The 72,089-nt window shown below is 37.3% G+C and overlaps 3 protein-coding genes across 9 annotated transcripts in view; all 3 read right to left on the bottom strand.

Moving 5' to 3' along the window:
• Positions 1-3,498, bottom strand: part of RBP2 (retinol binding protein 2) — an 8,640-nt gene extending 5,142 nt beyond the window's left edge. Inside the window, exons 1-2 of the mRNA XM_014960638.1 lie at positions 3,369-3,498; positions 75-253 (exon numbers count right to left, since the gene is read on the bottom strand). Coding sequence (XP_014816124.1) covers positions 75-253; positions 3,369-3,441 — 252 coding nt within the window. The 5' untranslated portion in view covers positions 3,442-3,498. The remainder of the gene's footprint in view (positions 1-74; positions 254-3,368) is intronic.
• Positions 3,499-21,324: 17,826 nt separating this feature from the next.
• Positions 21,325-36,521, bottom strand: RBP1 (retinol binding protein 1). Its single transcript, XM_014960670.1, has 4 exons — positions 36,030-36,521; positions 35,245-35,423; positions 24,838-24,939; positions 21,325-21,562 (listed from the first exon to the last, which is right to left on the bottom strand). Exons 1-4 carry the CDS (start codon positions 36,100-36,102, stop codon positions 21,509-21,511), a joined length of 408 nt encoding a protein of 135 aa, XP_014816156.1. The 5' UTR covers positions 36,103-36,521; the 3' UTR covers positions 21,325-21,508.
• Positions 36,522-36,683: 162 nt separating this feature from the next.
• On the bottom strand, positions 36,684-63,622 carry NMNAT3 (nicotinamide nucleotide adenylyltransferase 3). Of its 7 annotated transcripts, none has more exons than XM_014960663.1 (7): positions 63,507-63,622; positions 62,797-62,906; positions 55,673-55,758; positions 54,095-54,231; positions 45,636-45,819; positions 42,201-42,310; positions 36,684-38,273 (listed from the first exon to the last, which is right to left on the bottom strand). In XM_014960663.1, the coding sequence occupies exons 4-7, from the start codon at positions 54,201-54,203 to the stop codon at positions 37,867-37,869; spliced, it is 810 nt and encodes a 269-aa protein (XP_014816149.1). In that variant the 5' UTR covers positions 54,204-54,231; positions 55,673-55,758; positions 62,797-62,906; positions 63,507-63,622; the 3' UTR covers positions 36,684-37,866. The 7 variants fall into 7 exon arrangements, with proteins under 7 accessions (XP_014816149.1, XP_014816148.1, XP_014816151.1 ...); XM_014960662.1 differs by lacking the exon at positions 63,507-63,622 and adding an exon at positions 63,374-63,479; XM_014960665.1 differs by lacking the exon at positions 63,507-63,622 and adding an exon at positions 63,154-63,294.
• Positions 63,623-72,089: the final 8,467 nt, after the last annotated feature.

Here is a 72,089-nt window from a genome sequence, read left to right as displayed (position 1 = left end):
TCAGCTGAGTTTTGGAACTGCTCAGTCTTGGTGCTGACTACAGTGTTAACAGATACCAGGTACCAAATCTTTACCTTTACTACTCGGTTATCCAGTCCTTTGGTATGTTCTTCAAACTCCACTCCCACAGTGTAATCCAGTTCATAGTTTCTGAAAGTACTGAGTGTTTTTGTTTTAAAATTATCTCCATTTTGAATAATCTCCTTTGTTTGCTTCAAGTGTTTTGCAATTTTACGAGTTGCAAAATCAATACCTATGAAAAACCAGAAAAGACAGTATCACAATGAAAACTCTAATATGTTACCAAAAATAAAAAAAACACTGAAGTTCTATTTACACAGCAAAAAAAATTAACATTTTATGTGGAACATAGTTCCATAAATGACACTTTTACTGTAACATATTGCAGAGAAGAATATTATTTCAAAGAAAAATAATCTTGGTTTTGCAAGTAGACTTTCAATTTGAGGATCTTCCACTGATTATAAGTTTATTTATTAAAGGGATATCTGTGGGAATGCTATCAGTAGAGCTGCAACACACAATCAGTAGTGAACAGGTACTGGCATGTTAAATCGTCTGAATCACCATTGTTTTTGGAGAATGTGAAACAACAGGGGCTATTAAGACTGTGACATTGCCTTTGGGGCCTCATTCACACGTGAAGCTGTGGGATGCCAGGAGCGAGATTATCATTTTATGCCTGGGAGCAATTCCCTTTCCCAAGCATGCAGGGTGAATCATGTCAGCATATGAGGGTGCTGGTATGTGCAGGGTTACAAATATTAGCCACCCCCAAAAGAAGGATCTCAGAATAATATTCCTTTTGAGAAAATAAGTGTGTTAGAATGAGTATGTAATGAAGGGGATTTTGGCATGTCACTTTTATGAGGAACCTATAGTCTGTGGGAGTATACAAGAGGTTAATTAATTAATTTAAAAATAATGAAAAGTATACTAATGAATAAAAAAGAAACAATCAAATAAAAGTGTGACATTATTGTTATGCAGCAGACAGAAAAAATATGTAGTTTAGATGTTAAAGGGAGACAAATTCAAAGTCAAAAGTCAAAAAAGTGTCAAACTACAACATTTGACAGTTCCTGTTTACTGTTCTGTCAAAATTTTATGCAGTACCGATCTCCTTAACATCCTTATTTTGTTCATGATGAAGACTAACATTATAATGTAAACAACTGCTTGCAACTGAATGCCTTGAAAGTTACCAAAAGGAGAACATATATTACCATCATGACAGTTTGCCCCAGACAATCCACCTAATGCCAGCTGCATTACCATCTGCAATAAATATTTCTGACCAGCTGGCAGTGAATCTTATTACGGTGCTATATGCAAATGAAATAATCTCACATGCTTCTGCAAGAGACTGAAAAATGGTTTTGGTTTGTTAGCCATCCTTTAGTGGTTTTGTGTGCAAGTTAATCATTGTCAGCTCAGCAATGCAACATACTAATGGAGCCCTTTTTCTTTTCGTAGATTCATTAGACTACTTGTGAAGTACTGATCGAGTTGAGTAAGAGGATTGGCTTGAAAAAAATTTGTGACTTTTTAACATGGGGAATAATATTCTCGTTCAGTATTTATATTCAAGATTTCTTGGGTATATTTTATCTGCTGTGGTGGATTAAAGGTATCTCTGGGTCTGATTTATAGACAGGTAACATAAAATTTACTTCTCTCTGAGGAAAAAAAATGTCTAGACTTCTAAAGAAATGCTATTTCTGACTAATATATGAGTCTTGTAGCTCCTGGAGAAAAATCAGAGGAGGTTTTATTAAAGCATGGTTTTCATAACTGCATTTTGAACAATGCAAGCAATAAAAATGATATATTGTTCTATTATAGTAGATTAAAATGCTTTGTAACATGTTTATGATAAAATCAAAGTTTCTGGCTTAAAGGGCAAAGCTAATCTTTAATTAAAGTATAGAAGTGTGTATGTATTAATTATAAAGATGGATGAATTTGAAAAAAACAAAACCTCAGCGTGCTTTGAACCTGAGAACTTTAATACTTAGGATATCAAGCATATGTAAAATTGTGAGAAACAGAGCAGAAGAATATCTTTTCACCCTTTCCGTGGAAGTTCTTTCCCGTCTGAGAATCACCTATAGCCATATGCATCTTTGCATTCTTTTTGGCATGTTTTTTTTGCTGGTAGTTTATAATTAGTATGACTTAGAGTATATATGTGCATGTTTACACAAAAAATCATGGTGTACTTATGAAGGGCAAGATCCAGACAACTGGTGCAAGTAGCTCCTTCATCCAAACCAGTTGCTGGCATTCTTACTGAGGAAGTAGTTAGAAAATTTTATGAGAAAGTTCAATGAGTATCTCTCCAGTACAGTCTGCCCAGGGGAGGCAATGAATTGAAGTATTTCCCAGGAAAAATACACCTGATAATAATATATGCAGCAAAAGAAGACATTTCTCTCACAAAATTATCTCTCAGTCATTACAAAAATTGAGTCTGTCAGTGCGGGGAAAAATCAACCTACAGACAACATAAACTTGATCTTTATATGAACTGACAAGGATATTGCTTGCATTCAGTTAACAGTGTTTTGGTATTCTGGCATCTACAAAGGGTATGCTTAATATCCTATACGATGTATACACAAACTATGGCTACCAGGCCTCTGGGGATAAAGAGGCTAATGGAGTAGTACATGAAAGTTGCCTAAAGAGCAGAACATATCTTTTTGCATGTACACATACATTGTTGTCATCAATGATAGTAGTAGCCAAGTGAAATTAAGCTTAATTAACCATGTAAACATATGTTTAAGAACTCCTGTGATCTAAATATTGCTGTGGAAGGATGACTTCCACAAAAATTGTCAGAAATATCTGCCCATTTATCTTTAAATGTTTTTGAAGGCTTTTATTGCCTTTACCATGCAACAGGTTCACATACTTTCAACTAGTTCAAACCACTAAATAAGTACGTACTAAACACTATTGTTGCTTTAGTGATACTGGATATCCAATTCCCCTTTAACAGACCCAACCAGGTTGTGACTTGACCGTTACAGTAATTATATACCAGGAATAAAAAGAGCTTCTGTATCTGAAAACCTGGTTGTTTTTTTTTCCCGTCCATGTCTGTTTTTTCATGGACTAAAGACTAATGTCTTTCTTTGGCTACAAGTCTTCTCTTGCTTATATACTTAGATCATTGTAATTATAAGTACATTACAATTATTTGATTTTTAATGCGATTGCAGAAACCCTTATGCTACAACACACATTACAGAAATAGTCTCATTAATTTTTAGAAGAATTTCACTAATAATTGAAGCATTTTCTTTTTATCTCTATATAGTTAATATTTTTTCATTTACCTAAAGCAACCATGTAGCCTTCAAAGTTTTCATTGGTTTCCATTTCCCACGTTCCATTGTAATCAGCAGGCATGGTGGCAAGAGCTTAAAACCAGCTTCAGATGAAAAGCTGAGGCTGGAAACAGGATCTGCTAAGAGAATGTTTTATAAACCTTTTTGTATTTTTTTTTATAAGGTTTATGGTTTTCTAGATAATACAGTTTAAGGGTCAGAGTGATAACCCTAGAAAACTTCGCCTTCATTATCAAAGTTCAGCTGAACAGCTGGCAGATGAGGAACACTCTTTCTGAAATATGTAGTAATACAGGATATGATTTTACAGTGACCTTTGTAAAGAACTACTAGCTATTATGGGATACCTTTGATATAAATTGAACACAGTGGCAAATTGGACAACTCAGTTCAAGTTTCTAAGTTGAGTTCTCTTTTTCAGTTCCTTTCTATGTATCACAGTTCCCTAAGAAGACCCAGCCTTACAGACCCAACACAAGCAGAACTCCCAATTTAAATTGATGGAAGGCTTGAATGTGTCATAAATGCATGGCAGGGTGTAAAATATAATATTTCTGTGGAAATATTTTGTTTTCCTTTGATTTTCAAAATATCTATATACCAATAGCTACACTTATACCCACTGCACTTCCGTATTTTTGTTTTAAAAAATGTAAAATAAATCACAATCAGTCATAATTGGTATCCATCCTATCCTAAAAATGACTTTTAAATTAGTCCGAAGCAGAGCAGTTTGTGTAGAAAGGTATTTTTCACCCAGCAGCATTACATTGTTGTGGACGAAACCACAGATTTCAGTTGTGCAAATAAACACTTTCAGAAGGTGTCTGAATAGAGAATTTGAATGTGCAGTAGGAAGATAACTGTATAGTTTTTCCAGAGGCCAGTTTACCAAGTGAAATTGGTAAATGCAGTTATAAATCTATAAATTATCAGAGGTTGACTTGCTAAAACTTATGCCTCATTTCTAGTACAATTTATTGGGCTAACATATCTGCTCATGTATTTGCTTCCACTATAAGAGTTTCTAGATGAAACACTATGAAAGATGTTATGTTGAAAGTGAAATTTAAAAGTCTTTGTGATTAAATCATTGCTCTGTAGTTAGACTTACAATGGGTTTGATTTTATGTGTCTTTGCATACTTTCTTTCTTAGCCTCCACATCACATCAACACTAATAAATACAATATTATTTATACATTTTATGTATAATACTAAAAGATTCTACAAAACAAGGAAAAGAAAAGGTTATCATTCCCCAGTCAACCACACACCACCACTCAAAATCAGCTGTGTAAGCTACATCAGTTCCCTTGTGCACATGCATAATAACCTTTAAGTGCATTATCACACTGTTTTTTCAACTGGAAGTCAGTCTCTCCTTCAGTGTGCTAAAGAGATGATGTCCAATTTATAAGCAGGTACTCAGTGTTTCACCTTGTATCTCCAAATGCCTAGTAGTGGATTTATGAGGAACGAATCAGGTTGAATGTCTATAATCACTTTCTAAAATCAGACCATGTGCTAGAAACTCATGGTGAGATTTTATACACCTATTGATTTTAGTTCTGAGGTAGTTTGCTTTCTAAGTAACAGTTATTTTGGTAAGATGAGAAGTCACTGAAACTGTATCATGCGATCAACAATTAATGCCCATTAAAAACTATTAAAAAAATAGACTGTTGTATTGCAGTGGATATGCAGAGCTAGGCACTTTCAGAGAAAATCATGAGGTGAGAACATCCTTGACATATAAGGCCATAAGTAATTAACAGTATGCACATATAATTGTACAGGTTTTCTCAATGATGCTTTGTTTATGCCCATCCCTTATTGTTTGTTTAAATAACTTTTGTGTGTGTGTGTGTCTTGTAAACACCGTATTAAGAATTCTCTAAGCATGAGTTTATCCATCAGACTGAAATACGTCTCTTGAGCCTTTTCAGGTAAATATGCAACTAGGAGGTTTACAGACACCAAATTTAACCAATCAAAGAACTGGCTAAGTAGGGAATTAATAAAACATGACATATTGACTTGACAGAGTTCTGTGATGCTTCACAAGCTTTTAAAGAGAGTTGTGTTAAGGTCTACAAAGAGAATTTTCAGTTTATGAATCGGTATCTTGGTAGGCAGCAAAGCCTCTAGCACATTCAAATGCCTGCCTAAACCATAGAGAGCCAAGAGACAGTACAGATGATGCTAACACTTTTTTTTTTTTTTTTAAAGTCCTATGTGAAAAATCGTAAGTCTGCAGATCACCAACCCACTGTATCCTCAGCATTCTCTTGGGTCTGTGCCTTGCTAGTTATACTCACCTGCCTCTCATGGTGTTTCAGCTTCAAAATTTTGACTTGTTATCCTCTTCAAATCTTAGAAATCATTCTATTTGCTCTGTGTTTATTGTTTATATACTACATACACAGAGAGAAACTCTCAAAATGGCAAAAAAGCATTTCCTTCCTATGCCATGAGTATAAGTTTGGGGAAATGAAGAAAAAAGGTGCCCTCTCCTAATTGTCATGATTATTTTCTTCTCAGCATCCTTTCCTTGGAAGACCACCAGTAAAATCAGCAGGGATGCCATGTATAGGATGTACTGAACCCTGGGAATGGGGGGAGGGAGGTATCTTCAAGTTTTCTGATGTGTATGTTAAAAACCAAAGCTTTGAGCTCATAGCTTGTGCATCAGATTTCAACCCAGGGATAAGTTTAATGGCTGAACAGTTAGACCTTGGAAATTAAGCAAAGTAATGGAAGAGACCCTTGTTAAAAGCCTCAGGAGTTTTCTCAGTTCTTATTTGTGTATGAAGAAATAAAGATGGCTTTTCTTGCCTCTGTCCTATGAATCAATATTAATTAGTAGTAGTTTGAAACAACACATCTCATAAAAAGAGCCTAGACTGACGAAGTTGAAAAGTGAGGCCCAAATGCCATTTCTGTGGAATAAATCAGCAGTCATGGGTGCTCCTTCTACCACTCCTCTGGTTCCTCTCACTCTGCCTGAGACCTACTCAGAAGAGAAATCCCATATGGGTAGCTGAACAAAGTTCATGCTTCCTGCTATCTGAAAGAGCAGGGAGTGCACTTTCCTTGGGACAGATTGTGCTGTAAAGCACTGTTAGAAGCACTATATAAAGAACAGAGCTACAGGTCAAACTGAATTTTTTCTGCAAACTTTTGGGCATGGTATTTTGAAGACACGATAGCATGCTTCCCACTCTGTCCTTGCCTCATTTCATTTTCCTTTCAAATTATCTAATATGCATATATAACACAGGAGAAAAAATGCCTTGTACTCCCCCGATCAGCCCCTACACTCCTCATGCTTGACAGCTGGGACTTTTGCCTATAGTTTTTTGGTTGTTGTTTAACACAGAAATATGGCAAACTGCGTAAGTTGTTCTTAGCAACTGAATTCCCCTGAAGGATTCAGACAGAAGCAGCATGGTCACAGACACCTATTATTATTTTTAACTTGTTAGCACATGTGCACTCACTAGGTTTATTTTTATTTTTAAGAAAATTAATCACTTGAAATGTATTCAGTGATGGCTGCTACCGCAAAAACTATCAGATGTGCTATCTCACCAGGCTCGGGGCTTTGTTCAGCACAAACACGGGTAGTCACATTATGACAACTAAAAGTAAGTTGGAGGGAGGCTATCTGCTTCTTGCCAGTATATACGATGGCTTCCAGGCCTTGGGGACTCAGTTGGGTGAAGATAGTCATCAGCTACTGGGCAAAGAATTTACTAAGAAGTGGCAGGAAGGGTCAGAGACTTGTGCAGCAGGAGAGGACAGAATCAAAAGGTGGTTTTTGCAAAATGGGCTCAGCAAATAGTATTCCATTGCCTACTTGTTAATGGTTGCCCTCCTTCAATAACCAAATGGCACTAAACTACCTTGGATACCCCTAGTTTATAAGCTTTCTTGCCAGGTCAGATACAAGTATGTATAACCAAGTCTACCTCAGTTTCTCGGAGTTATTTAGAGTTTGGGCTTCTGACTGGAAATCTTGCTTGCTTGTTCAGGTCTGGACCCTACAGAGAAGGAATGGAAGTTTGACCAGTGGTACATACGGTTGTTGGCTTAGTGCTTATTATTTAATGTCAGTTTTTAGCTGATCATGCCAAAACTGAAATCTGCAGGAACAAACTTTTTATTGACACCTAAGAGAAGGGAGAATTCCTTCATTCATGTCTCAGTAGAGGAACATGTCTGACATCTTGTTGACAGAACGACAGGGACAGGTTGCAAATGCTGTGGCAGGGTGAGTTCATACACATAACTTGCAGTTATGCCAGTTTGCCACATTTCATGTTTACCTTCAATTTAAACAAAGATGCACAAAAATATGCTTTTAATCACTCTTTTAGAAATAAAATAATTGGCTTTGTGCCATTGTTCTTTTGTTTTCAGTCAATGACTGCCTGTCTGCAGTCATTCGTATCTCGCTTACTCCTTCTGGAGTCCATCCATTGCTGATGGACTAGGATGCAGGTGTTTGACACTTTATCAATTAGAAGCCTTCCTCTGCTCTAAGTAAGAACTTTGACTTAGCTCTTAGAGATTTCCTAATGTCACTAGTGATCATGTTACTGAGTTTGATAATAGTAATAAATCATCCAGTGAATGCTACTGGCTTGAGAACTCACTTTTATTAAAGTGGTTTACATTATGAAAAATTATGCTGTGGAGATATAATAGCCAATGGATAAAGATGACCTTGATTTTCAAAATAGATGGGGAACACTGAATTTATCCATTCCTTAATTCTCCTAAGCACTTATTCAATCCTCTTTATCCACTGGCTTCAAGGAGCAAGTAAAAATCATTATCCTTTTTAAAATCAGAAAAACTTAGGGAGTGACATGATTTGGCCAAGGTCATGAAATAAGCCACTAGTCAGAGCAAGTTAGCAACTATAACCCTTTATGTTATCCATTAAAGCATGCTTCCTCCTGGGCTAACTTAAATGTAGATTGAAAACCTGAATGCAGTTCAAGTGCTTTGTCATTGCCATTAAGGCTGCCTAAGTTTTCCCTTAAAAGATTTTTTCAGGATCTGAATTCTCTGCATGAGTTGTGCATTAATATCTGTAACTGTAATCTATAACTTAATTGTATTTATTCTGTGGCAAAGTTTTGTAATTGCAAATGCCACTTCTTATCTTCATCAGATAAAGGTTGCATTACTCAGACATTGAACTGGAATACTGATTGATGGTTTTTGAATTAAAAGAATCTATTGAAAGCAGTATGGTTTTTTTTCTTTGATGCTTCTATGACAAGCACAATTGAGCTAAGAAAATGTGTATCTCCTTTAGCTTGTTCATGCCTGACTATAAAAGCTGAAATGTCTTCTTAATGCAGGGTCTCATCCATTAGAAGGACATTTTAAAGAATCAGGTTTATCAAACAGAATTAGTCCTTTTACCTCATCTGGAGAGCACTTTATAGGAATAGTTTCAAATATTTTAGACCTCAAGTTTTCACATACCTTATAAGGGGTATAATTTGATGATAGATTTTGCTTGAAGTTCTAGAATCCAGATGAACAGAAAAAGTCATATCAGTTGTCACAATTAGTGCACAATTTTGAATTCACCCTAGCCATTTTAAAAAGATTAAAAGCATTTTTGTGGGAATCTTAAGGACCTAAAGTCACTGTCCCAGGACTGTAGATTAGGTCGATATATTGAAATGATATGATGATATTCTGTCTGATTGTTTTCTTTCACTATGTTGCTACCACTGTAGAGCAGTTACAGAACTGTTATCCTAGTCCTAGGTAAATTCCTAGATAGGTGAGTGTATCTATTTCCGGAATGCTTTCTTTTTGCCATAAATCAGTTTTACTGCTTCAGGTAGAAAAAATTACTAGCTCAGTAACCCAGAAGCAAGATCTTTTAGGTAACTGAATGCTATCATCCTGTGTCTCTTAAAACATAGGCATAAGTCTCTATTTCCTGTTGATTAAGGGATGTTCTGTGTTGTAAATCTCATAAATTTATTTCTCTCCCAGTGCTGTACGGTTATTCTTTTCTATGTGTGTCTCCAGATCTACAACAGCACTCCTGCTGTGGGAAAGGCTCTGGCCACATTCTGCCATAGCCTATTCAAGAAATGAAGCCAGTGTTTAATCCTCCAATGCATCCTGGAACTTATTAGAAAGTAATTTGTTGTTGTAACAGTGACATTTACATGTCTGTCTGAACTTGTGGTGATTTTCTGGCTTTAAGTTGGCAGTTATTTGACAGAAATAGCATTTAAGATGGTAATTTATAGACATCTTTAAAAAAATGTAATTTGAAAAATCCAAATATTGTCTGATGTAGTTAAATGAATAGGTATACTCTGTACTCTGCAACATATTTGATACTGCAAGATGGCTTTTTAAGCATGTATATAATCTGTCAATTTAAGAATGGTTGGTGGTGAGCCAAGCAAAATAACTCGGGACACGTTGCTGTAGTTAAGGTTTCTCCCAGCCACCTGACAGGATCCATTCTTAACGGCAGTGATACCGTGTGGCTTCAGAAACTGCATGCACATGCATGCAAAGCAGATCATTTATATCTGATTTATTGATGTTGCTGCTGGATATCTGAATTGAAATAGGGAATTGATAAATATGCTAATTTCTGTTTTCGATAAAAAGTACCAAGTACATTTAATATCAAAAAAGATACAAATGAAAATAAAGTTTCTTAAAATGTGTATTTTAGGAGAGAATTTGTGGATATAGATGTAGATGTAGACATAGATACAAATACAGATATATAACAGAACGGCAGACTGTCTTTCACTAGAAGAGGAAAAGAAAAAAGAATAGAACTAGGTGATATCCAAATTGAAAGCCTGAGGCCTAAATATGATTTCAGATTAAGAAAGAATTCCCCAGAAATTCAGTCATGATCATGAAGATACGTTTCTGTAGTTTATATGTGAAAAGCAAGTTCACCTATTGATCAGGAAGGTTACTTTTAAGCGAGTATGTGAAAGTTACTTTTCAAAATTTCCATTAAATATTCCTAGAAATGGGGAGAACTATACCAGTCAGTTTTTTGATATACTAGATGGGTTTAATGTGGAAGGAAGGAAGGAAGGAAGGAAGGAAGGCAGGAAGGAAGGAAGGCAGGAAGGCAGGAAGGCAGGAAGGCAGGAAGGAAGGAAGGAAGGAAGGAAGGAAGGAAGGAAGGAAGGGAGGGAGGGAAAGGAAGAAAGGAAGGAAGAAGGGAAGGAAGAATCCTTATTTATGGTTCTTAAGGTGTATTTTTGTCTGTAATCCACTATGTAATTAGTATAACAGCTTGCCTAGAATGTCGCCAAAAAGAACTTAAGGAAGCTGAATGAATGAGGCAGAACCACCATGTTTACCTCTGTCTTGCTAAAAATTGGTACTTAGTGCAAAATGAAGGTGTCTGCTCTGGTCTCGGGAGATTTTTCCCTCTTGCCACTTTCAGAATGTATCTGACATCATAGTTAGTTGTTTGGCTTCACCTTGATTGCATGGAAATGGTATGTACCAGGTGATCTGAGGTTTGAGCAGAGAAAAAACCAATATGGAAACAAGCATCTCCTTTTCATGAACATGGACACAGCTTGACAGGTGTGTGAAAGCAGTGCAAGTGAAGTGTCAGCTTTGGCCCCTATGATAGCAACAATGAAAAAAAACTTGAGCTGGGAAGTATTTCTTCAGTACCATTAGACTCCTTATGAGGAGTCTCTGTTCGTGACAGTGGGAAAAGAAAGTCTTGTGCTGAAATGAAATGTGTTACTTGTAAAAATATAGATATCTGGGTAGTTTTTTCTAATGTGCCAAACATAACCAGAAGTCTTTGTAGTAAGCTATATGTCTGTTAGAATGATGTTTATCGTTGCCTTTGTTGCTAGTAAAAGACAACACTGTCAGGGAAAAGAAAGTGTATCGGTTATCAGGGTATCGTGCTCCATTGCTTCCCAGTTGAAAGATGAACCTTTCGGGGAGACGACTGCTGCCTGAATTAGCTGTCTTACCAAGGGAATGCAACTAACAGGCATTTAAAGGTAGGAAAAAAAAAGTCTGTTAAAACAATATTCAGTACGAGAGGGGAAAAACCACATCCCTTTCTCTCCTTGTGACTAATATAGCTACGTCTTCAGCCTGCAGTCCTAAGGATTCAAATAGCACCATGTTGTAACAGTGACAAAGTACAACATGGTTGGAAGGTATATGAGCCCTTCTAATGGAGAGTTGGGAAATTGCTTAATGCCTGCCATTCATTGCAATATGCTCATTGCCTTTGAAGGCTGATTTGCTATCTCTGTTCAACAACATATCCTTCACTTGTGAGTAAAGGTTATATTACTGCGTGGCAATCGGAGATATCTGAAGTTTCAAAGAAGACATTATATCATTATTATAACCTTTTATATAGTGTCTATTAAATGAACGCTCATTAGGCTGAGTCTCTATTGGGATGCTTTAAAGTTCAGATTTATCAAAAGCAGCCGAAAACTGTTCCTGTTCCCCTCATTAATACATTTTTCATTAGCATCTGACCATGCAGGCTGCTGAGTAATCTGCCTTTTATCTAGCCAGCACATCTACATGACTTTTTGCTTTCTGTCAGTGGATAGCATTGTGCTTTAATAGTTTTCGTATCAAGGTAGAGATCTCAGTACTTTGCAGAATCCCATTCAAGCACATTTGCAATGCAGACAGTAAATTGAATTTAGCTATCTAATTACAACAAGTAAAAATATTGGCATTGATCTTAAACAAGGAAATACCTACTTTTGAAATCCTTAGTGCAGGTACAGGTAGTCTTGTTTTCCTTTCAAGGGAAAAAAAAAAAAGAATGAAAAAAGTGTTATTTCAGCAAATACTTCCATTACAAAGAGATCAAATTATCAGCAAATAAGTACTGAAATGACCCATAGTACAGCTTTACCAGGCTGAAACTCCTAACAACAAGGAGCATTTGCACCAGAAAGGGAAGGAATATGAAGAAAAGGAAATCTTCCTGCTTTGCCCAAGCCATTTCATGAACCCTGGTTTTTTGTCCTGTGTAATGCACATGTTGCATGGCAGCACATAACACACTTAAAAAAAATTGTAGCAAGTCCAGGAAGAGCTTTTCTTCACAAATAAATACCTCTTATGATAAGTGCCCTTTTCTACAGATACCTATTAATTTTATTTTTTCTCCTGACTTTCAGAGACAGCTTTGGTCAGCTCTTTTTTGAAAACTGTATTTATTTTTCTTTTGATGATTTTATTGTGGTGGGGCTTTTTTTATTTCCATTGTGCAGGGGAGACCTAAAAGAAGAACAATGTTATTTCTTTTAATGGGGTATGTACTCTACATATGCCTCCACTTCATGAAGATTTAGGCATTCCTGCTTTAAATCTTTCGTGTCTGATGAGTGAATCTGATTAATCCAAACTGATCTGGTTTTTTTGTACTGAAAACCATTCACATACTTCAGGGGAATATGTGACTGAGAAGGCAACTAGGTTTTCCTGGAGTAGGAAGCTGGAGTAGGAAGTGCTACATGACACTGGGCCAGCTTTTCAAAGAATTTATGTGGCTGAAGTGGGAAAACGACTCTCCTAAAAAAATCCACATGATGTTCAAGCAAATTAGGTACTTCTTACCTGTTAATTTTAACTAACAGTTAAGCACCTGGTAAGGTTTTTGAGTGACCTTCAGCAGTTTAAGTGCCTTTCTGTTTCTTTGGTCACCAAAATACATTTGGAAATACAGTAAAAAATATATGTCATCATGCTGCACGCTGGAAACAGAAATGAAATTTTGTATGATGTGATACTTTAAATGTGATACTACAAGGCTGACTTACTGTGTGAGGAAAATGCATTATAAAGGATTGCCACATATGTTGCAAAAAACAATCTTAGAAATAATCCTGCATATCTATTTGGGAGACATTTGCCTTGTGTTCCATCGTACAAAAATTACAAGGAAAGTTTCTAATGGCAATTTGGGTTTTTTTGGTCCTTAAGGAGCTAGAACCAGACTGTTTGGAGACTATTTTGCTCTGGAGCTCTGATGTTCTACTTATTTTCTGTTTTGTTCACTAGGGAATGAGTCATCTGTTTCTGCATCATTTAGGACAGTGTGAAATACAGTTTGCAGTTCTTGTTTGTCTAGCTCCTAAATCGGCCCCCATGTCTGACATGGGTTGAAGCCGATCTCAGATAAAGTTGGTATGATGTGTTACTGCTGCAGAGTGTTCCAAAGTCTCTTCTGTACTTTCCGTTGTTTCTTAGGTATAGTAGGTCTAAAACTCTTTCAGAATTCTTTTTAGGAACTGAGAAAGGATTTGTGTTTATATCTGAAATAATGGAACATAAGTGTTAGAATAAAGGAGTAGTGATAACTAGCTTTCTAGCTAGTGGTATTTTAGATCACATGTTGCCCTTAAGGATTGTCCTGAGTAATTCAGTGTCTCTGATGAACACTGGTATCAGCAATACAGTGGAGAGGACTGACTGCACTAGAATGTACTAAATTATTGTACCTAAAAATGAATGTTTGGAGGAGCTGCTTGCTAGTGTGTTTGAACAAGCTCTTTGCTGTGTTGCTGTAATGTATAAAATGGCTCTTTTCTCCCCTTTTCCTCTCCAAAAATAAACTTGGAAATGTCATCATCAAGAATGGCAGCATGTTTCTTGACAGGATGAGTGAAAGATCACACAGCTATTTCACAGAAGTACTACTACACCTTCTTGAAATGTGTTAACTTTTTCTGCATGCCCTTAAACATGCCCAGCTGGAGAGAAGTGCCGGAAATTGTAATGGATAATAAGCATCAGTGTCTTGGTAAGAAAAGAAGAACTGAATCAGGCTTATTTAGAATTAGAGAAGGGGAGCAATGAACTGCTGTGAGTCTTGTTGCACTTGATTGAAAGTTAAATTTCAGTGAGCTCACCCCATATGCTATGGTTCTAAGCCCCAACAAATTATAACTTGACTGCATTGCATTAAAATACCTCTTTTTTTTGTAGTAAGTGCAAGGACTAGCACTTGAGAAAAATTCGGTGGGAATATCAGGACGGAGAGGGAACTTTCAGTGTAACTTCAAATTCCAGTGCAATTTTGCATTAGCCCTTTCTTCACCTTTTCTTGGATTTCAACTCTGCACTTCTGTACTGTTGCTTCGTGTAGCTGAAAGGGGAGGGGAAACAAAGGCCAGCCAAACAGTTACAGGAAAGCTCTTAAAGTGATTCCACAATGTTGATAAAAGCATTTTTAAGGACTGCACATCTTTGCAGTTTACTGCTGATAATCATGCTCTGTATATTTCTGTATATGCACAAACAAGTTCTAAATGTTAGCTACTTTATAATGCTAATGCACCCATAACTAACTGCTCGTGCTTCTGCTCCAGTTTTGAACTGTCAAATAGCTGAACATTTAAATAAAATATTTTAAATTTGAAATGCTCTTGTCACAATATTGACCTTTTAATTTGCTCAGCATTAGAATAGTGTACCATGAGGCAAATGGTCTCTTGTTATTTAAATAACTGTAGCACCAATAACCACAGACAATTTCCCATCCTTCTTTCCTCTCCCCCTTAGATAAGAATGTGGTCCTTAAAAGATGGAATTTTATTCTGCCTCCATAGTGCAGAAACTTAATCTTCAGGCAGTCCTATTGAAGGGATTGGTGAAGAACTGAAATGTCATTCTGCTTAAGTGTTCAGTGTGGGTACTTATTATTAGCCATTAACATAGAGAAAGTGCTTGCCCTGGTAATAAAACACATGGTACTGATGGGACTCTACTTTTGTGAGCATGTTTGCCAGACAGGAGTAAATTACTTCAATAAGCATTTGCTTTGAGGTTAAAAAAACTTCTTAAAATAAAAATAGCAGTACTACACAGATAGTATTCCAAGACAAATGTGTTACTAATAGAGGATGAAAGGATGAATAGCATGAATCTGTTACGCGATTACAGATGCGTCTGTCCAAAAAAGAATATAATACAATATGATACATATTAGGAAGTTTTATTAAGGTTGTACTAGAGAACTATTGCTTTTACTGTCTACTTAAATTTAATATAGAGTCCACCAAAAGATAGACATTGATGAAAGTGGATGTATCTACTGGAGCACATCATTCATGCCGTGCCAGTAGACTATTATTGTCTACTGCTCAGTGTCATAAGAGACTCTGTAGGAATCTATTGCACCTTCTTGTTGTAAGGTATTTGCCATTCAGCCTGCTCATGCTTATTTTACAGGAAAACTGTTACATAGATCACACTAAGCAATTCTTTCCCATGTTTCATAGTTAGACCATTGCATAAATGTAGCCTGCAACACCAACTCTTATTTTAATTCTGGTTTCCATGGATTAAATTTTAAGAGTTGCTCTTAGTCCATGTGTTTCCATGGAGTAATTCAGGGGTGTGGACTGAAATGGGAACACTCTGATCTTCTGGCACTTTAAACAAAAACCTCTAGGAATGAAAACCATCAAATTTATGCACTGAAATCAGCCTACTGACTCAGATTCTGTTAGAATGCTTATCTTACTAGGATACTAAGGGTAAAGAAAATTTGACTGGCATGGACAAAATAGGGAATGGCTGTTTGATATCTCTTGCAGTACAACAATTAGGAGGAATTACAATAAAATAGCAGGTAGCAGGTTCAAGCAAACAAAATTAGCTATTTTCTCACCAACTGACAGAGGCTGTTGTGTTTATTAAAAGTTTACATTTATCCCAAAAGTAACTGGAGAGTTTTATGAAAGAAAAATATGGTGACGGCTATTAAGTAAAATGATAACATCTGGCTGAGCTACAGATCAATAAAGGCTGGGAGAATACTGTGGTATAATGTTACTCATGTGGAAATCACAAAGGCTGGTGTTCTGCATACACGGCACTAAGAATATATCTGAAGATGAAATGCTCTAGCAACATTACAGGCATTTCACAAGACTAATTAATATCATTCATTTCATAATATTAAGTAATATAAAAATACCTCTTTAGGTAATGGAATCTGGTTTAATTTGTGTTCTTTTGTGCCAGAAAAATATTTTGGTATCTATTAAAAATTCCTGGATATCTAGAATACAGAAAAAAAAAAAATTAACTGTCCTTAGACATACATGTACTTTGTATATATTAGATTAGATTTGCACTCATATCAAATATCCAATCTTCAAGTACTGAGATAAATGCTTTATATCCTTATTTGGCCCCCACTAAAATTAATGTGCATGTTTTGAATTATTCATATAAAACAGAAAACAAATCATTTTCCAAATGAAAATATAACCTGTACAGATTATGCCATTGGATCAAACATAATCAAGTTGTTAAAAAATATTAGTGCTGCTAATTTTTCTTCTCTCTTTCTCACCCTCCCCTCTCCTACTGCTCTTCAAAGACCATACTTGTTTTTTTACAGATTATGCCAGCACGAGGGGTTTCAGTTTTGTACCTGATCCTTTGCATTTCCAGATGGATACTTTATGCTTTTCAAATCCTGCTGAAATTTCTTTCTGCTCCTCTTGGAAGTAATGTGGGAATTCATGATGGAGATAAGGCCAAATTTGTGTATTGTTCAAATGAGCAGAATGCCTTCTTCTGGACAGGACAGAGCAGGAAAGGATATGATCTAATCACTGAGAGCATTCCCTGGGGAAAAGTATGCCTTGTGTACAGTAAGGCAGTTTCCAGAGAAAACAATTACAGAAATGTATGAAACAATAATGAAATTTGGGTGGGGGAGGATGGGAAGCAGGGAATCATAACAGAGCCTGTACAAAACTAGCTGTATTCCAGACCTTCTTACTCGGACTGTGCAGTATCGTTGGATAGTGAGTGAGTTGAAGGGAAAGAGGGAAGAGGAACAGGAGGGAGTTAGGGGAGCAGTAAGTTAAAGGTAATTTGAATACCTAGGACTGGAACAAATTTCAGCATCTAAGCTGTAGTCACTGCTGTAGAGGACTGAAATTATGGGGAAGGAATAAAGTAGCAGGATAAGAGAGAGATCCAACCCCAAACTTATGGATGCATTGCAGAAGTAGACATAAGTATAGGGGGCTTATAATAAAAAGATCTGCACAGAGTTTTCAGCAGTGTTGCAGAGGGCTGAAGTTGACATTATCAAACCATTTTTTTTTTTCCTGGAAAAACCAGGTGAATATCTGAGAAATTTTGGATGAGCTTATAGCTATCGTAATGTTACATAGAACCATAGAATCATTAAGGTTGGAAAAGACCCTTAGGATCATCGAGTCCAACCATCAACCCTACTCTACAAAGTTCTCCCCTACACCATATTCCGCAACACCACATCTAAACGACACTTAAACACATCCAGGGATGGTGACTCGACCACCTCCCTGGGCAGCCTATTCCAATGCCCAACCACTATTTCTGTGAAAAATTCCTTCCTAATGTTCAGTCTAAACCTACCCTGTTGGAGCTTGAGCCCATTCCCTCTCATTCTGTCACTAATTACCTGCGAGAAGGTAATACCTTCATAGCTCAGGTAGATTGTTTGGTTTACCCCTAATGTTTTTTTTTTAATTCTCTGTGTCTTCAGCAAAGCCAAGGAGGTTGCTTATAGCTGTATTACACATTGCTGCTTCTGTTTTCCCAGTTAAGTTTGGCCATCCTGAACTTTAAGGCTCTGACTTTCCTCTGTTGCACCATGCTTGCTAAAAACAAGGTTATTTTTGTACTTTTTCCATAAAGCTGAAACTTCATATGCACAACAGGCTTTCACGTGCTATAAAGAGAACATGTATTCTTTCTGTGTCTGCCTTTCACTGAAAAGCCTTTTGCGATGCACTTCTGAAATGCACCTTTTTTTGCCTTTCAATTCACACTGCTGGTGTAAACTCTGGTCTTTCCTGACAAAATTAAAGATATCCTTTATATGGAAGTAATGCAGTTGTGCAGAAATACAGGGTTGGTATTGGCAAACTGTAGCTGAAATTCTGTGGGAGATCAATAAAATTAATATGAAGTTTGGTTCCTGAGTAGTAAGCAAGTCTGGATATGAAGGTCTTGGCTACTAGGTAGCTTTGAAAGCAGTCAGGGAGGCTGATGTTTGTCAAGTAATTGTTGGATGTTATGCATTCAGTAAGCAGCTATTTTATGGAGGAAGTTTTAAATTACATTTTATGATAAGTTGTTAAAGGTTTATGGAAACAGCATGGCTAATTTTATACACATTATTTGGAGAGTATCATCACGGAAGCAATGAACGAACATAATTTCCTTTTCCAAGGGAAATGGTTGCTGCAGTACAGATAAGAGGTTACAATTATGATGACAAGCAATTGAAATGATTTGAGGAAAAATGTATTCAAACTTATATATTTCTGAAGTTTCTGGATTTTAAGTATGTGAACTGTGGAAGTACTTCCGAGCTTGCCTTTTCTCTGTAATTAGAAGCATGTTACATTGCTTCTGGTTGATAAGCCATTAGTTATTAGTATGGTGCTAAATTTGCCCTTGTACCAAACGACCCAAAGGGGAAAAGCTGTCTGTTTGATTACAATAATAATAGCTTTTAACAATTGGATTTACTTAGCTAGATGTTAATTGATCCACTTATAACCTTCTGCAAAAAGAGTTTGTGAATGTTACACAAGACTACAGGGAGCTGGAGGCAAAAATTAGACGACATCTGGTGAATTAAGGGTTATGAACTGCCAAGTTCTATTGAAGGAAAACTAAATTTCAAAAAGGTCTCAGTTAGTGCTGAACGTTATAAAGAATTATGCAAAATTTAATTGTGGATAGCGGTGTGAATCATCTCTTAAATGTATAGTTTCAGTTTTCATATTAGAAGGAAAATGCAGGTGGTCTGAAAAAATTAAGATCTGTTATAAATGAGAAGTTGGAGTTCATTCCTTATTTTCCATTGTTCTCTAGCTTTCCTTGGGGCTGAGGAGCAGAGAGATATCTGGAGGGTGTGCATGGTCATGAAATCAATAATTTAGAAACTTGAAGGAAAGAGATTTCTGTGTCCAATAATCTTTCAAGAAAACAAATGACTGATGCACTGAAATTTGGCAACTGGGATATCCCCAACCTTGTGTAAGGCGATAAATAACATTTTAAGTAGACAGCTATTTGCAATTTCACTTAAGCAGAACAGTATTTTTCACCTGAGATACAGTTTTCTGATCCTTTTCCCTTCCCCACAACCTTTCTATCTTATTTAACTGCAACCAATTTTGACTTGTCCCACTACAAGTACAAGAAAACTTAATCACTGTTAACTGCTGGCCTGTATATCTGTCAGGAGGGATATTCATTAAGCTATGGAAACAGAGCTAGATGGCTAGCACATGAGAAAAAAAAACAGCTTCTGCATGTATCTGGTTGAGTAGGCTCAAATATAATTCCCAGAGTGTTCCTCAGGCATGAGCATTATGTATTGCCAAGAAAAAAGTTACAAGGGAACTTAAAGTAAACAATTGCATTACATATGTCTGTAATTCTAAGTAGTATCAGCCACAGCTGTTGCAATAGCAACAGAAGAATTTACGTGGAGAGGGACTATTTTTCACCTGTTTATCATATGAGGATGCTTAAGCCTTCATGGGTAATATTTTCTTTGTATTTTCTGATATAAAGTAAAAACCAAAACTTTACAAAACTGAATTAGATGTCTATTATGGCATATCTGGTGCTACACTCTCAATACATATAGTATGGTTGAAATACCCTAGTTCAGAAAGTTTATAAACCCTGCTGTAATAAGTTTATAGTTTACAGTGACATTTTCTGAACCTCCATTTCTTCATGTTAGATGGGGCTGCTAGCTTTTCTAACCAGGCTTAATAATAGTGAATATTTAAAACTGTCTTATGTTAGTAGAGAATGGCAGCATTTGTTGCCATTTACATAATGAATGTCTAAAATTTCTCTCAGTTTCAGTGCTGGGTTCCCAAAAAAGACAAAAGCCATGCTAGGCACAGGGGTTGCAGCAGGATAAGGAAAGGTATGTTTCCACTTTAGAACACCTCAGACTCTGCCATAGCAACCTCCCCACTGATTACATCCCTGAAAATGCCTAATACCAGTTGTTACAGGAGACACTTGTAATACTGTGCCATGTGCTGAAGGTCTGATCCAACCAGGCACCCTGGATCATTGTTTCTTTTTGAACTTGATGTGAAGTGGTGGTGCTAATTGTATATCCAGTGTGTTGATAGACTGAAAATATAACAATTTAGTTTGCATATTACTATTAACATGACTAGTGATTAAATCAGTGTTGGAAACTGCTAGGGCAATGCTTTGTTACACCCTCAGTCTGCATGAGAACATGAGAAACTATGATGAGTTGGAAAAAACAACTGCAAACAATACTGTACAAACCAATTCTAGTCATATCTTTTGTGTAGTGTGTGTACAATTATATGCAATTTCTAGCGATGATCTTACTATTAGTTTCTCCAGAACAAGGAAAAAAAAATAAAAGAATGGGCAGATACTGGCTAAAGCATTTAGAAAAGAATTGCCCTTTGGCCATCCTTCTGTAAGTACTGTTCTTCCAGACTATTGATCCATATCTGTACTTATTTTGAGAAATCAGATTTTTATTTTTGGTGGAATACTTTCAGTGAAGTACTGCTCCATTGGAGCTGATGGTAAATTCTTACTGGCTTCAGTGAAATCAGGATTTAAGTGTAAGCCACATACTACAGCTGTCATTCACTTCCCTACAACTATAATTCAGGATCTGAAAACAAGACTACCTGAAGGGCCCTTGCTAAGGCTGTGGAAGGGTGATTTCCATTTTAAGTAAAAAATCATCTTACAAGGTCTTAAACTCCATTATCTTGTTTTATAACAAACAGTCCCATGTTGGAGTAATCAAGAATTATGGTACACACACATTTGTAGTGTTTAGTATCTTTAATTAGCATTTCTAAAAATACTTTTATTTGCAGTTATGTCTTTAAAATGATTTGTTAAAAAAATTTTATTCTAACTATACAGTTCTAATGTGATCTTCATTTCTGTGTTTGCTCTTGTCACTGATGTTGTTCATTACTAGCATTTGGAGATTTGGTGGTAAATCTGTAAATTCTACCATTCTTCACTTCTGTCTCAGCTGTAGGATCACTGTACCTTCTTAAAGACTTGCTTACACTTGACGCCACACACTCTTATTTCCTAGGAAAAGAAAATAATTAAAAAATACAACTTTTACATAGGACACATGCATTACATATTAATGTGTATGTCCAGCTTAATTTGAATCCACAACTGTCTATCAAAGTAGATTGGGTAGCTTGTACATATTTTAGTCTATTTTTAATCCTAACAGAAAACAGCTGGTTTGGGTTTGTTTTCTGGCCAAAGGTGGAGTAAGAGAAGTTATTTTGGAATCTCAGATCTTAAAGGGCCAAATATGTTCCCGATGCATTATTCTCTGTTTGCAGTATGTGCAACTGCTTAGGTCTTTGAAATGGGCATTCTCCGTTTTGGACACATAAAGAAGTTACTTGGAGATGGATTTGAATAACTAGTTCTGAATCTGTATGTTAATGACTGGCAGTTCAAAGCTACAAAACCAGAAATGCGCTGAAACCGCACTCTAGCATCACAATGACCATGGCTTGAAAAGGACTGGTAGCTGTGTACAGAAGATTTCATCTAGGTCTATAAAACATAGCACAACAGTTTGTTTTGAATGAACTTGATCATGTTGGATGTCTAATGCTGTTGACGGCTCTTAGTTTTCTGTAAGAGCTTTTTAAAAATCCCTCCTTGCTAGTCATTGGATCATACTGAACTGTGCATAAGCAGGTGCAATGATATTTACATCTTGGGCACTGATTTGTGAGGCCTACTGTTGTTTACCTAATCTCACTGAAGATGCAGTTTAATCTTCTCCATTACTGAAACCAAGTTAGACCTGAGAAGTGCACACACTATGTGTGAGGATGTGTGGAGGTATTGACTGGTTTTGGTGGAACAAGAAAAAGAGGTGGAACTTCTTAAGGAATATAAAGACAAAGGTTATGTATGACCTAGCAGCCAGGATGTACTTTCTATTTCAAGGTAAGACTTTTAATAAAGCTGTCAGAATATTTTGAGGAAACAGGAGGCAGAGTTTCCTGGTAAGTTATGTACATTTTCTTATGGGGGATTTTGATGAAATGACATATTAAGAAAACGCTTACACTGAGTCAATAGCATTATTGGCATACATTGCTAGTCCATAGTAAGAGAAAGTGCCTCATGATGAATTGATAAAACAAGCAGACTGATATAGTGATTTTAGTTAGGACCTGTTTTGTTCATTTCTATATAGGTAACTCAGAAGAAGGAGTACACAATAAGGGCTAAGAGATCTGCTGATAGTGACAAAAACCTACAGAGCAGAAGCAATCAATGCGATAGAAAAGGGCAATAAAACTCAAAAGGAAATGGAGAATGGTCAAATAAGTCACTCACATAAAACAGAATCTAAGGAGGAAAAAGGACTGCAAAGTCCAGACTGTAGAGTGAAATTGAGAAAATAGGAGGCGATAAACTACTAAAGGATGTGGTTCTACTCTCTACAGAACTGTGGAAAAAATTAAATTAACACTTGGCTCATTGTGTAAAGTTCAATAGGATCATAAAGCTATCGAAGTATCAATTTTTTAGAGGTAACTGCCCTTTGTATCAAAGGATTCTCAAGAGTACAGGACCCAGTAATATTAGCTGGTCACAAATAAGATGCTAAATGGGACTCTCTTACTGTATGTTTAATGGAGAGAATTACATTAACAAGGATTGAAAGAAATAAAGAGGATATTTTTTGAAGTTCATGAAATAAAGCAAGTGATAAAATTGAAATATTGGGGACTGGCCTCTAAAATACTTAGTTATTACCTTCTCATGAAGTAATTTTATACTAACTGGTGTGTACATGAGAGACAGGTTGTGATAAATTGTATAAGTGCCAATGAGCGCATGGATGCCTGTGTGAACTGGCAGGTATGACATGGAACTCTTCAAAACCTGAAAAAGCAGCCTCAGATCACTCAGATTAGCTTGGGGTACCTAAAGTGGCACTAGACACATATGTTTGAGCAACTGAATCTGAATTTATGACTTCTAAAAGCAAACTCTTGACAGGGCCAAGTATAGAAAGTAGTCTGGCCTGGAGGTCCATGGCTAGGTTGTATGGCTAGAGCATGAATCAGAAAAAAGATAGCAGAAATTAGGGCTAAAGAAATTGGTGTCGGGTATGGCAAATGGGAAGAGATGACTGCAGAGCTGGCAAGGGACAGAAACCAGGGTGCCAATACAGAGAAATCCAAGTGCAAGTAGTGCTGCTGATTCATGTATGTGCAGATAAGTGCACGTTATGTGTATGACTGAGCACAGCAAGGTGTAAGCTGAACTGCTAGGCCAGACCTTGTATGGCTAAACACAACCTGTCTGCCAGCAGAGAATCTGACAGGCTTGATACTTGGCCTCATGGCACCAGCTGAGGGTAGTGCTGGAATACTGTAGTGTGTTTGTGTACAGATAGAGAGAACACGTACACACAAAGGAAATTCTGGAGTCTCCTTTTTATTGCTTCCACCTTACCTTCAGTGAGCCCATGACCTCAGCTATAACATGATCGCTTACATAGTAAGTATCTCCCTACCTGTGTTATATCAAGTTTGTAGTCCAGATGGTAAGATCTGTCATATACCTTCCTTTTCCAAACTGGTTTCTGGGACTTCCAGTACTTCCTGAAAACTGTGTTTAGTAATAAGGGGTTTAGAGTACTTTTGCAAAGATTTCATAACTCTGATTTGAATATTTAGAGCACATCCATTTAGGCTGCTGAACAAACAGTGAATAGAAATGGAGGTTGGGTTTTATTATCTCAGCAGGAAGATTGCCTTATACCCACACTGATGAGAGAGTGAGGATGCTATAAAGAGCTATGTGAGAAAAGAATAGGCATCTCCTTTCAGGTCCTGTTAACTTAGAAAGATAAAAATGATGATCTGAAAGAACATGACATTTCAAAAACTTAATTGCTGTTTTAGTTCTCTAGGCTATAATGCCTAGAGAGGCAGTCTGGCCTATAATTATTTTAAAAGAACAATGGTGTGTTTTCCCCATATGGCTTATTATTGGATGCATAATTTCACCAGCTCCCATACTGTGTATTTCACAGGCTGTATGAAGGGCATTCTGTTAAATATCTTCCTCGGTGTCAACATTTCAAACTGCTATGTCTGGACAGACAGTTAACACAGAAAGAGTACTGCTTTGAAATCAGGCACTCTTTGTAAGGGACAGAAAAGCATAATGGCTCCAAATGAAAACATTGCTTTATAAACAACCCAAATGCTGCAACAATACATAACTATGTCAAAGTAACCCAAGATACTGCTGCATTACATCTAACCATTTTAATAGAGTGGCATTTAAAAACTGTTACATGATCTTACCAGGTGCATTTCATCTCCTTCAATCCACTGGGTCCAACCACGACCTTCTTTTTCTCCATTCTGTACACAAAGCAGCTTATCTCCATCCCAAGATACGGTGGTCTAGCAGAATAGATATGTTCAGTGTTATTGTAGTGTTCTCTGATATTATGATTAGTTTCCTTAAAGCAAAACTTCTCTCCAATATAATAAATGATTAATGTACCTCATAAGAATCATAATTGTAGAGTGTTGTAACACTTAGGATGATTACAAAATAAATAAGCTTAAATGGAAAGTCACTGCACAACTGTCTGCCAAAACCTGAAAGGATGAGATAAAACTGTTTAAATGCATAAAATTCATTGTGTAAGAGCAGACCCGTCTCTCCCTGCTGACAAATACAGCAGCAGAAGGGACGTGCAGCCTAACACTGTATTTGCAAAAGGAGCCAAAAACTTGAGATTCAGTTTGTTTTTTCCACCATAAGAAGGATTCCCCAGCTGCTCTACCTGAAAAAAGTACGCACCTACAGGCAGCTATGGATTAAAAAGGCTTCTAAATCTTGAGCTGTTTTTCTCCCATGTCTTAATCTGCCTTCAGGCATCAAGTAGAGTGGTTTGGAATTGTCAGCAAATTGGTAACTTCACCAGCATCCTGCTTTGTGTAACTGTAGCAGGAGAACTACTCCAGCCAGAACTGGTAGAATAAGAGTGAGAGTAAGGTGTTGCAGCATTCAACTTTTGTGAATATTGGTGCTGTCCTGAGTAGTTCAGTAAAACTTGATTCATAAAGCTACTTAAATGTATAAGGGTGTATCCTACAGCTTGTTAATCTGGTTAGTCTTTACTGACCATTTGCCTTTCATGTCTCCCTACGATAGAGAGAAGCAATACTCTGTAAAATAATTCAAGAGGGAAGGGGAAGAGCAGTGACAATTCGTGTTCTATTAGGATAGTTTAACATCAATATTAGCACATGACTTTTGTACCAGCTTGGCTGAAGTGAATCTGAGGACTAAATATGGAATTACAGTCGATGCAGTAAAAGTATTCAGCTACTGCCTGTACAAAGAGTCAAATATGGAGACAAGATGAATTCTGATGTATCATTAAAGGAAAACTTACTACATCCATCCTGTGTAGATTCTAAGAAAAGAAGGCAGCCTACATTTGTTATTCTGGGAACTAAAACCTGCTCAACACTCAAGAACTACACAACCCTATTTATTTAATTTGTGTATGTCACAAACAATTAATTCTTAAATGATAACCCTGATTGCCAATATCTTCAAATGTGTACAGCCAGCACTCTCTACCCCTGGGAAGCTTTAGACTAAACAAGCATGGAAAATGAATCACTAGAAAGGGTGCCAGCATAGATAATCATAGGGAAGGCATTGGTATGGATCCCATATAGTCTGCTTGCACCATATGAGGTCTCTGAAAGACAAAGTCACACGTCCTTGCTAAAAATTTCTCCGATTTGGAAAACACATTTACAAATTCCTCTGTTCTCTCTTGTAAAAAAATGTATTTAAACAAAGTAGCAGGTAACATTTTTAAAAAGCCATATCCTCTTAATGAACAAAATGCTAATGTAGGCAGGAACTTCACATTTGGGTAAAGCTTTAGTTAATGTTGTTATCATCATAGTCCATATTCTCTGTTTTGAATCTGTAGACATCCAGTTGGAGATAGAAGATAATAAATAATACTAGTCAAAGTGAAAAATGTTTAATTTTTAAGTTAACCTATCTAATCTGAGACTTTCTGATGAATCTAAAAAATGAATATATCAGAAAATGAACATTATTTCTACTGATGACTTGTAGATGTGAGGGATACTGTAAAATGTAGAATTTGTATATGCAACTTTGCTTAGTAAATGCATTTATTTGTATCCATGAGTATTAGCTCGGCATAGTTTAATCATTAGACTAGGTTAATAGTTAAATTTTGTGGGTTTGTATGTGAATTCAAAGGCATAATAAAGTAAGATTCAACTTTATTAGTACTATTAATGTTTAAAGTCAGTTGTGGAAGCTATTAGTTAATAATAATCACTAGTTAACTATACTTGAGAGCAACTGAGAAGTATTTGTAGCAGTGCAAGCAAATGTTAACTTCTTCAGCCTCCAAGGGGCTCCAAATCATTTCCTGAGATGAAACAATTTTTTTTCTCTGGCTTTCTTGTTTTTCCAGTCAAGATTAGATATCGCTTTTGGCAATTTGGCGATAACCACAAAAAGTATAATACCACAGGCCGTTGACCAAGCTTTTTTATCAGCTAATATTCTCAGTTATTATCTTCTGCCTTCCCTTTGAGAAACATAAATACTGAAGGGATGTGAGTAAACCATACAGTTTCTGATTTTTGTATGTGGCTGTTTTGCTATGAAGGTTATAAAGGACAGATTATATTGCAGGAGAACATAATGGTCTTTGTTAGCAGGACAACCACTTTATGACAGTAAGATTAATCAGCAGCATTTTTATCTTTTCTTTCTTTAGGTCAAACTATAATGTCTCATATAATAAAAGACACTAGTAATACAGAAGATAGAAACTTTTCTTTTGATTCAGATTGAAATAAGTTCTTCCACTCTCGCTATCTCCATTGAGACACACATGGAGCACTGGTTGAGGCTGGAGATGCTGTGGCTGTTATTTATGCACTGGCTGCTGCCAGAAGTCCACCCTTTACCAGCAGCTAAGATACAGCAATGCTTGCCTTAGAACATTTCCAAATATGAGTCAGAAGATAATAGTAATATTCCAAAAATACAACTGTAGGTCAAACATTGGTAAATATCATCTCTTTTGTTGCATATAGGAGCAGAGATTTAATTTTAAAGACTGGATCAGGATATCGCCCTTGTATAATTAGGAGTCAAGCAGCTGACTAGACTAGTAGGCAGTTCTGTACAAACCTTTAGTTGCTGTTGTTTTCCTCTCCCGGCACACACTCACGATCAAGACAAAGAAATGCTTTACCTTTTATATAAAGCAACTTGTCTTAAAAAATTTGGCTTTTATAATTAACCTTGTTGGCCACTGCAATGATAATAATATTACCTAAGGTTTCCCTGAATATAAAGACTGAGCTACTGTCTTCTATCTGGAATGACTGAAATTTCTGGGCCAGGGTTTGGTGAGCACAGCATTCTGTAGCTTTGTAGTCACTACCGATGCCCTTCTGTGTAGAAGGCATGCTGCACACTGCTACCAGCAGGGCTACAACCACCTTCAGGGGTTTCATCTCTGTAACTCCTTTTATCTCACCAAATCTGCATCTGGCAGGTTGGTGACAGACAGATGAACTACTGAGAAAACAACAAATCCAACAGAAAAATTAATGGTAGTATTCCTAGACCTTATCTCAAGATACTGTTGCTGGAAAAAGGCTATACATACTTAGCCATCCTGTAGCTAGGTTGAATAATAAAGTCTATACCAACCTTTCCTTCCCTTACTAACTTCAGTTCAACCTTAGAGAAGAAGCACTCATAACTCTAACCTCCCATTCCATCATTCCTGTTTTTTGCCACACATCAGCAGAAGTCCCAAAGTTAATTCGTAAGGAAACAGTTGGTAGTACGATACAAGTCATTTCTCAGCTGCTTGTGCGGCTGGCAGGTGTGATGGCTCATAATAGGTATTTAAAGCTACTGGCCTCCAAAATGCATTCATGCCATTACAAACTTGCTCAGATTGTTACTGAAAGACAAGTGGGTTCTAATGTGGGCATTCTGTACCTGACCGATAAGCTTACTGATGGTCACTGTCATCAAAAGATGAGACACTTCTAGAAGCAGTATTTTGCTCCTATGATTGTCAGCATCTCCACTGCTAGCAAAAGGGATTAGGATTGGATTGACAAATTTTAGATCAAAGGGTAAGCTGCTGTCAGATAGAATCAGACCTTAAACGTTCACATTCCTCATTTTGAATCCTTGCTCATAAGACCAATCAAGGAAAGCAATGACTAGAGACATGCTCCAGGGAGCAGGAAAGTAACTGTGCCAAAGCTCCAGACTACGCAGGTGGCAATATGGGGGAGCAGAAGTAGAATCAATATTTTGGACAGCATATAACGTTTTGCTTCTTAGCAATGGTGGATTTTTTTTTCTTATGAAATAAAACTGTATACAAATACTAGAAAAATAGGAAGACTTGTGTATATCCTATGCCAGAAAAAAAAAAAAAGTACAAAACAGCACATCCAATTCACTTTGTGCAAGGAACAGAATCAATTCTAAGACACTTACTGTTTAAATAGATGTGTATAATTGATTTATCTTCTGTCTATTTAGCAAGATGCAATTGTACATAATACTAATGGTTTGTCATTCAAAATTGGATTTGGTAAGTCTGGTTTTCAGCTTCCCAGCTGATTCTTTCTGATTGCACGTTCTGCATTCATAACTCTCTGAGCTTTTTAGGATTCACAAAAAGCTGAAAAAAAAGACCATCCAAAATCACGTCCCCTACAAAGCTATAGTGTGTTAGCAGCAGTTTTGTGAATAACTAGCTCAAGGCTTCTGATCAGTCTCAGGTTTTAGACATGAAGCCAACGCTGCAAATTTGAAGTTAATGACATCTTAAACTACACGGCAAAAAAATTTTAGAGTTCTTCTTTGATATCACCACACAAATGTGCTGAGCATGTCACTTACAGGTAATAAGCAGTAATGCCAAAAGGGCATGTGAAATAAGGCAGAAAAAAAGTAAACATTTCCTCTTTACTGAGGCTCAGAGACTGAATGAACCAGTTTTAGAGAGCCTGAGACAGCTGGAGCCTCAGAGAGGTTGACTGGAGGACTGTTCTTCCTCAGTTGTGGACAGCAGTTTGTAAAAGGTCAGGAGTATCAAAAAAAACCTACATGAAGATTACCTCCTTTAAATTAAACCCCCCCAAAAGTCAGAGATTATTCCAAAAAGGAGCTGGGGAATTTACAGCACTGCAGAGAGAGAGGGCACTAGATTTGAGAGGAGACTAGTATATACAAAAAGGCAATGACATAAAAACACCTCCCAACAACAGTCATTCGAGAAGAATGCTCGTTCCAGAGTATATGAAAAAATACTTACAAGACAAAAAGAAAAGGGCAGCATTTGAAGAGATAAAGAAACAAAACTGTTGAATCGGAGGGATCAAGTAAAGACATACTGCTGATCTTGCATCCTACCAGACAGGCACAATTTATTTTGAGTCTTCTCACCCTGTAGGGGATCCCTACAGAAATTCCAAGTATTGGAATGTTGTTTGTTGGTGGTTGTTTTTCTGGCAGCAAAATCTTGATTCCAATACCTACCCTAAACTAGATTAACAGCTGTGAATACCATTTGTGAACAGAGAAACACTGCCTAAATAGTTAAATAAGCTTCACGAGCCATGTGATTTCCTAACAGGGCTTTATTTTGACCTTGCAGCACTATAAATCAAGCAATGTTCAAAACAACTAAACTTCATTGCATTTTTCCTGAATACAAACTAGAGAGAAATCAGTTTCACAGTTTGTTATTTAAAACAGAGCTATGATCAGTTTCAAACAACTTACCTCCTTTCACTAGGATAGGGCACATGTAACTAGCACTGGTTTGTGTGACAAGGATTGGTCAGGCACCTATGAACAACCCTTATGTGGCTGTCTTAAACATTTAAGGAAGATACTTGATAACTATCAGGAAGTACCATACAAAGTATGAGGAAGATGTATGATAGATCTGATGAGGGAATTCGACAACTCCCAAAACCGCCTCTCACCCTACTCCACCCCAGCTAGTCTTACCTATAACTAAAAGTTATATTAGTTCAAATGACGGAACTCTAAACACTCATTTGATAACTTACCCATGGTTATGCTCTGCTTCTATTCTGTTTTGGTTAACTAAATGGTTAATATGTACAATTTCCCATCTTCAGTTTCAAATTCTTGCTGATAGATCTGTTTACCAGTCCCCAGTCACTGTCATTTCCTTTCCTGATTCAGTGTAAGGAGAAAATTACAATGCCAAAGAGCACAAGACTGAATTACTGAACCATCCTTCACTTGCTTAGCCAAATACTCAATTCTAATGCAACTAACCATGTTTTCAGTTATCCAAGAAAATCTGCTTTTCTATATTTAGAACATAGACTCTTCTTTGAATTTTTAAACAGATCACTTGCCCTTGTCAAAAGATAGATCGATTCTGGATAGTGTGCGTTAAAGCAATTCAGTTTAATTCAAATGCTTGAACAGCAGAGAAAAATTACAATGCAAAAACTTTCTCTGACTTTAGCAGCAAAATTATTAGAAAAGTAAAAATGTTAGGGAATCAATTTTTGCATCTGAGCTATCCCATTCTGAGTCTGGTTTGATTCACTGATTGCAAAGACTTGGAACGTGAAACTTCAGCCTTTCTTTCAATTAACTTTTTAATAAACATTTGACTGATGTACTAAACAAATACACTGTGAATGTACATAAGACTAACTTTGCTGCTTAGTGTCAGATCCTGCCCCGTTCTTATGTTTACCGGTACGTATTTCACATTGCAGATGCTTCCTCAGCTTCACCATTTATTACTGATGGTGAAAAAGGGAAGCAAAATTATCTGGTAATGAGTAGGACCATACTTTGGAAATGATTTTCAGTTAACCGTTGTTTCAATAGGGTTTTGCCTCTCTTGTGCCCAGTAATTTTTTTTCCACAGTAAAGTTTATGTGCATGAAACAAGGTCTTACACTTAGTACAATACCTGAGACACTCACTAAATTAATCACAACTAAAGATTATAGAATTTATCTTTAAAAGTGAGGAAATTTCATGATGAGACTGGAGCTTCGCTGAGAATGATGACAGCAGGATCAAATACTCAGTTTGGGAAATACCAAAGCCATAGTTATCCATTTAACTGTAAACTGCTGGTTTTGTACACTATACATCTGATATATGTCACCAATTAAAACCGTGAACAAACTTTTCAAACTAACAGAAACTTTATCACGTGGTCTGATTCAAACTTCACATTGTACGAGAAATAATGTAATACAATATTAATGTTCTAATATTCTTTCTACTCCGTCTAATGTCCACCTTATAGCATTTGCAAAGAATAAAATATGCTCCTGAATATTTAAACTTTTATTTTACCTTTGTAATTCAAACTGCCAAGTTTTCAACAACGCTAAATATTAAGTATGATTAAACTTGCAGAAACACATTTTACACAAAATTGCCAAGCTGAGAAACTCTTATTTAACTTTTACCAAGGAGATAAAATCTCTAGGGAAACGCTCCAGGAGCACAATAGCATTATGGAGCTAAGTGAATCCAGAGCTCTTGCCTGCATTTAAGAGATGAGGCTGTGCTACAGCTTGCTCCATACATGGTTTCAGTAATGCTTAGAAAGCATTGAGCATCAACTGTTGTCTTGGAAGTGCCTTGCGCTGTGATTAGTGATCTCTCCTGTGTCCACACATCTGTGTGGTCAATTATCCTAATCTCTGGTTTCACAGAACAGAAATTGCATCTTTAACTAAACTGGAACAGCTTTTGAGTTTCTTGAGATTCCAAAGTAGCACATTTTCATTTTCCAAAAGAAACAAAATCTTAAAGGAACTGAGGTCACCAATTGCTATACCTCTTAAGAAAACCAGAATAATCTAAAAACGTGTTGCATACAAGGAAGTGATAGTTAAAGGTCAAAAAAAGGACAAACTGAAACTGCTAAGGTTTATCCAGCTCAATTGACCCACTGTTCCAGAAAGTTCAAACAGGCTTCCAGGAGCAATCAACTACAAAAATGAAAAAATCCTAACTGAAATGAAGGAGGGGGCCTATAGTATCACAGAGTATCAATTCCTACTGTCAAACCTTTGACTTCTAACATAAGTATCTGCAAAACTTTTTAGCCTTTACTCATTACAGACAGTATCGATTTCGAATTACTGTAGTTACACTCTACCCTGACTCAAAGACGTGTTTTACAACTGAAATGTGAACACAATTTCAGTGAATTATACACGAGATCTAACCTGTTCACTGTGCTAATATTATTTTTACTGATACGTTAACTGTAGCTGGATGATATATTCTTCATTAAAAGAAAAATGATGTATACCTATTGAATGAATTACTTCTAAGGTTATTTCTTCTAGTCTCCTGATGATTGCTCTGCTATATAGATTAATGTTTAATGTGTAATTTATCTTATCCGTGTTACTTTGCACTTCTCATACATGAGCCACATGGATAAAATTTGCCCAGTGGTCTGCTCAGTCCACAATACAAATAATGATAATTGATTCACAATCTCTCCCATTACATAGGTTGACTATTAATGATTAAGCCATTTATGGTATGTTGTTTAACAAGGCACAGATGAGAAAAGGAAATACCAAGAATGATATTCAACCTTTGCTTTTATGGTGGTTTTGTCACACCACTCAGGGAGCGGTCCAGTATCTCTTGTATCACTCCATGACCCTTCTCTCACAAGACTCTTTCTGATCCATTGGAGTTATTTTTTTGCTTAACAACTGCAAGTTTTGCCTAACATTAAGATTATCAGATTTGGGCTGAAGTGGCTTCAGAAAGGCAGCTTCTTGCGCTGCTTTGCCTTTGAGAAAACTGAGGTCTCATGTAGAAAATAAATCCTTAATAGGAAACTTAATAAGTAGAGAACAAGTGATCAGTGACCTGAACCGTACAGCCGCAGATGGGATCTCTTGTTGGAGGCCATAAAGAGGCATGGGGTAAACCATTCTTAACAAAACAAAGTTAGTGACTACCCCTTGGGTTTTTTCGAAAAGGCAAGAAGATGCTTTCCTGCTTTCAAGGCTGAGTAAGCATTTTGTACTAAACTGTCAATAAAATGTTTAAGCAACCCTTGGAAGTAGGGTGAACTAGGTTCCACTCCAGATCAAATAGCTGATGTAGTGACTAGAATAAAATTTCTCTGATTTATTCTTTCTGGTTCAACATTTTGAATTCTTCCCTAACACTCAGCAAAATAGGGTAGAGAATTTTGGCCTGCTACAAATAATGAAATAGTCAGGCTATTTGTCCGGAAATTAAGAACTGTGTGTTAAATCTATCTAGCATTTCAAAAGCAAGACTAGGCAAGGGCCACATTTCCCTGTCTTCTGAATCTGATTTTTCAGCACACTGGTTGTCAGACACATTTTGCAAGAACTCATTGCAGGTACATGCTAGACAGCCTCAGAGCACAGTTACTTCTTTCTACCATGTATAGGATGTTGCAGTCCTCCTTTAGATGGACTTCAATGGTATTTGAGGACTTCGGGCATTTTTAGTGCTTAAGCAGATGTTTTGAACATTGCTATCTTTGATAGTAATTTAGCCACCTAAGTCTGTCCTTGGGTCCATAACTACTCAGTGGATCTGGTCCTCATCATACTGATTAAGAGCCTGCCAGCAATCAAAAATGTATTATGACATTGGGGCACTTTCCTATACACAAATACACATTGCTTTTCCCTTCTGTGAATTTTGTATTCTGCTTCTCTCACGCTTCTACCCTCTGTAACAAGGAATACAGAAGGATTAGTTGAGGCACTCACTAGCCACTCTCTTTTTCTGATCTTCATGATCTTTCCCTTTCCTGGTGCCACCAGAGCAAAAGCAAATTTGCATATCCTGTTAGAGAATAGTATCGGTTTTAAATGGCACTATCATTCTAAGAACAGAAAATTATTAATTCTCTTTTATGTAATTTCTCCTATATAATCCCTCTTGAGGTAATTTTCTTTTGCTTATCAACTTCACTGTAGAATATTGCAGGTGTCATGCTTTCAGACTCACAGGGAAGAACTTGGTATTCTCAAGTTTTTCTCCTGTTAATTGGTATTTATCAGTCCTAAGTTAGAAAATATTGTCTCTCTGGCAAGCAAAAAGAGCTCATAAGGCTCTCAGTGTTTGCTTATTGATTGCAGTAGGATTTGTTCCAGCAGGCTAATTAACGCATCTGCTCTAATAAATCCACCTGGGAAGGAAGGAGCACAGGAACGAGAACGAAAAGCTGCAATTTCTAAGCACTTGGCCAGTGTTACACAATAGTTCCTGACCCTGCAATCAGTGGATTTCCTTTACTGGAAAACATTACTCAGTGAAGAGTTTCTGAAAGTCTGAACCTAAACGTCTTTTTGACTAACAAATATCCCAGTATAACCGAGTGACATTTCACCAGAGTTACTATTCATTCACTTATAAAATTTTTTTCTGCTTCTGATTAATATTAGCATTCTTTTAACATAAAAGCAAGCTAAAAACTGTGTGCGCATCTTGGCAAACTGAGAAGTATAGAAATTATTTTAAGAGTAGCCATACAAAATGGTTAACAGATGTGGTCTGTGAAAGGCCTCAGATCCTTAATATTCTTTTTTTTTTTGGTCTGTTGTTACTGTTCTAATTCTTACCATGCATTTGCGATCATCCACCCCAGCCAAATCCTCCTCAAACTCCTTTCCTACATCAAATTCCATGATGTAGTTTCTAAAAGTGCTTAGCGTTTTAATGATCATATGATCCCCATTCTGAAGGATTTCTTTGTCAGGTTTTAGCAAGTTTGCTATTTTTCTTACAGCAACATTTACATCTGAAAAAGAGAAAGAATTATTTTAATCCAGAAAAGTCTACCACAAAAAGAAGCTTGTAGCTCTTGGGAGAACTAAAAGAAAGATAGATAAATAGATGTCCAGATCTTTCGAGCCAGCTTTCTCATCAGGAAAAAGTCCGCAGCCTAGTTATTTTAACTTAAGTTAATGTTTTGATTTTCTGATTATGTAGAATCCTAAAAAATACCATTTGTATTTGACAGCTAAAAGGCCTTCAATATTTCTATTGAAATACTAGCACTTCACATCAAATGCAAACACACAAAATCACATTGAGTACATTGTCTCTTTATTACACATACAAATTTTACTCTTTTCCAAATTATACTTGTTTTTTTAAGTTTGAAATCTGCCACTTACCTCTTCAAGCTATGTAGTTTAATCTCTGTTAATGTAAGCTTCAAGATGGTAAAAAGTAGAGGCTGCTTAAAACAAAACAATTTTGCGTAAGGCAATTCTTTAAAGTGCATTCCTGAAAAAATATCTCACAAAAATGATTTATGACTGTACAAGAAAAAATAGTCATGCAAGGACTAAGTCAGGTTGCATTTATTGATTACTTATTAAAGACATGAAGGGAACCTTACCGAGTGCTTTCAGATACTCCTCAAAATTGTCATTGCTGACCATTTTCCAGTAACCATTGAAATCTGCAGGCATCCCTACTTTAGATAATTCTCAAAATCAAAGTCTCAGAACAGCGTGTTGATTCTGCACCACTCAGGTCACTGCCTTTCTTTGTGGCGAGTTTGAGTTCTGGTTTCTTTTATCTCTTTTTTAGACCATGTAGCTATGCAAGTCCTTCTAATCCGATTATTGTTGAAGTGTTGCCTTTAAATCCTTCCACAAGGCTGAACCTCTGAGATTTCTAATGACAGCAGGATGACTTGATTTAACCAGAATGAAACATTCACCTTGTATGTAACTTCTGTAGGGGTATACTGATTATCTTGAGATCCATTTTAATCATATTACTCTTCATTTTTCATACTACTCAGAAAAAAAAACAACTTTTAAATAGCTTTAGGTTAGGGTATTAGCCAAAGTTATACAAGTACTTATCTTGGTTTTTGGTTTTGTTTTGTTTTGTAACTTCTGTAGGGGTATACTGATTATCTTGAGATCCATTTTAATCATATTACTCTTCATTTTTCATACTACTCAGAAAAAAAAACAACTTTTAAATAGCTTTAGGTTAGGGTATTAGCCAAAGTTATACAAGTACTTATCTTGGTTTTTGGTTTTTTTTTTTTTTTTTTTTTTTTTTTTTTTTTTTGAGGCAAATCCTTCTTCCTTGAATATGTTCCAGCTACTTCATGCCGCCTTCTTTTCAGAAAAAGAATCACACAGACTCTCAGTGAAAGCAAGTTGTGTCTGGCATTACCTTAACTTGTTCTACAAATTCCTTAATTCTAGAGAACTACCAGTGGAAGCTGTTTAGCCAACAGGGCTCAAAATGGGCCAGTCAGGTGGAAACTTGCATTAAGAAGCCATGGTTAATTCTGTATATTGATAAATGCATGCTTTCAGTTAATTTAAGCAACATGAAACACAGAAGTAGCAGTTTCTAGAGATACTATCTTCTTCGAAGATGTTTTCTGTCTAAAATGAGATAGACTGAATCAGCACAATAGGCAACATACAGGAGAATGGATTTTTCTGGCTAACATCAGGGATCAAATACTGTGATAGCCTCTTAGCTATTTTCATTTATTTTCCATCATGTATTTTCAAATGGTACAGCTGAAGCTTCTCTTGGATATGTTATCTTCTCCAGGGCTTTGGCAATTACTTACTCATATAGAAGACTCTGGTTCAGAGAAGCAGAGAGCTACTTTACACCCACTTTAAATCTGGGGATGAGGACTGTCTGTCATATGTGAATCTGGAGGCTTAGAAGTGACTTGAATGGTGCATGCATTTTTAAGTGCTTGCATAAAAGAAAGATTTCCATCTTTTGTCCAAACTGCAAAAATACAAAAAGTTATTCAGGGTCCTAAAAATTCAAAGTTTAGCAGTAACACATATTTAAAAATATATATATAGAGAGAAAAGTAATAGTACATTTTATTTTGCTGCTTCAGAACAGTAAGGCATCTTCATGCTCAAACCGTAGGATTACAGAATCACAATTCAGGAAAGTACTATGTTTGACCCTTAAGTACTACTGGATATTAATATTTATTGTTAAGATCTTATTTCTTTAATTTTCTTAAGGAAGCAGTTCTTTAAATATTTTAAGCTATGCAGCTGAGCATCCCGATTTGCTTAAGCGCTACCACATACAAATCCATGAATTTAAAACACCACATGAATTCAAGAAATTTTGGACTGAGGTACTTTCCCCTCATTAACAAGAAACAACTTTCTCAAGAACTTTACATGAAAAAGTATCAGGTCTGTCCACTTCCCAAATTACAGACATCAGTCATTTAGTGGGTTTACTGTTTTATGCAATTTTAGAGGCTGAAGCAAGTCACCTTCATTCTTCCGCTCACTCTCTTCTGTGTAGATATTATGGCGCACGATGTAGGATATAACAGAGTCTGGTACGAGGTATTTTACACTTAATCCTCTGCGCAAGGCAGAGCGTATCTGTGTTGCACTGATTTCATTCTGAACCCATTCTTTCACCAGAAAGATATTGTGCTGAAATTTAGTTAAAAGGTCCGATTCATTGATATATGTAGCAGGATCAGAGCCGGCACGGCTAATACACACCAAACCAAACTTTTCCACTATTTCTTTGATGTGTTCTTCCTTCCAGAGATTAGGTGTCTTGAATGTCTGTAGAAAATCAGCCCCACAAAGCAGCTTTAATTCTGGTAGAACTGGAAAGACAAAACAAAATGAGAGATTTCTCTACTTGCTTTGTTTTCTAGGAAGTTTGTCCTTTAAAATTGGTTTTAACTCATCACTTTTTTTAATCATTTACCTTTACTCCAGTTTTCTTTCACAAGGTTGCAAGAAATATTCAACTTGGACTTTATGCATCTGGTCACAATTCCCTACTTCATCATCACTCACAACATACCAAATTATCTGTACAATGTTAAAGGAGAATTATTCCCCCACTCAAGCAAGCAAAAAAGGTGGAAAAGCAAATAAAGGAGATAATTATTTAAGCACAAAGACTAGACTTGGTTGAACCTGGCAACTACAGCCCTGCCTGCTCTGCTCGCTTTGCTCGGGTACTGTAGGACCAACCCCAGGTAGCGAGGCCCTTGCCTGCCACTGTGTTACCACATCTGGCTGTGTTACCACATCTGGGAGAGGCTGCCCTGCTGTGCTATGGCACATACACACAACATCTGCATATTGTTACATTAGCCAGAGAACAACCTAGATTTTGCCTGGGTTTGTGCACCTGTATCATGTAAAACGTGACAGACTGTATCTAATCTAACTACCCTTACTGGTACAATAAGCTAGTTAGTTGACCTACTAAGTTTTATTTTATTTGTAGAAAAAATTTTAACCAGCTGAATATTTACAGATAATATTTTGTGTCATGCGGCCGTGGCATTTTTGCTTTAGTACAAAGAGATCTAAAGCCGGATTTGCTGTACTTTGAATAATGACCTAGAATAATATTTCACTAGTATAATTTTTTTTGTTTTCTCTCAATTTCTTATTTGCTGCCCACTGCCTAAGCCCCAGTACACAACTATCTCTTTCCTCAAAGCCTATTCTACAGCTCTCATCCTTATACCGTCTGAGTATTCTACAAACACGGACTAGGTATTCTCATAGCCTTGCATTCATGTGAAATGAAGGGGAAGGATGAAGGCACTGTCTCCATTTTACATTTATTCGTGGTTGTAAATGGTTAGCACGTCTGTAAATCTTATACAAATAGCTTAAGTCAGTGACTTGAAAAACGAGATACACACCAGTGATAATGCAGGAAAAGCATACCTTTAAGTGCCTTAAGATACACTCAGTATCTTAACATCGGTTAAGTACAGCAATTTCTTCCACCCCTCGTTACATTCCTTCTGACCCCTACAACCAAGGCAGCAGTGGTACTGCTCTGCACTCTCCTGTGCACTGAATACAGCATTACTACAGAAAGGGGCCTGCATGGGACAAGGCCATCTTTTCTTGTCTTTCCATTCACAGATTCTACTCTTCCTTTCCAGTTCCCTGTCCTTACACTTACACATTTTCCAGCCCCCTGCTTTCCAAAGCCTTACCTAGGTTTTACGTCAAGCTTGTTTTTTACTTAACAGCAACCTCCACAACAAAACAGTACTCTGTCCCATGATGTATTAGAGCTAATATTACACCAGGGCTTTTATAGTGTTGATGGGTTTTCTCTAAATGCACATGCATTGCAGTTCGAAGTTAATAGCAGCTAAATTAACAGATTGTAGGCTTTACAAAAAGGCTGTCCATTTTACAAGTACATCTCTGCATATCCCCACATCAACTATGCCAATGAGAAAAATGTGCCTTTGGCCTTTCAAGGGCACTTTGCTAAATGATGATCTGCAGCTTCCACTCTACATAATGGTATGAAATCCAAATGGCTGCTGCAATGCTCCATTTTTTGATCAGTAAAATAGCATTTATTTTAGGCCATGGTATGTCTGGATTAGAGAATTTTTTGCTTGGTTTTGATTGGCAGAGCTCAGTCAATGATAGTGAACAGAAGTGAATTGCAATTCTTAGAAGTGTTGTTGAGGGAAAAAGGAAAGGTTAAGCCAGAGGAGAAATAACTGTTAACAGAAAGGAAGAAGCTGGATTTAAGGTCTACTTAAGGGAGCATGCTGTTGCAATATGCCAGGAAAAAGCATTCAAAAGGTGACAACAAAGTTGTTTGTGTAAGGCAGCTGAGAGACCCGAAGTGCAGGGGATTCAATTAAAAATGAAATGAAGACAATCAACCATATATTTTAAGTAGGAGAAAAAATACTGCACGTGAAGCAATGTATTCGGTGAATCAAGGGAGTCCCTGTACACTGAAAAACAGAAAAAGAATTCCATAGTCTTGTTGTTTTCATCTTTGTCCTGAATGACTAGCACCAATAAGCTATTTTAAGCTTATTAAAGCTGCAATCATTTGTCTATACCTGTCCTTAGTGAACCTTTATTTGCAATATGAATTAAAGTAACTTGGTTATTTCATATGGAACATAATCATGAGGTTCAGCACCATGAAAGAAGTCTTACAGTTTAGTAGGCATATATTTAGTAAAAAATAGTATATTATGGAATTTTGCCACTGCTAAATTCAGCCATTAAGTTTGTCTTTGTGAAAGCTTCCATCATTAGGTGGACTGAGCCTTTCTACAAGCTTCACAGCAACTCCCAATTCAACAGATTTCACTGTTAGGCAGATTATTTTTTTTTTTTTTTTGAGGTTGGTGGGAGGGAGGGAAGAGGAATTGGGTAACAGTTGCCTGCCATTAGAAAGTTACTGTTATCCGACATTTATTTATGAGAAATGAGGGAAACTATTCTGCTCTGAAGTTCTCAGCAGCTCTTGATCACTCCTCATGCCATACCACACTAGGGACCAAAGGAAGTGGGAAGAAACCATTCCATTGCTTCTTGGTGGGCCACATGTTTAATATAGTATTGCAAATCCATTTCACTGCCCAGTCAGTTATATCACTGAAAGCAGGAAAAAGTACTAACAGGATGGTAGCCTTACTCTGTTCAAAGTAACAGATTGCTCTTTGGAGATAGCTGCCAGAAAGAATAATAAAAAATATCCAGCCACTATGTACTAGACAGAGAAACCTATTTCTTGCCCAACCCCCTTCTCACCTAGTTTTTGCTATGCCTTTTGGTTTTGACTGTAGAGGAATCCAGTGATGACTGATAAATTCTAAACTGAGAATCTTTACTGGGAAAGAAACACTAGTTTTAACATTTGTTTTCTTGAGCATTTTTACATAAAAAGCTCTAGAGCTTGAAATAACTACAGAAAGTAATAGCCAGAACAATGTTCTGTAATGGAGAATTAAAATTGTTTTTACTCTTTTCACACTAATTTTCCTTAGTGTGGCAACATGGAATAATCTGACTTGTCACTTGCCAACAATCATTAACCCCATCAAACACAGGATTCCACTGCAGTCCAAAAGCCTTCAGACTTTTTTTCTCTACCAATTCTTTGGAAACTTTTCTATAGCCATCGACAACTTAAATGTACTACTCAAGTTCAAGAAATGCTGCACTACTACAGGAAAAATAACATATCAAAAATCTAGCAGCATCCTAGCAAGGCACAGGGCTAGGGAACATGATAAGATAGGAAACCCAAAACTGACAGTCCTTCCAGAACCTGCCATACTTCTAATGTCAGCAGAAGCTTTTCTGTCCAGAAATGGAGCAAGCACAAATGCATAAGCATTGTGGTGTGGTATCCATACACTTTGTCCATTGTCTAACACTAGAATTGCAATTCTAAGTAATCCCAATACTTTTTGATATTTTTTATTCATATATTCTATGCTTTTCAAAACCAGCAGGACCACAACATACATCTCTGACATATCTGAAGAGATGCTTATAAAATCAAGAAAGAATACAACTTCAAAGAGTCTCCTGTCCATATGGGAGTTATTACAAAACAACTGCACCAGCAGTCAGGCTGGCATTTGGCACAGCTTTTTTTTGGAAGGCAGCTCCAACCCTCAAAAATTACCAGCTACTATGTTCAACTTCTTCATTAATTATTCTAGTCTGGCAAAGATGTATTGTTTTTAATGATAAACAAAGAGTTGTGTTTACAGTTATGAACCAACCTGGGTGCTGGTAAGAAAAGGAATCCTCTGTAGATCTTTCTATGGGCTGTTTGTTTTTCATGAATTCCTTCCTGGACTGGAGCAATCTGAGTGACTCATTGTAATGGTGCCTGCATTTAAAATAAAGGCTTCTGTGTGAGGTAATCCTCTCAAAGATGCACAAAGCGATTACCTGGCACTTTCAGATTCAAGAACACAGTCTGCTTTTATGCACTTTGGATTTGAATACAATGTGTTAAGAATTTAGCATATTCATTCTACCATGAGATTAGTATCAGTGTAGTTAACATTTTGCAGAATTCACAAGCAATCTCTGTAATTGCATTCTGGTTTTCAATTCCTTTTTGAAGTTCTACCATTATGGCAATTTTGGTAGCAACTTTACATTTAAAACATGGAGGTTTTTACTTGAAACAGGATTAAATGATGCTTTAATCAATAGATTTACTTTATTAAATACAACCTCTCACAATGATGTTTCTTATATACCCGTATCAACGCAAAGACTGAGTTACATGGTACAGTCTAAATTCAGTACATGTACAAAGCCATAGACAACCCCTTACATGTCTGACCTAAGGAATAAGTTTATAGTTTCTTGATTTGTAAGTACACTCTTTAGCTCATGCAAATACTTCTAGCCACAGGAATAAGTTGTGCAAGTGGCAGGAACCCACACCTAGACAGGCTGCATAACTATCTCCAGTAATTTTGGATGCTGAGATAAATAAAATAAGGTGATGGAGATATGGTAGTAGAGGGTAGGAAGCAGTAGCTTGGCCTGTGCCTTCCTACATTTCTAATTGTAATCCTGTGTTGCTGTAAACAGACCAAGTATAGTCAAGCACACTAACTTTTTATCACAGACTGACATTCTTGGGCCATGATTCAAAAGACAGGAACTCTTGGCAAAGAGCTCACCACAGGACTAATGTTACAAGGACTGCAAAAGCTTAACTGCTTTAAGGTCTGTTCAGCAGGTGTTTCAAGTGCTGGGACAAAGAGGGTTAAATTATTTTAAAGATACACCAAAAAGGACCGACCAATCTGGCCATCTATCAAGCACTTTGAGCTGTGTAAGAAGCTTTGAATAACTATATAATTAAATCACAAGCACAATTCAACGAAAGTTGGGTAAGATAGATCATTGCCAATTCTAAATTATTCACAGTATATCTGCACCACAATCAAATCTACATTACAAGAGGAATGAATATAGTGCTTTGGTTACTGAAAATACTGTTTTCTTGTCTAGGAAAAATATTCAGGAACAGCAGCTAAGTGGAAACTAGCTCTATCATGTTCCCTCCTCTCTAAAAAAAGCCTTGGGATAGTCTCCAAAATTTCCATACTCAACGCAACAGGCAACTAACAGCACCACCACAAGGGGGACATGAGCTTTGCCGCTTAAGATTCTTTTATGTCATAACTATTTGGAAGCCTCTGCAAAACCCACAGATTTTGATGAAATATGACATTTTCATCTCATCCAGGTGAGACAAGTACTGTAGGAAGAGGTCATTCATGTGTCTCAGGACACAATGTTCTACTGCAGTCAAGCGTAGAATTCAAAATATTGATAAGAAGAGACAGTTAAAGTAAAATGTTTTTTGCTTTTGCCTTGCAACAGCAAAATCTCTATTGGTACTAAAGGCTCCTACCTGATGGAGCTTCTAGTGAAGGCAGCAATTGGTTGTTGGTTCTTTGACCAAGAATCTATAGATTAACCTTCAATACTTGTGAAGAAGCAGAACTCCAAAACAAACTATTGCCTGTTTAAGTGTCTTAAGGATCTAGTCCTGAAGCCATCTCTTTTTTTAATATTAAAATACAATATAAAGCCAAAATACCCACATGTGCTGTTTCATCAGAATGCTGCTTTCCCATTCAAGAGACAGGGCTCAACATTAGATTATGGCACTGATTCAACTCATTGATATAGGTCATCATTTGGGAAAAAAAAAACATTTAAGCTCATTTCTCTCCATAACAGGGATCCATTTTAACATTTTTTGAATTTACTTATAAAATTAGAGGTTCACTTTCCAGGCAGACAGGAAGTGTGGCTGTTCATACCACACTGATACTATTTTGCCTGAGCAGAAAATTATCCAGGTTCTATATACTGTACTTCTTATCCTAAATGACTCTGAAGTGGATTTACAATTTACAAACCCAATCTTCCAAGTAGTTAGTTACTTTACTTGGAGCTCTGCAAGATCAGAGCCTTTGTAAGTAAGATCACGTGATCTATAATATTTGTGGCTGCTTCTCAGGAGGAAAATAGTGTTACAAAACTGAAGTTTAGGAGACAAGTCCCATGCCCAAGCAATACTGCAGGACAGACCTTCTGCTGATTTTTCATACTGTAAGTTTGTAGGATATTCTTATGTATGTTTTGTAAAGTAACAGGTCTGGCTTTTAAATGCTTTCACACAGAGCATTTCACATAGAGCTTTCTAGGCAGTTGTTGGAAGGCACATTTTAGAGCCTTAAGCTATAGAAACAACTGTTTCCAGTTAGAAAGTAACCTAGAAAACGTGGATATAAATGAAGTATCATTGATAGTTCTGACAGCACGTTTGCTTTCTTGAAAGACATCCATGAAGTCTTTAACAATATCTGTTGAATTCTGTATCATCTATGTTTCCAAAAGGTGGCTAGCACAAAAAGTTTGTGTTTTCATACCTTGGCCTGAGATGCATTTATTACCATGGCCAACCATATGGGGAAAAAAGGCACATTTCAAGGTCCTTACATCAAGGTACCAGGTTTTGGCTAAATCGTTTCATTTTTCCTTTCAGCACAAAACCACAGCAAAATCAGTGATTTTGAGGAAAACAACAGCAGTTATAGGCTTGGGTTTAACTTGCCATTAGAGTTAATAAGCAAATTCTTCAAGCATGTGTGAACAGATAAACCTGCAGGAATAATAATGCCAACACAGCTAATCTGAAATAGGGATGCTCTTAACGAATAGGCTTCTTTGTAAACCCTCTTACTTTCTGATTAACATCTCTATATTACCTGCTTAGAGACTTAAAACCAAGAGAATAACGTGAGAGTCAAGAATTTTGCTGCAGAATTCTTTCATTGACTACAATTTTGCAAGACCCTTTCTTGGCAGAGGCTTTCCACATGCATCTAACCCCTTAAATGACACAGGTGCAGTACTGTGGAGTATTGCATAGGTCTGGGGAAAACCTATCAGCTTCGCTCTAGGAAAGGAAGGACTCCAGACAGGGAATACTGAAAGTGATGCAAATTTTCATTCCTCACAGATCTAATATTTTATCTCATAGCAGATGATGCCATAAACAGACATGTTCTGCTTTGCTTGGGTGTTTTACAGGAGCGAGTTCTGTGCATTGATCCAGTAGCTTAAAAGATTTTTGGCAATCAGTATCTTTGTAAAGCAAGGAAAAAAGTAATTACCTTAATACTTTTACTGTTTCTGTCCATGTCTTCTGCTCACTCTCCCATGGATCAACTCGAATCCAGTCAGATGTCTCCAGTGCTAGTTTAGCCATTGCTATCCGGTGCCTTGCTGAAACCAAGCCTTTCTTTCCATAGTCATCATTAACCGGAGACATTATGCCTTCAATTACCTGATACCTTCCTTTTGAAAAAAAGAAAAGCCAAAAAGCAAAAATAAGTAATCTTCACAGAATCTTGAGAAGGTGGGCAGGACCTTGGGAGCTCATCTAGTCCAACCTCTTCAAAGCATCGTTAACTTCAAAGTTGCAAGAGTCTATGAACAACCTGATCTAGGTATTACTTTTAATACAGAAACAGCAATTAAAAAAATTAAAAAGCTGCCTTCTTGTTCCTCTGGGAGCTACTCATAATTACTATCAATATGTTTATCCTACAAGATGATTCAAAAAGGGAAGCTAGATGAACATACAGTTTTCAAGTAGAGATGCTTATAATTTATGATGCAAGCTATCAAAATTGCAAGAAATAATTTAAGTTTTATATTCCAGTAAGTACAGCTTTTATACAGCCAGAGCAATAGATGACTTAACTGACCACTGCTTTTTCCTTAAGCATCTGATGCTTGTTTTTTATCAAAATCATTGTGCCTTTTCATTGTGTTAAAGCAAGAATTAACAGCATATTACTGCAGCTGTGATTAATGCGATTCAGACAAATCAAAAAATTCAAGAAAAAGATGGGGCTAATGGAGTCTAAATTGAGACTTACAGCACTATGTCCAAACATAAGCTTAGCAGCCATTAAAGGCCCTTTCTATCTGGCTGATCAGGTTAATTAAATTTGAAAATATGCCCATATTTTTCTACTCCTGTAACATAATGTAATCATTAACACAACAAGCTCTTTTTCTTAGACTTTGCAGTTCTGGCCTCAAAAAAGGAAACAAACATGTACCTCATTTTAATAAATCAATAGGGAAATAAAGCACTGATACTAGCTGCATCCTCAAGAAACAGAGAGGAGATAAAGGGCATTTCAAATAGACAGAAATGAAACAGTTATTTCCAATGTAGCACAACTATGATACTGAAACGGGAAAAAATCCTCTTCCTTTTTTCTAATTCAATTGTTTCAACAACAACTTAAGTTCAGCAAGTTCCCTCTACTGCTTTGCAATGAAAATGATACCCATGGGCTCATAATTTCTGATACTGACATGTGACAATTTCATATTCTAAAATGAAAGTTCAGTAATCTTGTATTTGTTTTTATATAATAGGGTAAAATTTTCGAAAGAACCTAAGCAAGTTGGACTTACAAAAATAGCTTTAAGGTTCAAAGAGAATTACAGGCCTGTCTCCCATTAAAATGTCAGTTCAAACTTGTTTTAAAACAATGTCATCATAGGCAAAATGGTCAATATAGCAAGATAAAATTTTCTGAAACATGCAAAGTTATGTATATAATTAAGTCTATCTCTTGATCGGAAATTGGAAACAATTTCACTTATGAAAATTATTCTCTGGTACTTTGAGATTATACAATGCTATAACAAATTCTCGTCTAAAGGGAAAGAAATTACTGTTTGAATGCATTAATGTGTTACCCTTATGTCATGGTTTAACCCTAGCTGGCAGCCAGGACCATGCAGCTGCTTGAGCAGTTCTTCCCCTAGTAGGGCAGGGAGAAAAGGCAAGGGAAAAGAAAAAACATCGTGGATTGAGATAAAGACAGTTTAATAGAAACAGTAACAGAAAAGAAAAATAGCAATGATAATAATAATAACAATAATAGAAATAACACAAGTCACTCTCACTGCCCAGTGAATTGGCCCTGTCTGGAGCACAGATTGCAGATCCTCCCTTCTGGCTAACCCTGTTTATATACTGAGCATGATGCCTATGGTACAGAATAGTCCATTGACCATTTCATTGTTCTATCTATGCTCCTTTTTTGGGTGCTGCTTTATTTCACTCCTTTTCCAAGATGCTACTAAGTATTACAAAATAGTACTGATTTAGCATAAATAAAGTTTCCAGAAACTGTACTACTTGCTATAGTAAGCCTCTTTTGCATTTCTATCACAATGGAGAATTAGGCACATGCATTTATCCAGCCTGATTCTTTATACCAAAGTAACTATCCCAAGAAGTATCTTCTAGATTTACAGCAAGTCACTACAAACAGGCAGTACCAATGCACATTAGTCATAATTAACAACAGTATCAAGAGATGCACATTTCACAGTAAGTTTACTGTGTAGGAGATTTTATAGTTGTGTATGACTGAAAACAGCAGATGAGCCAACACACTTATTTTAACATAGTTTGGTACCTTCCTTTTAAAACTCCAGAGCTTTAAAAGTTTCACTAACGTAGGCTTATGTAAAAATATTACAGATGAATGCAAAGCTCATCTCTAGGTTACAACTCAACTCCTTATCATTCAGCATTCACCTGACCCAATTTATACTTCATAATAGAAAAAAAAAACCCACAGAGTTAAACTTGCTGGTAGCTTCTATGACATCAATTAAATGTGACATCAACTCAAATATGCAAAATTTCCCTTTCTGCATATATTGACATTAAAGACCATACAGGTCTCATACACTAGGAAAAAAGACCTCACCCTCTCCCAAAACCACACCCAAACACCAAAAAAACCCCCAAACCAAAAAAACCCAGACAAAAAAGAAAAAAGCATCCAACCAAAACCACCCCAAAGCCCAAACATCAAAAAAACCCAAACCCCAAAGATCCAAACCCCCCAAAACCTCCACTAAGCCAAATATATAAAAAAAATCCCCACTAAAAACCAAACACCAAAAAGCCTTCCTGAAAACCACACACACCTTAATCAAGATGACAGTTTTTAACTGATCACCTACTTAAAGTCTCTGTTCTTTATCTCCAGTCTGTAAGTGCGATCCCAAGAAAATTCTCCAGCCTTTAAGTTTTTTTTCCTGGAGACTGCCCCCATTTCCTTTTGAGCACTGGACAAGGGACTGACTTCTACATATTACTGCAAGAATGTCAACAACTGCAGGACACAGGATTGGAAATTTTTGGTTTGGGTTTTGGAAGGTTTGTCCAGGAATAAACACTTACTCTGCTTCATTAAGCCTGTTCTAGAGGCATAAAGTTACCTACACACCTAAGATTTAACAATACAAGTAAAACAAATAGTTTAAATTTTACTGCATAGTAAATACGCAACATCAAATGCATAAATAAAAAAATAAATTACTTGATGGCCAAGGAGCCAGTCCTCTTTTGTGAAGAAAGTGGCAGCTATTTCAAAACCTAAAATAAGGGGGATGGACTAGATGATATCCGAAGATCCCTTCCAACCCTTACAATTCTGTAATTCCTTGATATAAAACTTGCTATCAGAAGTGAACCATGTTGGAAAATAGTAACAATACAATCTCCTGTTCTGAACATATAAGCAGCAACAAGACCTTATATTAATGTAAGTTTTCATTTCTTCACTGAAACAATCACTGGCACACTTGCTTTTACAGATATAGTTAGTTAATTTGATTATTTAAGATTTTTTTAATCAGCCTTCTAGTGTGACTACACATACATTAAAAATCACATGATAAAACTTTGCATTGAAGTAATAATAATGGTTTCCCTTGAACCCACAACAAATCAACAGCTATCCTCCCAGAACTCTCAGCCTACTAATGCTAGGAAAAGAAACACAAGGATTTTTCATTGTTCCATTTAAACAAAAATATTAATTTTATTTATAGGTTATAATTAACTGGGGTGGAGGAAGGGATATCTAACATTCTTGTTTGGGTTAAATATCAAAAGGATACCATCCTATGCTTACCTTCCCACAACATGTATGTAGAGATTGCCAAGCATGAAAAAGGAAAATAGGCAAGACTTTTTTTACTTCATGTTCAGTCACCTTCTGTGAAGGGAATTCAACAGAAGGAAAATCAAAGGGATGGACAACTCAGCAGTCATTGCACTGAAAGTCAACATGAACAACAAATACAGAGCAGTAATGGACAATCTTTCAGGATAGCTCTCCATAGGATGGATGACACCACCTTCTCCACTTTAGAGTACTTGAAAGATGCATTCACTGAATTAGATGAGGTGCACAAAAATTGTAGTGACAGATGCCATACGAGTATCTAGACAAACATAAATCATGTCTGCCTCTTTGAGTGAACTACAAGGCCTAAAGAAGCAGATTTTCCTCTGTAGTCAGCCAGCCACTTAAATACACTGTAACTTCAGGAACTCCTCCAACAGCTGAATAACTGAACATGCACAATGATCAGTCCTCAAATGGTGAATGATCTCCATGCATTGCATCAATAATAAACATTTCCTATCAAGACCTCAAAATACAACTTCACTTCTATAGAGTCCACTGGATTCATACAAAAAGAAGGAAAGACAGTATCTTGATAGCTATGAAAATGAGCATTTCCTTGAGAAAGGCAGGATAAAACCACCATCTTTAAAGTAACAATGTGAATAATGAACTAGAGTAGCTCTACCCACAAGACACCTTATTCTGAAATTCTCTCAATGAAACTGACTTCTGCCATGTAACATGCCTGGGCAGCAATGGTTCTGAAGATGCTACAAAACAGATGACTAGGATTCCAAAGTCAAATACAGGGCATAACCCAAATAGCACTGCAAGCAGGGGACACCCACTCCTTATTCTGATGGGTTTTAAGAGTAACACAACAAAACCTGTGGAACAGAAACCTACACTTCAACTTCAAAAAGCATTCCTTAAATTCAGAAGAAGGTTAGGACCAAAACTCTCTGCACTCATAACAGTAAACTGAATTTTTACATTACAGAATATTTTCTTTAGGGATGTGGTATGTCTTGCGATGTCTTAAGATTTATGCCTTTGCTGCTTTGATTTGCAGCTCTGCAAAGCACATTCTAGAGCTTTAATTCTTTCTGAACGCTAAGCCACAGGCACATCCCTCTTCTTGCATCTTTCAAGGGTAAAGCCTAATACAATTAACCAAGTACTGCTCTATTAAGCAAACACTGCTGTAAATCTTGTAATGAAAAAATATATCAAAGATTTGTTTCCTTTTCATTTGTTAAGTTCAGTTAATCTTAACTAGTGTCTGACAATATTTATTGTTTATATAGTGAGGAACTAGATCTGATCCAATCCTACACCAATCATGTATCTATATTGCTATACACACTATCAAAACAGTAGGATCAAACTGGGGTTGTTTGTGTTGTTTTCAAATTCCAGTTATGAGAACTGTTGCAGGAAAACAAGCTAAGTCTACATTTATGCTGACTTACTGCTGTTATGAGCTGTTCCTTTCTTAAAATATCAGCCCATTTTAAATAGATGCAGTCCTTGAACAACTAAAATTCCAAATTCCCAAGGCTGGTTAGTGACTAATTATGCCTTGGACTTCTCAGCTCTGCTGCCCAGCAGTGCATCTGACAACCCATTGATCGTGTCACATTTTTCTCAAGTTTTCATACGGTGGTAACTCATTGTCCTTCACCTCCCATTCCTCTGTCTTGTCACAGATAGAAACATCTTGGCTTTCATACCCCTCTCCTTTGCCCTCTATCCCTTTTGGTCTTATCTGGGAACTTGGTGATATAAGTATCCTCCATGCATAATACTTGGAAAGCAAGGTTTTAAACATCTTACACAGATTGACGCTAGTACTATTTCTTTGGACTTTATGGTCAAATGAGAAATAAAGAGAAATAGAAGCATCTGGCATTAAGTAGATGATAGACTAGATTGACAGACTAGAAAGGCATTTCCCACAGTCAGTGCAAGTTTCAAGAAAGTTTTAAAACAAGGGATGGAATCTGAGAAAATTATAGCTATGTGTGAGAATGTATAAAGAGTCAAATTCACATGAAGACACACAAAATCCAGATAAAGAAAATGATTAGAGTTACTCAGTCACACGTAGCTATGTCTGTTGTATTTAAAAGGCAGCAAGACAGGATTTGTCAAGTGATATTAACAGAAAAAGGATTAATTACTTGATGTGTGACAATGAAACTGCAGATACTGCTTAAAGTATCAGAATCTCAATAAAATTCCCAACTTATAATAGGGATGTATGAAAAATAAGATTAGACAGCATTTGAAACTCAAGTGATGTGCAAAAAAGCTGGCAGACAGAATTACTGGCAATGTCAGTCAGGATGAACATCAGGGATAGCCATGTCATTTCTAACAGTAAAACCCAACTGTGAAGTCAGCTCCAGCCAAGCTATTGCACAACTCACCGTTTCTTCCCAATTGGTGATTGAGCAGAAATTCTGAAGTAGCACCAAAAGTAATTCTCACAGCCTCAGAAACACCACTCCTCATGCTAGTTAATTCTTCACTCATTCTAGTTACCTTTTCAGGCATTCAATGTGTATGTTAGCTTGGAAGTGCATTTTTCTTACTGAGAAGGGAATCAATGTGAAGACAGCAGACTGCTAACTCACTTCAAACAAGCTTTAGTTATGTATAACCCACCGTTCTCCAGCCCCACTATCAGCTCCCAGTCTGCAACTCATGCTTCTTAGCAAATAAGCTCCAATTCATCCTCTGCTTCCCTGGCTAACTGCAGAAGTAGAAACAGCACTAAAGACAGAGAATGACAAACTAATTTCCTGAGTGGGAATGGCTCTGCTATAAAACAGGCTTCCAGAATTGATCATTTTTATAACATGTTGCCAACCCCTTTTAAGAAACTGTCTTCACCATAGCAAGAAAGACCACATACCAGATCTGTGTATCCATACATATAAACACATATCTAAATTTACAGTTACTTCAAATAAAGCTACCTCTTCTTGGGGTGGGTAGAGCTTCCACAAGCTAACTGAGGATTCTTACCTTGCAGACTTCCTGGGCTATGCACTCAGAAAACACAGTGATGACACCCAGACACAAATGAAGTCCCCATCTTTAATGCATTAATTACTTCTACTAGTAAGACTCCCCACATTAAACTGGCAAGTCAAAAGACAAGTCATACCCTATCCAGAACTAAGCACTGATATTAGAGAGCTGCAATGTAATGCACAACTTTCATTTCCACCTTTCAAAATTTAATTTTTAATATGTTTTTCACTAGACTTGTTTAAACAAACTGCTCTAAGTAAGGGGTGGAGTCTTTTTACACAGACTCTGGAGCAGCACAGACAATGAATTGTGATTCAGAGAGAATCATAATTCATTTCCCAGTTTTCATCTTTTTTCAAGATAAAGAAGTTACTGGACTATAACACATGGCTTAAACAAAATTACCAATTAGTCTCACATTACCTTTCTACTCCTTGCACACCTGTGTAGCAGAAGCACTTATAAAATTACAGTGAGATTATCCAATTCAAATAGCTTTTTAACCCTTTATTTCTAGTCCCGCGGGAGCAACAAAATCATTTTACAGTTGCAGGACTACAGAGACTTGTAGAGGCAGCTCTCAGAGCCAGTTGTGTAATTCCTCCTCATGAAAGTCAATGTGTTCCCACACTATATGGCGAGCGTGCAGTTGCTGCTTTTACTGCAGTTACGAGACTCACTCCCCCCTCCCCACAATTTGACAGCCAAACTCCTTTTACTACTATTTTCTGTTCAGGTTTCTACTGAGCCACTTCTGGAGGAACTTCTGTCAGATTCCAATAAACTATGATTCCCTTCCAACCTCTTCCAGAAACATACGTGTATATTTTAGCTGCCAGATGGGGGAAAAAAAAAGCCTCAGCAACTAAGTAGTTCACCAAGCTTAAGAGTTCAATGCTTCTCAGTGGCTTTTCTGATTCTTGCTTAAGTTCCTGATGTTACTCACACTTCTCCTTTGTTGCCAAAATCTTCTAGTCTGCCAATATCTAGCTTTTCTGATCTCCTTAATGAACAAATTATTTTGCTAGGAGAGATATCTTGTACCTCTTAGTGAAAATAGCTAACGAATAATTAACACTTCATCTTTTCTCCAGTGTCACCTGGCTGTTAAACTGCTAATTTAACACTTCTTCATATTAAAACATAATGTATCATAAAAACATGGAATTTGAATATGTTTCTTCTCAGGTTCAAAATTGTTAAGCATACTCTTTCACAAGGCTCAGTCCATTCCATGAATATGATCCTAGAACTGTAAATAAAACCTTTGCTTTATTTCCATGAACACTCATTATGATACCTGTTTATGTTATGAGCCAAAGGAAGAGGTAATACTAGACTTTCTATATTGAGTCTGACATGAAAACCTCATATTGAACGATCAATAAAGAAAATTAAAATTAAGCCAGCTCCTTGAGTCTGACATGAAAACCTCATATTGAACAATCAATGAAGATTAAAATTAAGCCAGCTCTAGAGTCACAGCTTATCTATAGCAAGTGCTAAAAATCTTTCTTACTTTTCACAGTAAACCACCATGTGTGTGACGCTAACGACACCTTACTGACCTGTTTGGTGCAGGTGGTCTCTAGCCAGCTCAAATAAACGCATATGCATGTTTGTGATGGGGTTAAAGGAGCCACAAGCTAGAAGAATGAGAGGTATCCTGCTCTTCATTCTGACATCAAAACATTAAAACTCCCCCCTAAAGGAAAAAAAAATTAAAATAAAAGAAAAAAATTAAAGACAAACTTCACAAAGAACAGTCTACCCATTGTTCCTCAAAATAAAAGGAGCACTGTTTTCAAAACTGCATATTCCTGGAACACTAGTAAAAGTATCAGAAGATCAGGCCTCTGTATCATCACAGCACACAGGAAGCAATAGCTCAGAAACACATGTTCTTTGCTATTATTAGCATAACAAAATTCTGTTTGCTCATATACATAGACGGCTAGAAAGCATTTCTAGAAATTCATGTTGTCACTATTATTAAAAAATCTGACAGATTTTAATATGTTTTTTATTTTTAACCTGCCTTTGTCAGAAAACAAGGTTTTTTTCTGTCTTTGTCAACACACTATTAATAACTTTGGAGCCTGTAGGCCAGCTACAAAAGCAGATTATTTTTTTTTTTAAATAAGTTCCTGTGCTCTGTTTAGCTAAATCCTATTCTCCATTTGCAGTGTAGCAAACCGCTGTAGATCAGAGCATACCTGTCACTGTTCCAAGTCCTTATATTCCCTTATATTTCTTCCACTTCTCTTACTTAGAAAAAATTAAGAGTAACAGTTAAATCATTATAAAGTTGATGTTTTATAGCTGCCAACTCTATCAGTTCATTTACAGAGGCTTTTTTCATTTACAGCTGTAGGAACCACATTCAACAGCACTCCCTCTTTACTCTGCTTTACTATCCCTATAGAGAAGCTAACAAACTCATACAAGAAAATCTGTATGCAAACTTTACAGGTTCTTTATTCAGAAAAATCAAGCTCAGGGTGTTTTTCTGTTCAATATCAGCAATTCTGTAAATGTCTTTTCATTGCATAGGTAAAGGTCTTTTTGCCTTGAAACAGGTAGCAAAACATTATTATCTGTGATTAACTGAGAAAGAAATAATTATTAGGTGGTGTCAGTGTTCTTTTGTAGTCCCAACTTTTTGCTAGATTCTATTCCCACAGATAGTCAATGCTGAACTCTCAATGATAAATCAATTCATTCCAGACTAAGAACTTCCTAGAAGCAGAACCATTTTACAGTAATAACTACGATGCTGCTGCTCAGCATCCAGCCCTGCAAACAGGCTTATCACAATCTTATATGACCACCTAAAATCAATGACATGGCCACATAACTTTACCCAACTGCCAAGCTATCAGTCAGCACCTCACTCAAACACACACATGTTCAGGGGGAAAAACATATCCCTTCTTCCCTGTGACATGTATCAATAGCAGCTCTAGCTCTTACATCTGCTACTTGATGGCTCTGATATCCTCTTTTCTGTTCTGATTAAGTGCAGTTTACATTTCCTTTCCTTTTTTTTTTCCTTTTCTTTGCTATCTTAAAAGTTATTAACTGAACAATTTCTTTTCTTTTTTTTAAAAGAAGCATTTATTTCCATAGACTTCTCCGTTTCTCACCTGAAACAGATGTGTTGGATGATTTGATCGCAGCTCTTACTCATTTATACCTCGGAGACTCTAGGGAAAGCCTTCACCCTGTAATTCTTAATGATAAACAGACAGTACTGCTCAAAACTCAAACCAAAACAACAAAGGACAAAAAGGAAAAAAAAATTCAAACCAAGAATGTAGTAACATTAAACATGTAGAGAAGAGGCATTTCAAAAGACGTTTTTATACATATATACCCCGACACACATACCATACATTAAAAAAATAATATATGTAAATAAAAAAAATCAAAGTATCAGCATTTTTATTCCTACTATCCCCTATATAGGGTATCCTAAGCTTATTCAACAGGTATAGTACAACTTTTAATAGTTCAAACAAACTTTCTGATTCAGCCACTATCTCGGCTCTTATTACCTAAGTTTTAAAGTCATTAGACCATCACCGAAAATAACAGGAAAAAAGAGCTTCAGCTAATCTCTCTTAAAAGATCAGAGGAGAAAACTTTAAACACAGAAATTTAAACCTAAAAGAGGAGAAAGTCTCTTCACTTTATGTGATGCAGTGGCAGTCACACTTCCTTTAAGTGCTACAGCATCCCAGGGTCCCTACAATGACAAGCCTCATTCATAAAATGTATAGTAAGATTTTATTTTGATTAGGTATTCACCATCTGGCAAACCAGTTTCAAATCCTCAGTTTCTTGAGAGAAGGGGTAGAAAGTCAGTGAAAAGTTACATTTGTACTGAGGCTTTCGCACTCCTGTATAACTACTGTAGCTCTGAAACTATCTTTATATGATTGATTTCCTGCTGCCTTGCTTAAAACTGGCAAGATTTTAGCAGAGTCAGCTCTGCTATTCAATGTTTGCTGCATCAGGACCATGTCTGTGTGTGCACCTCAAAGGAGCAAATTCAAAGCACCTAAATTCCCACTAGGAAAAAAACCCCTGTATTTCAGAATTCTAAAGAAAATGCTCAGCGTGTTAGTGCAGAAAGTTTTTTTAAAGCAAGAGACGCAGATGCTAACTGAGCTATGAAAGCTTCTTTTGATTGATGAGATTAATATTTGAAATAATTGCCTATGATAGCGAGACTGCACCTTCTACTTTCAACTAGTTGAAAAGCATTTGCCAGAAACCTTGGGAGCAAGTCAATTAACACCAGTATGATCGAGCAGTACTAGTAAGTTTTGTATGTTTAAGAGTATAAAACTTGACTTAATTTTAAAAATATAATTCTGGTTTTCAAAAGAAACAACCATGTTTCATTTTTCCATGAAGTAGTCAGTACTTTTTATCTTTTGTCATCTTTGCTGTCTGTCTTCAAAAGTCATAAATAATGGAAGCAAGAGAAAACACAGCGCTGACAAGAGACTGTGAAGGTTTGCTGCTTTGGAATATTATAGGAACTTACTTTTAGTGACAAAAGAAAGGATGTAAAGAATAAGATTTAAAGAGACAAGGTATGTTCCCATTTCATACAATAACTGTGTATGGCTCCTTCTGGTGAGCGCTTCTGAGTCTGTGGGCTCTGCCCTGGGCAGATGTACCAACAGCCTTGGCCAAGCAGGTACCGTCTTATAAATGCTAGTTATCTTACACATGAGTGCCTGCCGTTTAGAAGCTTTCAACAATGTGGTACATCATATGGCTATACATACAAGTGCAGATACCTTCAAATGAGGAGGTCACACTTAAGCTATATAATAAAAAGTTTTATGATGGAAAAATCATTATAATTTTCATTAGAAAATTCCAGCAAGTTCTTTTTCTATTGCCTATATTCCTACAATATGTCAATAATAGATGACATTATAGATGACCACCGTTAAGTTCTGCTGAAAGTCAGTAATTAGAGCCATATCTGATTAATTATCAGAAGCACAATGGACTGCTGAGCAGTGCAGTCTCATTCATGAGCTGTTAAATTAGTAAACTGGAGGACAAGACACTGATACGTGCACACTATGAGGCAGACTCACCCTTGAGGTAAAATTTCTGCAAAAAGCAGAAATAAACTGAATCCTAGCACAGAATAAAAGCGTTATCCCCTCCTGTGAGGGTGAATCTAGACTAATTTAGATGAAATTTTGATTAGAACAAGTTCAAAGCCGCCCACATCCACTCTTCTTCTTGGCCACATCATTAGCTCCTGTAAATTCATGCAGCTGCACTGAGCCCAGTGGAGTTACACCAGTTAACATTAAGGATGTTATGATCGCAAGACACCTTTTCAAAGTCAGAAAAGTCCATTTTTGTAGCTAACCCAAATCATAGCAAACCACAGTACACAAATATCCCTCGAAAATATTACTGGATATCAGATTTTTCTCATGCTGTTCCTAATGGAAGTCATTGCCATAACAAAAGTTACACCAGTCAGTAAGTTCCCAGCATGTGCTGTCACTGAAATCAATCCTCCACAACAGTGACAAATATTTACCTGTATATCCCCACCTTCCACTCATAATGAACATAACAAAATCTGGGTAAGAGAAGAAATGAAAAATGTATAAACTAGGGTGATATTTTATTTGCTCATCAGAAAGTTACTCACCCCAGCCAAGAAGAATTTTACAAGGTGCACATAAATATTACACATAGCCTAATATGACACTCTAATCCTCTAAAATAGCTTTTTCAGGGCCACATGATGGATCGTATTATTGTTAAATTCCAGTGACTCAGGTGCATTTCATTTCTTTGACTTTCATTGGAAAGCCATTAACAAAGTGTATGATAGGATATAAAGTCTTGTATCAGATTCAGCTTATCAGGAGTATGAAGTTGCCCCTCCCAATCCCCACACCAGACTTTTAGACAGAAAATGCAAGTCCCATTGCAGTTTCTAAAATAGCTTCAAAGGAACTCACAAACTTGATGACCTTCAGTCTTGTTGCTATTTTCAATAGAGCAGCAGTTTATATAACCTTATAAAAATCATTTGGGCTATTTTATATGTTTCTGTGAAAATGTCCCAAAGCACAAGAAATATTGTCTTTAATAACACATAAGGTTCTTTTGCTTAACATAGAATATCAGCTTTATTTTGGGGTACTCGTCATTTTCTTCAGCTTTGTCCAGGCAGCAATTTTCCCAGCAAATGGTAGTGACCAAAAAGCTATCCACAGACAAGTCACCTCACAGAAAACTGCAATGTATCTGTGGCCCAAATTCCAAGTCCCTTGGCATCTAACAGAGAAAGCAGCCTCAGCAGAATTGTCTCTTCGTCTCCTGAGATTAGAATCCTTCAGATCACAGCACAATACTTCACTCTTGCAATTTCTTTATTCCAGACTATAGCAGTGGGAAATTATCTTCCACAGTTCTGAAATCAACTTAAACATGATTTACACTTGTTTTGTCCTTTTAATGATTTTTTCCCTTCCAAATAAAAGCTAGTTCTGTTTTTAATCTTCACTCACAACCATTTGTGCTCCATTGCTAAAAAGAAACTGCAGTTGAAAGGCACTAAACAAGAAGATTCACCATAAAAAGCACACATGGATAAATCATGAAAAGTGTAAATAATAAAATGACCACAAAACATATATTCTGCAACATATGCTAAAAATTAATCTCCAGTTAATAATGAATACAGTAGCGCCTTAAATGATTTTTCAAGTGCAAAAAATTTGAGCAGAATAGTTCCTTAGCACAACCTTAAAGAAAAAAAGATACTCTCAATACACACATAACAGTGCCAGTGAATTCAAGTCAACTACAACATAACTGTTGCAGGTTTGTAAAGAGAATTACACAGTGGGACACAAGTGTCTGTCTGGTTCCCAGTGTCTACCTGATAAAGTCTCCACAGAAATCCTCCCAAGATAGTATTCTGTAGGATATATTTTTCTCAATATTCTTAATCTGGACCCTCATCCTGCAAAATAAACCCATTTACAGGCTGCCTATTACCTGAACAGCAGTATGGAATTCAACAACCACTGTTCATGCACATCAACAGTAAACTCCCATGTAGTTAACATGCATAAGGTTTACTAAATATTTTGAGGCTGTCAGATTTATCTGTTGTCTTTCAAGTAAAAATGCAAAGACAAACCACAACATAACGCTCTTTATGTTCTTTCTTTATATTCTCAGGGCAAATCATGGAGTAACCCCAATTTTTTAAAAAAAAAAAAAAAAGGTATTATTTCATTCTACCTGCCCCTAATACACTCAGCAACGCTCAGAAAGAGAGCTCCAGTAGTTTCATCTAGTTAGAAAGCCAATGTTAATTGGAAAGAAAGTTAAAAAGGACCAAGTTGGCAAATTACACACGTTCAGAGATCACTGGGTAATGCAGGATCTCAGCAAGCTTTATGTAACAGCAGTCCCTGCACCTTTGTTGTAGCATTTCAACAAGGTCTAAAGAATACAATCAGGTCCTGGCATCTTCTTGTATTCACTGCATTATGATCTTTATATTCACTTATCCAATAATCCCTAGTGATCTCTCAACATTTAACACTCATCTCCTTGCCTATTCCTTGTCCCCTTATCACACTAATAAATAAGCTTCTTTTTCTACAGTTGTATAAACTGTTTTAAGTAACCAATAGTCATCCTTCCATTTGCATGTACAAGTCAGTCATCCACAAAGACTAATATATTGATTTCTAGAAATAGAGGATACATGCAGAACTGCAACCTAGGATGGCCATTTTTAAACAAACTGCTGATTTAGTGAAAGTACCAACTTGTCTGTCAAAGAGACCTCCTACTAAAACTTCAAGAGTTCCTTTTGAGAAGCCATTCAGAATGATTTTTCTTCTGTCAACTTCTCCAGTTTCCTTAAAGTTAGCAAAATACATTTAGCAGAACCTGAGGCAAATCTAGTAATAGACATACAGCTTGCACACAAATGGTAGATCTAAGTGGTAAAGAAAGCATCTTCAATCGCTAAAATCTGTTCTTATAAAGCTGGCTTTAAAAAGATAGCAAACTAATGAAACCCCTAGAAGTACTACTGCAGAACACTCACATGCAAAATAATCATATATAGCAACCACAGGCTAATGCAGGATTTCCAGAACATCCACCAAGACTAAAGTTAAAGTGTCAACATCCATAATCCCACTCTTTCCTATTTCAAAAAAGGGCTATTTGTTATCTACTGTGTTAGGAAAAATTAACTCCTGATGCTGTTTCTGTAGTTAGGAAAGAACACCTCACTGGCCCTACAGTTACGTGGAAGGGGTCTTCTAGCAAGTAAAGTATTCAAATAAAATTAAAAACTTGATTAAGGTGGCTGTCTTCCCATGCTTCAAAGTTTACCTGACCACCTCCAGGGAGCAAGAGGAATTCTTCTACAACATATAGAACTGCTCAGTTTGTTAAGTGCATGATAGGTCTTCCCATTTTCCTCTGAAATTTCAGCTATTAGTTACTGCCTGAAGCAACAAACAACTCAACAGCTGAGGTTAATAACGCATATATAAAGCTGCTCTTAGAAACAACATGCCCTCCTGCACCAATTCAGTAGCATCCAGGTGTTCCTAAGTGTAGCAAACTCGACAGTGAGAAGGCTATTTGCATTTACATTTTTAAGCCATCAAAATGAAAAGCATTATGTGCATTTCTTACACTAATATATGAATTTGCCTAGGAGCACTGAGGATTTTGCATAGCAATGAGGCAGCTGAAGTGAATGGCTCCTAGGCTCAAGAATTCACATTGCTTGTTATCTTTATATTTTAATTACAAGATTAATTTAGAATTTCTACTTGCTTCATCTTGTAGAACAGAAGAATTCAAGGAAATTACATAAACATATATGTGCCCTGCCTGTTGTCCACAATCTTTTGCTTGCTCTTGAAGAATATCTCCTCTGTTCAGGTAGCTCTATCTACCCAAAGAAAAAGAAATGAGATGCTAAATCAACTACAGTGAAATTAAGTACCTAATTACAACTGCAATCACATTGCAACTATCACACTAGATGTTTATAAGTTATTATAAAACTGAAATAAACATTAATAACCATACAGTTATACCATGTTCAAAACTTTGACTGCACCTCCTCTGGTTTTTGGTGACAGCCAATACAACCAAATGCTGGCATCAAGAGAGGCAAAAAACCATCTGGGATTGTTTGGTTTGGAGAGGAGGAGCTTGGGGGAGGCTACAGCTGAGCTTGACAAAATGATAAAGGCACTAGATAAACTGAATGCAAACTTCTCCTTGCAATTCTAGATGTAGGGAGCAGTCAGTGAAAGCAATAAATTTTTTTTTACAATAGGTGAAAGCATACACTAGGAAGATAAATACATGGTGTCCCTAATGAAGCAGCTGTGACTGGTGGCAGGGAATACTGGGGGAAGCAAGTGGCCAGGTTAGCTTCTCTTAATTGCATCTCCTTTTTTCCATTGCCCAAGACAGATAGCTGTGCTGGACTGGCCACCAGTCTGACACAGTATGGCATTTCTTGTGGTTCTTAACATCTCCGTTATACTTTGTAAGCCCATATGGATGGCTCATTTCTCTGTTTCTTCTCATTAAGAAAAATACAGAATGCTTGGTGGGCTGAGGTGCTTCTATACCATTTTTTTGAGTGGTGCATTGCACTAAACAACAACATGGGGGGAAAAAAAACACAGTTGTGAAGGTGGCTCTTGCCATGCAGGCAGCCCTCCTTCAGGGCAATGACACCCTGCCATGGACAGGGTTAACAGCTTCACCCAACACATTTCATCTGCTGCACCACCTGCAGCAGGAGCTACTGACACATTTTATGAATTAAGAGCTTAGAAATCATCACTGCAATGAAATGTGATTTGTCTCATTAGTATATTTTAAAAGGCAGAACCTCAAATGGCTCAAATTCCCCTTCAATAGGACTCTCACTTGTTGTAGGCTCAGCCTTTGAGATTCTCAAAGGTCTTTTAGAGCATCTAAACAGTAATTAGCTTATCCTAGCTAAATTCTTCAATTTGCTTTTCTGAAGTTAAAGGCATGAAGCTAATTTATTGCTACAATCAAACAATATAACTAGACTTAACTAGCAAATAATGCCTGAAAAATGAACTACCGGCACATATTGTATTGCTACAAAGCTTAAAGAAAACAAACATCAGGGATCATTTATAAAACCAAACAACAGCTGTTGCACAAGGGGAGAAACAACCTCTTCAAGCGCAGGAGAAAGATGAGTAAATTACACCATGAAAGCCAGGTAGATAAAAAAAAGTAGCGATATATCCTCCTGTTTTCTTTAACTCTGACAGCTGAGGAGTTCTGGGGAAAGAAAGAAAAAAGTAAAGATTTAATTTGCTGTTTTAAATATATATATATATGGTTCTGGGTGTGCGATTTTGACATGGAGAGCACGACTCCGGTCCCAGCAGGTTTATCACAGCCTGGGGACAGCCCGGCCCGGCTGCCACGGCCGCCAGCAGCTCCCCGGCCGGCGCCTTCCCCCGCTCCAGCCCGTGCGGTGACACCGCGCACCCAGCCACCACCCGTCCCCTCGCCAGGGGCCCACCTCGGGGGTCCCCCGTCCCTCTCCTCCGGGTACGCGGGCGGGCACCGCCGCCGAGCTACGGCCCGGCCTTGGCGGTGCAGGCCGCCGCCAGGCTCAGGCCCTGTCGGGGAGGCAGCGCCGAGCCACAGGCCCAGCGGCGCCGCCGGCCCGCCGCGCTCCGCCTCCCCGCCAGTCCCGGCTACCCGCCCGGGGTCAAAGCCCGGCGGCGGGAGGGCCTCACCCGGCCTGGCCCGCAGGGACGGACGGCGCCAGCCCAGCTCCATGTCTCAACACGGGGAGGGACGGGCCGCCGCGGCGCTCGGGCAAGCCGCCACCCCGCCGCTGCCTCCTCCCCTTCCTCCCTCCCGCCTTACCGGGGCCGGGGCAGCCGCTGCCGGGTCCCTGCGGGACAAGCCCGAGTAGCGCTGCGGTTGCCTCCCTCTTGCCCCCTTCGGCGGCGGTCGCTCCGCACTGCCACCTACTCCCGCCGGGGCTGCGCTGGGGGCAGCGCTGTTAAGGCGTCCTCCTCTTGTTAGAGGCAGAGGACTTGATGTTTAAACTCTTTCACCTGAACGGGATGCTTCAAACTTTCGCCTTCCCGCTGTTATTTATGCTTTTAAGGACGGGCCCTGCGGCGCCAGGGTTGCACCTGCAGGATGGCGAGGTCCGTTTGCAACCGGGAAGAGTTTGTGAGTCCAGAGGCTTGGAATAACGAAGCTCAGCTGTGTCTGATGACTAAACTCATTGTCACCTTCTCCATCAGCTATTGAATACACAAATGTCATAAAGTTTATGTTAAAGAGATTCTAGCAGAAAGTGAAGTCCAGAGAGTGTTAAGTCACTTACTTATTCTCTTTAATTCTTGGGCATGTAAAATGCAGTTTCTTGAGATGTCAGAGTGTCACCAACTAGTTTTAGAATCTACCCAAACCCTCCTATTTTTTTATAAAGGGAAGGACAACTATTCTTCTTGCCTGACATTGTGGTAAAAAATAAATAGGATGGTGGATTGTATTTTTAAGCTTTACTGTGTGAAATGCAGATGCAAATGATAAAACTTCACTGCTGCATGGAGGCCATGAGCAAAGCCAAGAGCCTTCAGACCTTTGGCTGGCCTTGCCAAAGGCTGACCAAGGGATGGTTTCAGCATCGTTTTTTCAGGTCTTTGGCTTGTGACTGGGAGCAGGTTACATATGTTTTAGGCATAACTTTAGAAAGTCTGAAATCATAACTTAGACTCCCAAGACAAGGTATAATCTTAAAGAAAAAAGATCCAGATAAGTATATAAGGTATCATGTCTTCTGGTTTTGGATCTTCCTCCCTAATGGTAAATTTCTCACACAAGCAGATAATCCCTGGAGCTGATACTTTAGGATGATGGCAGCGGCAGTGGGGGCAGTGCTGCAATTGTTGTTTGCCTGTGTGTGGCTGTGTAGTTCTCCGTGACATTTGCTTGCTCTTAACTCATCCCATCCTGTTCCTATGAAGTTTCATTTTAGAATACAATTTATAATTTAAGATGTTAGGGGAATGCTATTGTTAGTGATGGAGTGGGTTTTTTTGTGGTTTAATACAGGAAAAATGTTGGACAAAAAGACTACACAAACAATTTCTTACATATTAACAGCTTAGACTATAGGTGCTCAGGCTTTAAAATCCTATGGGGTTATATAATGATGAAAAGCCAGAGAAATAATCTTTGTTATCAAGGGTTCAACAACATTATAGAAACAATTGTTCCCCCAACTCCCTTCAAGAGATAAAAGTCCATTTTAAAAAACTTTATGAAGCTGGCATCCTAGTGTATAATGGATCATTTATTTTTGGCTGACCAGAATAATAAACATATAAAGCTTATTCTGAAAAGGGATAGCTAGAATTAAAGCCTCCTCTTTGTAGATTTTGAATTACCACTGTGTTTTGGGAATAAGTAGGATTCCCTATAAAAGGGAAACATTGTGCTTAATCCAAAAATTAAATTTTGTGCATCAAGCTTGAAAACAAAGGGTGAGCGTCTGAGCTGACACAAGTTAATGTGGCTTCACCTATCTCAGTGGGAACTGTTTTATGCCAGCTGAGGTTCTGTCCTTCACCATTTTTGTTGTAAAGTGAATCAGCTGTAGCAGTAAGCATTTCTTGCTGCTTACATTTAAACATAAACTTTTCATTTCAAGTAAGAGTTTTTAAGAAACTGTTTAATAAACAAAATGCTTTTTGAACAGTTGTATCTAGAATAATTTGCTAATGCTAAACAAACGGAGTAGTGGATCTGATCCTAACTGTGTTCTCCATGGAGCCCTCTTGAAGTGGATGAAATTGCAAATCATGCCTGAAAGTGCAGTGATGTAAAAATGGGAAGAGATGAATATCAGACGAGAAAATGTGCAAGAGCTGAAGCACTGAGATGCCACGCTGCAAGGGAAGAACAAATGGCCACAGAAAATTCCAAGATGATTATGAAAGATGAACTAATTAAAACCTGTCTTCCAGCAATTAAATTAAGACAAAAGTTACCACTACAAAATCATGTAACATTCTGACAATTACCTAAAGATAATGGCAATCACTGGACCAGCTTCTGCTCTTTATCACAGTAGTCTTATTTTCATGAGTTTCAATTCTGGACTAGTTCCAATGGGAGTGTGGAGCAGCAATGCTATCCTGTTACTCTTCTGTTACGATTAAGTAAAACATGTTAGAATACCCATGTCAAGGTGTAAAAATGAGTATGAAATTCCAAGCCAAAGTTGTTCCAGATGCTTTGAATCGGTAGCTGTACGAAAATTTGGCATTCGCTGCAGTTCTTGAGACCCAAAGCTCCCAGGGCCTTACATAAGTTATGCACATCAAGGCTGTAGAATTAGGCCTTGTAATTGTAAAATCTGCCAAAACAGCAGCACGGCAAGTCAGCAGAATCTTTTAGTTCTTGGCGTGTGGCCTTTACTGATGTGTAGTTCAGATCTGAAAAAAATTCTATTGGGAGGAGATGGAGAAGAGAAACATGAGAGAAGTGTTCATTAACCTTTACCCTCCATAACAGAATTGGAAAGCAGTAGCTTGAAGTCTTGGCTTGGACAGCGAGGCTTCACTCAGCTTAATCTTTGAAGTAAATACACAAGCTTTTATTTTTAAATTACTTAAATGCTGCAGTTACAGTTAGTTTGAACATTAAATCAAATATTACAAATATGGGTGGACAAGAAAATGTTAACTTCTTGTAAATGAAAATCATTCAGTTGCTTGATTGCTATTAGAATTAGTCAAACATTAGCAAACTTGTTATTACTGAGACAAGCAATAGAAATCAAAGGGCTAAAATGTAGTCCTGAAACACAGCAAAGCAGGCTCCAGTGTGCTATATCCCTCTGAAGCTGCAGAAGATAAATGAGCAGAGGTAGAGACAGGGCAGAATACAAAGCTCTATCTGAAAGCTAAGGAAAAAAGAAAACCAGCTTAAAAGGGCTGAAAAAACAATCATAAAACTTTTTAACTTGGCTGTAAGGAAGGCTTATCTAGAAGATAAAATACAAAGACTGAAAGGCAGATAAATAAAAATTTCTCGCTTGTTTTAGGCTTCATGACAGTCAAAGCAGTTTTTTGTCACAGGTGGACAGAATGGAATGCTTGCTTCATTTCTTTCTTTCTCACTTTATCAGAGAGTCTGTCATGCATGCATTTTTAATTGTTTGGGGTTTTTTTTTCTCTCTCTCTCCTTAGTCCTCCACTGTTTGTAAAATTCTGTCAATATATATCCATTGTATCTTGGTAGGCATTGTCTTCTGCTTATTTTGTCTTTTTCTTTTGGTCATTGATTTTACTTGCATGTATTTTGAATTTTAGTGATGTTAAAATAGTTCATTTTGTTTGCCTAATGCTTCAGATACATTCCATATTATCTTTCCAGAATAGTGGTGTTACTGATAGGGGTTATGGCATTAGGGTTATGTTTGGTAATTCAGTGACTCTTAACAAAATTGTGCAGGGTTGTATCTGGAAGTAACAACAACATATATACAGTCTGAGACAACTTTTGTAAGATGTTAGTCTGCTACTGTACTCTTCCTCTGTAATCTGTAAGCTAAAGAATTTTATCTGCAGGTATTTTTAATAATTGTATCGGAAACCGCAGCATCATTTTTGTCAAATATCTTTCCTATACCTAAAGCCTCTACCTAATTGGCAGTTTGAGATTTAATAGTTCTGCTGAGCTGAAAGTGGGAGTAATACTGTTATCAAATGGAAACCATTCCTGTTTTCCTGGTATGGCTGTATCCAAATTCAGAAAGGACCAAGACAGAAAATACTGGTACTTTGATATAGTGTCATAGGATCATAGAATGGTTTGGGTTGGAAGGGACCTTAAAGATCATTTAGCTCCCTGATAAAGAGTCCCTCCCCATCTTTACTGTAGCCCCTTTAGATACTAGAAAGCTGCTATAAGGTCTCCCCGGAGCCTTCTCTTCTCCAGGCTGAACAATCTCAGCTCTCTCAGCCTGTCCTCACAGGAGAGCTGCTCCAGCCTCTGTTCATCTTTGTGGCCTTCCCTGGACCTACTCCAACAGGTCCATGTCCTTCTTGTGCTTAGGATTCCAGAGCTGGACACAGTACTCCAGGTGGGGTCTCACCAGAGCAGAGCTGAGGGGTAGAATCACCTCCCTCAACCTGCTGGCCATACATCTTTTGATGCAATGTTTTAAATATATGTTTCTGTACAGCAAAGGTGCTGTAATGTCCCCACTGGGTAAACCAGCAGAGTTAAAGCTTCTCTTGGAGGCATGACCTGATATTGGCCCTTGGTGGTCTCTGTGTGTTGATGCAGCTTGACAGACATCCCTGTGCTGAGTGGGACAGTGGCCTCGCGAGAGACAGAGGGGGTAGGGGCACTGCTGGGAGCAGAGCAGGACACGGTGGGGGCCAAGTCTCTAGAGCAGAAACTCCAGCAATAAAACAGGTTGAGGTGAGAATACAGTATAAACCTTGTGTCTGTTAACCAAGAATGAAATTGGATTGAAAAGAAACATTCACTTCTATACTGATAGATGACAGTAGTTTACTTCTTTGTGTTCTTAGCCCAAGCAGAGTCTTTCTAACTCTACACTGGTTTATGTGAGAGGAACAACAAAGCTTTGGGCATTAAGATTCTCTTTAAAGTACAGGGAACAGTCCTGTAATGATCGAAATAATTTTAATTAAATTACTTTTAATTAAATAACAGCAGCAGTGGAAATGTGTCATGCTGGTGTATTTGTTCTGGTAAAGTTTTGACTGTATAGTAGTTGCTAATCTCTTGCACATGGAAATGTGTCATGCTGGTGTATTTGTTCTGGTAAAGTTTTGACTTTGATAGAGCAGAGAGAAAAGAAAAAAGTCTAATACTGGAAAGTATATGGATTTTCATAAAATTGGATATCTGACGCAGTTCCATTCTACAAAGATACTGAGAGGACTTTGTATTCTTTGAATGCAGAACAAAGAGTAATTTAAAAACTTTGAAGATTTGTTGTGAAAAAGAGCTGTTGTCTTTTGGGGAGCTCTGGAATTTGTAGAATAGCTTCTCCATAGCACAGAGTTGTGTAACATAGAAAAATGGGTATAATATGTGGATTTCATTACTGGTTATCTGAGAGGAATTGTTGTGAAGACTCATCATTTCCCCACTCTAAGTAACGGAGGTAATCCAGGCTTTGATTCCTGCTGCTGTAGCCACACAGGTTTGCTGAAAAGCTCAAGTTGCTGTTCTCTGAGAGCAAACTATAGTTACAGGTTTTTTTCCCCATGTGACCTCCTTTTCCTCTCCTCTGCTTCTGATCTTAGGAGAAAATTGAGGGAGTTTTTGCCTGCTCATAACTGACCTTAAGGTTATTACACCAGGATTTTTGTGAAAAAGCTAAGTGGTCAGTGGTGCAGATTTTGTGTTTTGAGGAGGCATTGCAGTGTCACTCTTCTCACAAGATATTCCCCTCTGCGTGCACGTGGTGATGGTGTTTGTGCTCTTAGAAGGCTGTACAATTTCAGCAGGGGGTGGAAAGCGTTACTTGGGCCATGGTCAGCTGCAGTCCCCTCATGGCAGCCAGACGCCTGCCTTTCCTGTGTAGCTTGTACTGCCATCCTCCTCAAGGACTACTGCCACAAGGCATGGTTTGAATTTAAAAAAAATATAACATTTTTGTTCATATTTGTGCACTTTTTCAAAACCTGCAATATTGTACTTTAAAGCATAAAAATTAAATGCAATGTAAATATCACATTTTACCCATTTTTTAACCTAGTTCTCTTTCTTAGCTTTTGACATCTTTGGTAGCTAGGGGATTTCTCTCTCTCAGCCCTCACTAGTCTAATTTTTAATGACTTGGCTAGAAGATTATTTAATCTGTTTTATATAAACTTTAAAATGATATTATGAGGCATAAATATAATGCTCAAAGTCTTGATTTCAGTATAATTTAATAGAGAAGATCTTTTACAAAGCAGTATTGTGCAGCACAATGCATGAAGGCTTTCATCCATCTTTATTGTTTCTCATTTAGGCCCAGATCCACACTTACATGCCAGATGGCAACTGCAGAGGACTTTCAAGTTATAGCTGCAATAGATGGGAAGATAAGTGCCTCTTGAGAAAGGGAAAGCCAGATTGCATATTCCTTTCAATTGCACCTGATGACTTATTGCTAGGCACTAATTGGCTTGTCCGTACACAGGCAATTCCGAATCCGATGGCAGTGCCTAACTTTATCTGTAGGTCTGTTTTTCCTGCAGAGATCACTGGCGAAATAAACCCTTGCAGAGGAGAATATTTTATATGAAGCTCTGTGAAAAGCAGACCTAAGGGCTTTTATTTGTCTTTTCATTACTGCTGTGTCAAGATTTTTTCCTTCAGGAGAGCCATAAAATCTTGCATGACTGTCATTGGTAGTTATTATTGCAAACCAGAGTAGCAGACTATGGTGTGCTAACATTCAATGGACAATACGTGCATATTAATAGAGAGACAGAAAACTACATACAAGAAGGGCTTGGTCTATTTTTGATTAAAGATAGGAATGTTTTTATAGCAATCTTCCTTTCCCACATATTTTAGTCCTGGGTGGGGCATTTGACAACTTACTTAGACTGCGTTTATAGAACTGAGAGACCCAATTATGAGGAGCATGAAATCAGGAATGAGAAAATGCTGGTTTATTTTCACTACTTAGAAGCCATCAGATCTTTAGAACAATGTTTTTGCTTGCCATTGTTGTTGATGAAAGACAAAATCTGTGCGTAATAGTATAGCCAACCTTGCAATAAGCCCTTTAAAAGGTGAAGTATCTACTTAGAAAACAGCATCCCTTATGCAATGAAATGTCAGTAATTTTCCAGCTAATGCAGAACCTGCGTTATCTCCCAGAATCTTAAATTCAAAGCATTTCCCTAGATATGTTTTGCTAAATGCAGTGATAATTTAACATTTATGTGCAAACAAAAAGCTCCAGCTTTCTCTGCTATAAATTGGTATTGGATGTCCTGAAGAAAAATCAAGGAAAAACAGGCTATGTATTTAAGATGTTAATGTGCAGTATCTTTGTTGCCCTTGCATCTGTAATCTCAGTCCCAACAGAATAGGGGTGGAAGTGCAATATATCCGGGCTGTAATGCCATATAAATAGGTAAAGAGCCTATTTTGTTAAATAAACATGAACTAAAATAAATCACTGGGAATCAATGGTACTTCTCAAAGATTCTAAACAAAGAAAGTTGTGAAAGTAGAAACGTTCTTAAGTACAAGAGCACCACATTAAACATCCAGAAAAATGATTGGACAGATTCCCAAGAATTTAACTGGACTGTGAATTGTGAATTGACTTATAAGTTACAGTTTGCTTTCGAAAATTGCTAAATTGACTTTTCCTGTTGAGGGCTCCACCAGTAACAGATGAGACACAGTCACAGAGAAGCATCCAATCAAGAATGAAGCTGTTAAATACTTGGATAGATGTGTAGTCAAATCAGCAGTCCTCAGGGAAATGAAATTTAGATGTCGCGAGTGTGTTAGAAGTTAATGAATATAGATTCCTAAAAATCTGGGGTCAGGTCTTTTCAGTGATGTTTCTTTTTCTCTACACACGATCCAGACCTAAAAGATAAAGGGGTACTTGCAGTGGCCCCACTGCTACAGCTGAGCTAATAGCTTGCAGCTGACAAGACTTTAAATCCTGTCAGGTATGTGAAGGAATTACCTTGCTCATCAGCAACCACAGGTGGGTGACAAACAGCACTTACTTAAGAGAACACAGCAGCTCTCTTTTGTTGGTTTGGCAGCAGTAGTGAAAGGTCATTTTTCCAACTGAACATGCGGGGTATAGGTAGGTAGCCCCAAAATAGAATTTAACAGAAGTATTAGGTTGTGTGTACCTTGAGCTTGCAAGCTTGAATTATTGCTATGATAGTATCACCCTTTCAATGGGGCTTTTGAAACTGTGCACTTGCATAAGGACTTAGGAGGGTAGTTGTTATAGTGGTTTCTACCATAGCTTTGGTAAAACAGTTTAACAAAATGCCTCTCAAGATACGGCTGTGTTGCTGGGCAAAAATCTTTGTAGTACCCTTTGTCATCTTGCAAAATAAGGGTTACTTTGTAGTCTATAGCATTCCTTAACCCCTTTGAGGGAAAACTATTAACTGCAAATTAAAGGAAGAAAGTCTGTTATGATTTGAAGTAAGAGGCTAAAACCAAGGAATCGGTATGGTTGGCTGGAGAGATGGCAAGGATGAAGGTAAGCTTGCCGAGAGATGTTTGAAATGGTAGTGTACTCTGTGGTTACCTGATAATAAACACTTGCTAATAATGACGATAAAGCAATAGCACATTCTGTAACTGAAATATCTTGAAATGCTAAATTGAATATTATTGTTCATTTAGCATATAGTCTAACATGATACGTGTCATCCTGTGTATGCTATAAGGTAACGTAACAGC

The sequence above is a fragment of the Calidris pugnax genome, unplaced genomic scaffold (genome assembly GCF_001431845.1).
Source record: "Calidris pugnax isolate Ruff unplaced genomic scaffold, ASM143184v1 scaffold398, whole genome shotgun sequence".
Lineage (NCBI taxonomy): Eukaryota > Metazoa > Chordata > Aves > Charadriiformes > Scolopacidae > Calidris > Calidris pugnax.
Note: the sequence above shows the minus strand (reverse complement) of the source record. Positions and strands in the feature narration are given on the sequence as shown.

Bases quoted from the DNA above. Each gene is read 5' to 3' on its own strand.
- RBP1 (XM_014960670.1), bottom strand. From the start codon at position 36,102: ATGCCTGCAGATTTCAATGGTTACTGGAAAATGGTCAGCAATGACAAT. The intron at 24,940-35,244 runs GTAAGAATTAGA...CTATTCTGCTAG, and splicing joins TGGATGATCGCAAATGCATG to ACCACCGTATCTTGGGATGG. The intron at 21,563-24,837 runs GTAAGATCATGT...TTCTTTTCCTAG, and splicing joins AAGGAGATGAAATGCACCTG to GAAATAAGAGTGTGTGGCGT.
- NMNAT3 (XM_014960663.1), bottom strand. From the start codon at position 54,203: ATGAAGAGCAGGATACCTCTCATTCTTCTAGCTTGTGGCTCCTTTAAC. The intron at 45,820-54,094 runs GTCAGTAAGGTG...TTTTTTCAAAAG, and splicing joins AGACCACCTGCACCAAACAG to GAAGGTATCAGGTAATTGAA. The intron at 42,311-45,635 runs GTAATTACTTTT...TTTTAAATGCAG, and splicing joins GAAACAGTAAAAGTATTAAG to GCACCATTACAATGAGTCAC.